The following is a 72,089-nucleotide window of genomic DNA, read 5'->3' on the forward strand; positions in this document are numbered from 1 at the left end:
CCACCCAGCCAAAGAGCCGGGATGGGTTGGAATGAGATCATGAGAAAGCTTGGGGCTGCTGGTTTGTGGGGTAATAAGTGAGTGTGGGTTAGTTCAGTCAGCTGCACTCAGGAATCCTGTTCCACTGGAGCCTGTCCTGGCCATGGCCCTCTCAGCACAGTAGCTGTTGATAACTGACAGTGCCTTGATTCCAAGGTGACCAGAGAAGTCAGACACCTGTTTTGTGCTAAGAACCAATGGGCTTATGGAGTTGGTAGGGCTACTGGAATGATTTTTTCCTTTGGTTGAAGCAAATGTACTCGAAGATGAAACTAACCAAGAAGACCAAACCCCAATAGCTTTGTAACCTCCAGTTTGAGTCCATACCACATTCTTGGGGTTAGGTTATACCCAAGAATCTTTCCAGAGGCAGAAGAAAGGACACATAGGATGGGCTAGGATCTTGAGGACTGTCATTGATACCATGTCTGGGAACAACACTGGTGTTCACTAAATACTCTCACACAAGGACTGAATGCTAACCCTCAAGGAGGTTGACTCTGAAGGGAGATTCAGTCTTCAGGTTGTCCACATGGAAGTGGGCAGACAGGCTACTATGGGGCCTGGTGAAGGCTGAAGAGCTCCCTTATATGCGTATGCAGGTTGTGTTCAAAGACGTTCACCATCATCAAACAGTAGATTTTTGTCCCATGTCATGGATAAGAATCCAGATGCAGACAGAGCTTAGTGATTTTCCATAGAACCAAAGCTGGTTCAGGGCTCGCTCCAGTATACCAGCCTGTCTCGCTTGCTGTTAGAAAGCTTCTCAAAGCAGAAGTTAAGAGCTTTGTTCAGGGCTGGCTCGGGTGAGGGAGTGATATCAGATTATAACGGAATCCATGGTCTTTAGAACTACCAGTCATAAATAGAAGTGAAGAGCCTGCAGAAACTCAAGATGCCAATATGAAACATCCTCTTCTGGAAGATGAGGATGGTGAAGCAAGTCTCTTGATGAGAGCAAGAGTACAAGCAGAGAAACAATAAAAGAAGCATAGCAACCTGAGAAAGTTGGTCTCATTTTGTCTTAGGACCTTAAGGGCCTTCCTGAGGACAGGTAGGAAGTAGGATTCAGGCTCATGGTACACTAGGCAAGAAAGAGGGTGGCAGAGTTGGTGAGTGATCACCCCCCATTCTTCACACACACCCCTTGGTGCACATCTTTTAGTCCTCAGTCTGGATGTACATCTGCATGGGGTTTTCCTGCCACTCAGGCAGACAGGCCAGGCTTGCAGCCACTTCCTTCTGGACAGGCCAGCCCCAGGCCTCAAAGAAAGGAGCCAGATTCTTCTGTACCCTTTCAGAGAACTTCTTCACCCACAGATTCATCTTGCCAGTGTTGTCTTTGGGGATGTTAGAGAGAGTCTGGTACTCAGCAAAGAGCTGGGTGAATGGCTCCCATCCAAAGGCCTCCTGGAGCTGGAAGAGAAGGAAGGGGCAGGATGAGGTACAAGTTTGTGAAAATTCCTGCAACATGCGTGTTCGTGAGTGCATCTCATTTCTGGTGATTTCTTCCCCTTAATCATTCACTAGCTTCACTTCTTTGCTTGCCCTTATCTCCCCATCTCAACCCTGCACATAAACACAGTCTTGTTGGCTCATTCCGCTTCTTGGCCACAAACCCTGTACCCCCTGAATGTAGTAGGGGACTACATGAGGACCCTAATGGCTGAAAAGAGGTAAATACTCAATAAATGACAGTTATCATTATTATCTCTATTTTAAAGAATTATATCCCCAGTTCCTAAGTGTTTTCCCAGGCATCAGACAGGTTTGAGCCCGACTGAGATGGGGATTGGGAGCCAAAATCTGGGAACTTCCGACACCTTCCAGACATAATAAAACCCTTGTTTTTTTTCCCCTTTTCAGCCATCTCAGAGCTGTGACTATTTTCAAGGCTACTGTTTTTCTCTGTGGAACACTGCCTTTGGGGCAAAACAAGGAAGCAGCAGGTATGTCACAAGGGGCTCAAAATGAGAGTGACTCATACTTTATAAGGAACAGCCCACCTGAAAGCCATGGGCAGGAGACTCTTACTTGCCAAGATTATAGAGATTTAGAATTAGCAGGGATCTTGAGGTTTCCGAGACCACCCCCTTTTATGGAGGAGAATCCTCTGACTCTGAGGTGTAAAAGCCCGAGGACAGATGGCGTTTGGATCAGCCTCCCTCTGGTCTCACTGTTGTGCCCTCACTGCTTATCTGCTCTCACTGCTTGGCCTTTGACAATCGTCCTGCTCATCTCTCTTAATTAATAATCAACAAATTAAACATTTATCACACATACAACATTAAAAAATATCTACAATGAGCCAGGTATTTCACTAGGCAAAATGATTAAGGCTCTTGTTTTTCTGGAGGTCACTGGTCAGTGGGAGAGACAGACGTGTAAGTAAACAAATTACAAAAAAAGTTGGCTTGTCAAGGAGATGATGTCGGGAGAAGAGGACAAGAGAGCTGAATTTTGACAGGTGACTTGACAGGTAACAGACAAGGTGTTCAAGCACGTTTCAGCTACAGGAAGGAAACGTGAGGAGGTATAGAAACGAAAACAGCAAGATGTGTTCATAGTGGGAAGCAGCTTGGTAAACTGCAGGATAATTATGGAGATGGAAAATTGGGAGCTGGAGCTGGAGGTGTTGGCCAAAGCCTGATGATAAAGGGCCTTCTGCACCCAGCTAAGCAGCTTCCATTTTATTCTATGTGCGAAGGAGAACACTTGACGAGCTTAAACATGGAATATTCAGATTATTTCGGAAGTGGCGTGGAAGATGGATTATAGGTGGTTGAAGCAAGATGCTGGAAAAACTGAGGAGGCTTTTAAAACAGAAGAGGATACTGAGGATCTATGCTAAGGCAACAGCAGGAGGAATGATGGGGAGCAGACCTCCCACAGGTGAAGAAAACATAAGGTATCCCTCTGTCCTGGGACCAAGTCTCAGACTCCAAGGTGAGGGGGTCTCCCCAAAGGTTTTGCAAAATGATATTCATGGTGAGTGGGTCAGTAGGTAGGGTGGAATTAGGGCTTTGCCTTACACTTCAGTGGCAACTACCATGTAAGGTCTCTTTCCCTGTAGACCCTCAGACTGGCTCTAGAAGAATCCTGAGCTGATGCTACACAGTTATCTCACTGACTGGGGCTGTCTCATACTCACTCTTCAGAAAATGAGTGAAAAAAAAAAAGAGAGGGTTCAGAAGTGCAAAAGCCTGGGCTTGTCATGAGCTCCTGATTTTAGGTTCTGGGTCCATCATTTAAATGTGTGACATTGGACAGGATGCTTAAACTCTCTAACTCAGTATGTGCCTGTAAAAAGTGGGCAATACCCACTATCTAAAGAGTCATGGTAGACAGTATAGGAGATCTGATATGGGGAGTGGCTTTGACAACTTGAAAATATAAAAATTCAAAGCAGGATGGGGGAGGGGAAAGGGATTAATGCTTATTTCATAGGAAATCGACTCACTTTGGGACTTCGGTGTTCTTTTATTGGGTTGGTTATTTACTTATTCATTCTAAAGACATTTTGGGTTCAAATGGGTGATGGAAATATGAGAATCTTGTTGACAGATTTACCTCCTAAGAGGCCTTCTTGTAATGCAATTGCCCCTAACACATCACTGTAATTATGAAGGGATGCAACACTCACTTGACCCATAAAACTAAGGTGAGGGAAAACAAAGCAAAGCACAACAATCACCATTTCCGAGGCACCTACTAGGGGACAAAGGACAAATGAGTGAGTGGGAGAGCTGTGACTCAGTCTTGGGAGTGTCTTACTCAGAGCTTCTGCTCTTGACCGATATACCCAGAGACTACATTCTCTACTTATTTTCTTTTCACAGTATTTTTTTATTTCCTCTTACATATCATCACAAAACCACAGTATGTGAATGGGACAGGCATCATTATCTCCATCTTAGAGATGTGTGACCTGAGAAGCACCGCCATGCAGCCAGGGGAGGTGGTGGACCCAGGCTGATGGGGGTGGTGAAGGAGTTGGAGAGCTCCTGGGATCCAGGATGCTACACGACTGAGGGTCTAGTGGCCCCATCTCCCTGAATTTCTGTTCAGTACCTTTAGATACGTTTCCAGAGCTGTCCACACATTCCAGTCATTCAGGGGCGCTCCCTTTCCCAGGTGTGTTTTGATCCTTTTCTCTCGTTCTGGAGGGCTCAGAGCTGGGTGGGCCTGAGCCCTGGGGATGTGCAGGACCGTCTCGTGCACATAGACTGACCAGAGGTTACAGGTGGCCTCGGTGGTGTGTGGGGGGAACTCCCACCCGTGCCGCTGCTGGTTGTGGCCCAGCTCGTGGATGGCTCCCCACAGACCTCTGCTTCTCATGCCCATCTCACTGATGAGCTCCTGCACTGACTGCAGGTGGCACATGATAGGGTATCCTGAGTGCATCCAGCCTGGGAACGCGAAAGGAAGAGTGAGGCATGGTGGGCGTGGTCCCCCCAAACCCATCTCCCTTCATTCCTCTGCATGGTGTAACTTTTTCCCGCCGTCCTGGCTGCCACCATAATTCCAGAATCTCCATGCTGATTGGAAAGCAGATGCTTTCTTCGACTTGGTCTGAAGAGTCCCTACCCTTCTTCCCAACCTCCACACTGGAGTTATGCCTCTCCTCTCTGGCCCCCCAAATATTAACACTTTATATAGTCATCCTCACTATAATTCACTGCTTCCTTTTGTGTGGGTTTTCTTTGCATATGAGTCTACAACATTAGGTCCTGTGTCTGAATTTGAGATCCCTGAGGCTAGGGCAGTGCCATTCCGTCTCCTATGTAAACTACTGTTGGCCAGATTTATACTTTTTAACAGTGAAAGTCTTGTGTTTTTTTGAAGATTAGAAAACAGGTCCAGAGGAATTTTCCACATGTTGGAACCAGATTTCCGGTTTGTTTTTTTTTTTTTTGGTTTGTTTGTTTTTAAGATGGCCTTCTTTCCTCTAAACCACTGAATACTTAACATAAACCTCTTTACTCTCTCTTTTCATTGCCAACTCTGACTTATGTTTGAAGGAGATATTTCTGTTTTAAACTCTCCTTGAAGCAACGCTCACTGCCATCTTGAACTCCTAGTACCAGTTTTTCTGAGACTGTTCTCCCTCCTGTGAAATCTTACGCTTTAGATGAGCATGATTTACCTTTTCACATGTAAACATCTTTTCATCTCCATCAAAGTCCATGTCTTGAACGTCTTTTTTTCCCTTACTTTACTGGTAAAATTATGCCTTACACATATTGGACGTTTAAAAAAGGCAAAATAGATGTCAGCAGAAGGAAGGAAATAACAAAGATCAGACAGGAAATAAATAGAGATTAAAAAAACAATAGAAAAGATCAATAAAACCAATAGCTGGTTTTTTGAAAGGATAAACAAAATCAACAAACCCTGGCCAGGCTCACAAGAAGAAAAGAGAGGGGACTCAAATAAACAAAATAATGAATGAAAGAGGAGAAATAACAACTGATACCACAGAGATACAAAAAATCACAAGAGAATACTATGAACAGTTATATGCCAACAAATTGGACAACCTAGAAGAAATGGATGAGTTTCTAGAAACACACAGCCTGCCCAAATTGAGTCAAGAAAAAACAAGATAATTTGAACAGACCAATTGCTAGAAGTGAAATAGAACCTGTAATTTAAAAAACTCCCTACAAACAAAAGTCCAGGACTGGACGGCTTCAGAGGAAAATTCTACCAAACATACGAAGCAGAACTTATACCAATCCTTCTCAAACTCTTCCAAAAGATGGAAGAGGATAGAACACTCCCAAAGCCATTCTATGAAGCCGCCATCACCCTGATACCAGAACCAGACAAAGACACTACAAAAAATAAAAAATAAAAATAAAAAACTATGGGCCATAAAAAGGCAAAATAATAAATAAATGGTGTCCACAGACTAGGGGCATCCCTCTGGAGCACCCACCAGCTGAGATCTGCACATCAGCAACAATCCTCTCTGGACGGAGGAAAGGAAAGGGCTGGGCTGCCAGCCTGGCTATAGCCTGCATCATCTCATCCCAGAGGTGGAGTAAAGAGTCGGGGTCCTCCAGGGCCTGGAGGTCTGCAGTTGGCACCGTCAAGATGATGTTGTCTGTTGCCAGCTCTCCCCAGGGAGCTGTGCTCTCCTGGATATGCCTCTTCCACTCCTCCAGGGATGTCTTACCTGGGAATAAAGGGCATGGAACCTGTCACCCACTTCCTCAACTTCCCTTGAGCTGAAAAACACAACTGGAACTCTAGGAGGAGGACAGTGAAGTGATGAACTACTGTCATGCGGGTCTATGTGCTGTGAAGTGAAGGACAGGCCCCCAGACCCTTCCCTCTGTTCTGCCCGGAAGTCTCCATGGACACAGGGTGTCCCTCATCTCCTGCCTCCACTGGCACCTCAAACAGTCCCTCCTCCTCCTGTCCACCAATCCTCTTCCCTTCCCTCCTTCAACCAGCCCATCAACACCGCAGCACCCCCGGCTCTCCCACTCCCCTCCACGTTCAGTCCACTCACCCAGCCTGTAATATGGGGCAGGCACAGCCCTCTTGATGGTGACGGACACGGGGCCCAGTTTACTGCCCTTGGGCACGATGACATAGAGAAGGCCACCCCAGAGGCAGGAGACTGACCGTTTGGTCCTATCCATGCAGCACTGGTGAGTCACCACAGGGGCTCGAGACAGCTTGCTGGCACTCGTCAAGTCATCGGTGTGGCAGCCAATCTGTACCTGGAGAGGCGATTCCACCATGTGTGCTGTGTGTGTGTGGTACTGTGTGGATGGAGGGTATTAAAAAACTCTAGCTTCCCCTTTCTATGAGCAGTGCATGCAAACCTGTGAGCTTTTAGCACTCCAAAAATCATATGGACCGAAAGGTACGCAGAATCATTTTTCTAGGGATTTAAGCAGCTCCACAGTGGACCACCATCAGGCATACCAGGCATAACCCCGAGGCTGATACTGACTAGGGTCCCATGGTGCCTCTGTACCAGGCAGAACCTGGGCTCTCGCTCCAGGGTTCAAACCCCTGAGATGATTCCGATGCTGGGAATGAGGCAGAGGGAATCTTCATCTGCCCTTTGTGCACAGACAGGAGGCCCATCCAGAGGCAGTGGGATATGGGGTGACGGGGGAGAACTGGTTCTGTCTTCCCCCTTTGTCTCAGCCTCCCCTCCTGGTGAGGTAGATTGAGTGCATTTTGTCTGGAGTCCTGTGACTGCTTTTCTTAGGTTTAATGTAAGTGAGCTCGAGAAAGGAGACTAACCCAAAAGAGACCCTTACTATGGTAGGAAGTGACCCTCAAAATTGAGGCAGGAAGAATTTTAATTCTGCACGATGGCCTGTTTTTGTGAGTGACGGGGTTAAGTACACCCTTCAGCGATCAAGGTGAAGAGGTAAAACCCAGAAAGGCCGTGTTGGAGAAATGAGTGAGGTTCCGAATATGTAACAGGTGCTCCTTCCCCTCATACCCCTGTCGGGAGGTGGAAACCTGAGGGCTTGTGTTTGAGGACTGGATCTGATGTTAGGAGCTCTGGCATCTGCAGTCGCTCCCTTAGGCTCCCTGAAACTTAGCTGTTTCATCTGTGAAATCTGTAACGTGGGCAGAACAGTGCCTTCCTGCACTCCTGGAAGAAGTGCCGCGAGCTGGATGAGAATGAAGCTCTGTGGCTGTGAGATGTGGCAGTGGTGTTCTGGCCTTACCTTCAGTCCAGCAAAGACTGCAGCTTCAGACAAGGAGACTTCTGCATTTTGTCCATTTGGGAGGTAGAGCCCGGTACTCACCCAGGAATCACCGCTGCCTGACAAAAGCCATAGGAAAGGCTGAGTTATTCCCCGACCTGACTCCACCCCATCTGGAACCTCACAGCCCCTCCCAGAGGTGCAGCCCTGCCCTGCGCACCTCATCTCATCCATGCTTCTTGCATGCATCGCACCTAATCCCTGAGCAGAACCCCAACGCCCGTCTCCTGGGAAGTACCTGTTAGAGAATGGAGCTGGCCCACCTGAGCTACAGCACCTGCAATGTCCTGCAAAGCTCGCTAGCCCCACTTTCCCCCAGGTCCCTCATTCTGTACCTGGGTTGTTTCCATCAATCTCCACTGTGACGGCGTGTTCTGAGGGGTACGAACTGGAGCTGCAAGACCAGGTTCCAAGCCCCTGTGCCAGCTGAGAGCAGTCTGTGCCGGAGCGTGCCAGCTCTGTGGCCAGGCAGAGCAGTGCAGCCTCATAGGAGTCACTGGCAACTGGCTTTTCCCTGCTCACAGCTGGGAGGCCCGACAGACGCAGCATCTTCCTCAGGAGCCGGTGCAAGGAAGCATAAGCAGGGACCCCCTCTGCGGGGATCTGCAGGAAGCCTGCTCCATCTGCTCCCAGTTTTACCAGCCAGCTCTTTTCCAGGTTCCTGCCCCTGTGGTTCACGATAAGCTGGAATTCAGACAGTGCCTTGCGGAAGTGGTAGCTCTGCTTCTCAGGGGTAGGGACAGGGAAACAGCCTGGGTTCAGAGTCCGAGCTAGGATGCTGAGGCCAAAGCAGTTGAGTATGACGTTACCAGGGAAACTAGCCAAAGTGGAGCGGCCGGGGTTCTGGGAGGCCCACCACCAAGCCTGGCCCCCGATGAGCAAGCCCCCACCCTCGGCCACATACTCCTGCAGCTGCTTAGCCTCCTTGTCACTGTAAGCCACACAGCAGTAGACACTCAAGTCAGCAGTCAGATGGGGCTCCAGACTGCATTCCAGGCCATACTCTGACAGCAGGGCACACAGATTTTTTAGACACGTGTTCACCCCAACTTTGCTCGTCTGGCCTCTGGCCAGCCAGTGCACAGCATTGAGCAAAAAGGGCCCCATCTTGGGCGTACAGAGCATGCCCTCGTGGGCAGCCAGAACCACACGGCCCTGGCCATAGCGGGCAGCTGCCAGGAAGCAGCCGAGAGAGGCATCTAAGCCCAGGGGGAAGGCCAGGGCCCCATGCACCAGCAGCTGCGAGGGAATTCCCCCTGTCTTGATGTCCAGCTTTGAGATCCCTTCCAGGAGCTCCTGCTGATCCTGCCCGAGATCCTCCCCAAACCTGGAAAAGAGACAAAGGAGAAGGAACAAAGGGGCTACAGTCAGTGAGTGAACCACTGAAATGAGCTCACTGAATAGAGCAATCTGTGTGGGTACAAAGATACACAGCTCATGCCAATCTTCTTATTCTCGCTAAGATTTGAGATTTGAATCACTCGTGTGACTCGCTTTATTGCAGTGGTCTGGAACTGAACTCGCAGAATCTCCGAAGTCTGCCTGTAACTGAACATATAAATGAATTGTTAGAAAAAATGGATCTATTACTCTTAGAGAAAGTAGTCCTACTTAGACATTTTTCAGAGTAACATTTCTGTAAAAGAAGGCAGTAAAAATCAAATCCCCCTCTCCACGTGCTAGCACTGATCTAGGAACATGTTACAAGTAAACTATTTAATACTACACTTGAAGATTTATACAAACTCACTCTTTTTAAAAATTGTCACTTAGGTGATTCTAATGTGCAGTGCAGAAGGACAGCCACTGCAGGCCACCTTCTCCAACTCTGAAGGCACTCCAGCCGTGTGGCTGACAGGGTCTTGGTGCTCTGGCCGGGTGTCAGGCCTGAGACTCTGAGGTGGGAGAGCTGAGTTCCGGACACTGGTCCACCAGAGACTTTCTGGCCCCGCGTAATATCAATCAGCGAGATGTCTCCCAGAGATCTCCATCTCAGTGCTAAGACCGAGCTCCACTCAATGACCAGCAAGCTCCAGAGCTGGACACCCCATGCCAAACAACTAGCAACAAAGGAACACAACCCCACCCATTAGCAGAGAGGCTGCCTAAAATCATACTAAGTTCACAGACACCCCAAAACACACCACTGGATGTCATTCTGCCCACCAGAAAGTCAGGATCCAGCTGCATGCATCAGAACACAGGCACCAGTCCCCTCCACCAGGAAGCCTACACAGCCACTGAACCAACCTTACCCACAGGGGGCAGGCACCAAAGACAATGGGAATTACAAACATGCAGCCAGCGAAAAGGAGACCCCAAACACAGTAAGTTAAACAAAATGAGAAGACAGAGAAATATGCAGCAGATGAAGGAGCAAGGTAAAAACCCACCAGACCAAACAAATGAAGAGGAAATAGGCAGTCTACCTGAAAAAGAATTCAGAGTAATGGTAATAAAGATGATCCAAAATCTTGGAAATAGCATGGAGAAAATACAAGACACATTTAACAAGGACCTAGAAGAACTAAAGAGCAAACAGTGATGAACAACACAATAAATGAAATTTAAAATTCTCTAGAAGGAATCAATAGCAGAATAACTGAGGCAGAAGAATGGATAAGTGACCTGGAAGATAAAATAGTGGAAATAACTACAGCAGAGCAGAGTAAAGAAAAAAGAGTAAAAAGAATTGAGGACAGTCTCAGAGACCTCAGGGACAACATTAAATGTACCAACATTCGAATTACAGGGGTCCCAGAAAAGAAGAGAAAAAGAAAGGGACTGAGAAAATATTTGAAAAGATTATAGTTGAAAACTTCCCAAACATGGGAAAGGAAATAATCAAGTCCAGGAAGTGCAGAGAGTCCATACAGGATAAATCCAAGTAGAAACATGCCAAGACACATTAATCAAACTATCAAAAATTAAATACAATGAAAAAATATTAAAAGCAGCAAGGGAAAAACAACAAATAACACACAAGGGAATCCCCATGTGGTTAACAGTTGATCTTTCAGCAGAAACTCTGCAAGCCAGAAGGGAGTGGTGGGACATATTTAAAGTGATGAAAAGGAAAAACCTACAACCAAGATTACTCTACCCAGCAAGGATCTCATTTAGATTTGATGGAGAAATTAAAACCTTTACAGACAAGCAAAAGCTAAGAGAATTCACCACCACCAAACCAGTTTTACAACAAATGCTAAAGAAACTTCTCTAGGCAGGAAACACAAGAGAAGGAAAATACCTACAATAACAAATACAAAACAATTAAGAAAATGGTAATAGGAACATACATATTGATAATTACCTTAAATGTAAATGGATTAAATGCTCCAACCAAAACACCTAGACTGGCTGAATGGATACAAAACCAAGACCCATATATATGCTGTCTACAAGAGACCCACTTCAGACCTAGGGACACATACAGACTGAAAGTGAGGGGATGGAAAAAGATATTCCATGCAAATGGAAATCAAAAGAAAGCTGGAGTAGCAATTCTCGTATCAGACAAAATAGACTTTCAAGTAAAGACTATTACAAGGGACAAAGGAGGACACTACATAATGATCAAGGGATCAATCCAAGAAGAAGATATAACAATTGTAAATATTTATGCACCCAACATAGGAGCATCTTAATACATAAGGCAAATGCTAACAGCCATAAAAGGGGAAATCAACAGTAACACAATCATAGTAGGGGACTTTAACACCCCGCTTTCACCAATGGACAGATCAACCAAAATGAAAATAAATAAGGAAACACAAGCTTTAAATGATACATTAAACAAGATGGACTTAATTGATATTTATAGGACATTCCATCTAAAAACAGCAGAATACACATTCTTCTCAAGTGCTCATGGAACATTCTCCAGGATAGATCATATTTTGGGTCACAAATCAAGCCTTGGTAAATTTAAGGAAATTGAAATCATATCAAATATCTTTTCTGACCACAACGCTATGAGATTAGATATCAATTACAGGAAAAAACTGTTAAAAATACAAACAAATGGAGGCTAAACAATACGCTACTAAATAACCAAGAGATCACTGAAGAAGTCAAAGAGGAAATTAAAAAATACCTAGAAACAAATGACAAAACACGACGGCCAAAAACCTATGGGATGCAGCAAAAGCAGTACTAAGAGGGAAGTTTATAGCAATACAGTCCTACCTCAAGAAACAAGAAAAATCTCAAATAAACAACCTAAAGCAATTAGAGAAAGAAGACCAAAAACAAAAAAATCCCCCAAAGTTAGCAGAAGGAAAAAAATCATAAAGATCGGACCAGAAATAAATGAAAAAGAAATGAAGGAATGATAGCAAAGACAAATAAAACTAAAAGCTGGTTCTTTGAGAAGATAAACAAAATTGATAAGCCATTAGCCAGACTCATCAAGAAAAAAGGGAGAAGACTCAAATCAATAGAATTAGAAATGAAAAAGAAGTAACAACTGACACTGCAGAAATACAAAAGATCATGAGAGATTACTACAAGCAACTCTATGCCAATAAAATGGACAACCTGGAAGAAATGGACAGTTTCTTAGAAAAGCACAACCTTCCGAGACTGAACCAGGAAGAAATAGAAAATATGAACAGACAAATCACAAGCACTGAAATTGAAACTGTGATTAAAAATCTTCCAACAAACAAAAGCCCAGGACCAGATGTCTTCACAGGCGAATTCTATTAAACATTTAGAGAAGAGCTAACACCTATCCTTCTCAAACTCTTCCAAAATATAGCAGAGGGAGGAACACTCCCAAACCCATTCTACGAGGCCACCATCACCCTGATACCAAAACCAGACAAAGATGTCACAAAGAAAGAAAACTACAGGCCAATATCACTGATGAACATAGATGCAAAAATCCTCAACAAAATACTAGCGAACAGAACCCAGAAGCACATTAAAAGGACCATACACCATGATCAAGTGGGGTTTATCCCAGGAATACAAGGATTCTTCAATATATGCAAATCAATCAATGTGATACACCATATTAACAAATTGAAGGATAAAAACCATATGATCATCTCAATAGATGGAGAAAAAGCTTTCGAGAAAATTCAACACCCATTTATGATAAAAACCCTCCAGAAAGTAGGCACAGAGGGAACTTAACTCAACATAATAAAGGCCATACATGACAAACCCACAGCCAACATCATTCTCAATGGTGAAAAACTGAAACCATTTCCACTAAGATCAGGAACAAGACAAGGGTGCTCACTCTTACCACTATTATTCAACATAGTTTTGGAAGTTTTAGCCACAGTAATCAGTGTGGAAAAAGAAATAAAAGGAATCCAAATCAGAAAAGAAGTAAACCTGTCACTGTTTGGAGATGACATGATGCTGTACCTAAGAATCCTACAGATGCTACCAGAAAACTACTAGAACTAATCAATGAATTTGGTAAAGTAGCAGGATACAAAGTTAATGCACAGAAATCTCTTGCATTCCTATATACTAATGATGAAAAATCTGAAAGAGAAATTAAGGAAGCACCCCCATTTATCATTGCAACAAAAAGAATAAAATATCTAGCAATAAACCTACCTAAGGAGACAGAAAACCTGTATGCAGAAAACTATAAGACACTGATGAAAGAAATTACAGATGATACAAACAGATGGAGAGATATACCATGTTCTTGGATTGGAAGAATCAACAGTGTGAAAATGACTCTACTACCCAAAGCAATCTACAGATTCAATGCAATCCCTATCAAACTACCACTGGCATTTTTCACAGAACTAGAACAAAAAATTTCACAATTTGTATGGAAACACAAAAGACCCTGGATAGCCAAAGCAATCTTGAGAACGAAAAATGGAGCTGGGGGAATCAGGCTCCCTTACTTCAGACTATAATACAAAGCTACAGTAATCAAGACAGTATGGTACTGGCACAAAAACAGAAATATAGATCAATTGAAAAGGATAGAAAGCCCAGAGATAAACCCACGCACATATGGTTACCTTATATTTGATAAAGGAGGCAAGAATATACAATTGAGAAAAGACAGCTTCTTCAATAAGTGGTGCTGGGAAAACTGGACAGCTACATGGAAAAGAATGAAATTAGAACACTTCCTAACACCATACACAAAAATACACTCAAAATGGATTAAAGACTTAAATGTAAGGCCATACACTATAAAACTCTTAGAGGAAAACATAGGCAGACACTCTATGACATAAATCACAGCAAGATCGTTTTTGACCCACATTCTAGAGAAATGGAAATAAAAACAAAAATAAACATATGGCACCTAATGAAACTTAAAAGCTTTTGCACAGCAAAGGAAACTATAAGCAAGATGAAAAGACAACCTTCAGAATGGGAGAAAATATTTGCAAATGAAGCAACTGACAAAGGATTTGTCTCCAAAATATAGAAGCAGGTCATGCAGCTCAATATCAAAAAAACAAACAACCCAACCCCAAAATGGTCAGACAACATAAACAGACATTTCTTCAAAGAAGGTACACAGAATGCCAACAAACACATGAATGGATGCTCAACATCACTAATCATGAGAGAAATGCAAATCAGAACTACAGTGAGGTATCACCTCACACCAGTCAGAATGGCCATCATCAAAATATCTACAAACAATAAATGCTGGAGAGGGTGTGGAGAAAAGGGAACCCTCTTGCACTGTTGATGGGAATGTAAATTGATATAGCCACTATGGAGGACAGTATGGAGGTTCCTTAAAAAACTAAAAATAGAACTACCATATGATCCAGCAATCCCACTACTGGGCATATACCCTGAGAAAACCATAATTCAAAAAGTCATGTACCACAATATTCATTGCAGCACTATTTACAATAGCCAGGACATGGAAGCAATCTAAGTGTCTATCAACAGATGAAGGATAAAGTAGATGTGGCATGTATATACAATGGAATATTACTCAACCATAAAAAGAAACGAAATTGAGTTATTTGTAGTCAGGTGGACGGACCTAGAGTCTGTCATACAGAGTGATGTAAGTCAGAAAAAGAAAAACAAATACCATATTCTAACACATATATGGAATCTTAAAAAAAATGGTTCTGAAGATCCTAGGGGCAGGACAGGAATAAAGTCGCAGATGTAGAGAATGCACTTGAGGACACTGGGAGTGGGAAGGGAAAGCTGAGATGAAGTGAGAGAGTGGCAATGACATACATACACTACCAAATGTAAAATAGCTAGCTAGTGGGAAGCAGCTGCATTTCATGGGAGATCAGCTCGGTGCTTTGTGACCACCTAGAGGGGTGGGATAGGGAGGGTGGGAGGGAGACGCAAGAGGGAGGGTATATGGCGATATATGTATACGTATAGCTGATTCACTTTGTTATATAGCAGCAACTGACACAACAATGTAAAGCAATTATACTCCAATAAAGATGTTAAAAAAATTGTCACTTAAACCTGATGAGCATATTTACTACTTCTTATTGAGAAATGGTCAAAATGTAATGAATTGAGGAAAGATTTTGTATTTCAAGAATTTTTTAAACCCATTTGTAGATACTTTGTCAAGCAACAGGAGATTGGTTAAATAAGTTATGGTTAACTGTAGATGGCATATCATATGGCAATTAAAATGATTATTGGAAAATGCTTAATAGAAAAAATTTTAAGTCAGATTCTAATATACTATGCTCTAAATAAGCCAAATTTTGCACAACAAACTGCCAAGAACAAACGAACAAAAAACAAAATCCACAAGACCAGACAGAGAAACATTATCCAAAGTATGTTTATCAAAATGTCTTCAGTGATCATCTTGGCTAGTGGGATTTAGATGATTTTAATTACCTTTATAAAACTTTGTCTCATAATAAAAATCAAATGTTAATAAAAAGGTTTACTCATTCAAGTAGCAAAACATTACTGAAAAAAATTCCTCTTGTACAGTTTCTCCTTAATTTCTCTTTAGCATGAAAATGGAGACACATCATGTTTTAATTTTGTCATTCCATTTTCAACTAACACGGCCAAATGTCAAAAGGGTTCTGGCATCAGTTTAGCTTGTACCTTTTTTCCACCTGTAGAGGCTTAAAGACTTATTTTGTGGGGCAATGACGTTGAGCCACAACACTTAGCTTATAGACTTAGCTTCCACGCTGAGTGTTCTGCCAGAATCTTATGACGGGCACCTTGTGAAGTCCAGCTACTGATAAAACACCTTCACTATGGAGATCTGTGATAATGAGACTGGGAACCTGAAGGTTTACACTCATGTGCTTATAAAAATATCTAACTGCCGCTGTCCAGCTGAGCAGGTCATTGGTGGACTCTGGCTCTGACTGGTCAGGATGATCCTGCTTCCTCCCTTGGCAGAGTAGCTGGAAGATCCTGTGAAATTTACATCCCCTCTCCAAGCCACCACTTGCTTACCACCACTTGTGTCTGGGAGTATTCAATAAAGACGACGTCCCTAAGTTGGCTAACATAGTACCTGATACATAGTAAGTCTTCAACACATGTTAGTGGGTATATAAAACACACAAATACATACAGAATATTTATCTGATAATGAAAGACTTTATGTCTGATAGACAGGGACCTTAATACCTAAAAGTATTAAGGGTATAAATGGTTATGGGTTGAGTTGTGTCTCCTCCAAATTCATTTGTTGAAGTCCTAACCCTCAGGACCTCAGAATGTGACCTTATTTGGAAATAGGATCATTGCAGATATAATTAGCTAAGTTAGGATACGGTGGGCCTAATCCAACATGACTGGTGTCCTTATAAGAAGGGGAAATTTGGACACAGACACACACACACATAGGGAGAACGCCATGTAAAAATGAAGGCAGAGATCAGGGTAATGCTTCTACAAGCCAAGGAAGGCTAAAGATTGCCAGGAAACCACCAAAAGTAGGAGAGAGGCCTGGAGCTTATTCTCCCCACAACCTCAGAAGGAATCAACCCTGCCAACCCCTTGATCACAGATTTTTAGCCTTCAGTGGTGCGATGACAAAATTCTGCTGTTTAAGCCAGCCAATCTGTGGTACTTGGTTATGGCAGCCCTAGGACGTTAACACAGTCACAATTCTGAAAAGTGATCCACACAGAACACTCTGGGGGTAGGTGATCTATAAAATTGGTCTGGATGTATCCTAACATTCTTGGGCTTACTTTTTTTTTTAATTAATTAATTTTTGGCTGCGTTGGGTCTTCGTTGCTGCGCGTGGGCTTTTCTCTAGTTGCAGCGAGTGGGGGCTACTCTTCGTTGTGGTGTGCAGGCTTCTCATTGCAGTGGCTTCTCTTGTTGCGGAGCACGGGCTCTAGGTGCGCGGGCTTCAGTAGTTGTGGCTCACGGGCTCTAGGGCGCAGGCTCAGTAGTTGTGGTGCACGGCTTAGTTGCTCCGCGGCATGTGGGATCTTCCCGGGCCAGGGCTTGAACCTGTGTCCCCTGCGTTGGCAGGCGGATTCTCAACCACTGCGCCACCAGGGAAGCCCCTTGGGCTTACTTTTAAAAACACTGATAACTGAATCAGAAAGTTACCCAGGGGTAGGACCATATCTTGCGTGTCTCTAGTTCCAACAGCACCTAGCGTGGTGTCTGGTGGGAAGCACTACCTAGCAGTAGTAAGACATGCCACAGAAATGAGGGGGCAATCATGTAAAATTAACATGCAGTGGGCTGAGAGCAGCCCTCTGAGCTGCAATGCCTCTCACCTTTCTTCTGAAAAAGGACTCACCCTCTCACTTATACAGGAGTACATGTGTGTATATGTATTTGTATTTATATGTGTTTATATATATACATAAGCATGCATATATACACAGAGACATGTGTGCACACCCATATATGTATACATATACTATATATGAAATGATTATATGGGCCTGAGGAAAACTATGGAAGATGACATCCTGGGTTGTCAACACGGTTCCTGGGGGAGGGGTGGGAAGATGGTGTGCACAGCACCATAAGGAGGAGCAAATAAAAACCTGGCATTTAATCGCACTGCAGCTTACTATTTATCAGTTACAAACAACAGGCAGACCTCTGAGAACTAACATGGTTAGGTGTTCCAAAACATTTTTTTGAGTAAAACATTTAAAAATAAAAACTAACAATTTGGTGATACAATTTATATAAGACAAAAATAAAACAAAGTAAATATATGTCAGTATATATGTCAAAAAAGTCAGGACAAAATCACAAGAGTGTAAGAAGTATTCTGAATTGTGTGATGGAGACAAGGGGTTGGTATTGAAAGAGCTGCTCAAAGGGGACTTGTCTCATCAGTATTTTTTTTTCAAATACGGAGAATGTATGAATATATTTCTCAGGTAATTAAGAATTAAATTTAAAATGTGAAGGTAACTGATGGAAAAATAGAACTGAGAAGCATAATCTACAAATATGTTGGGAGAATTTAAGGAGTAGAGAAAACTAGGTCGAATACTATAACGAAGAAAAAATGCAAAAAGAAACAAAGTATAAAAAGAAACCAGGAAAACAATGAGGCAAGAGTAAGAAATACACTTGAATTATCACTATCTAGGACTGGATTAAATTTTTAGGCGAAGAGACACATGCTCTCAGACTGGGCTAAAAACATCTAGGTATAAGCTGCTTACAAAAGACACAATTGAAACTATCAATAAATGGTACACAAAGATTGAAATGAGGAGATCAACAAAGGTGTATCTGGAAGATACAACAAAAAGAAAGCAGAAGTGCCGGTATTAATATGAGATGCAATTGATTTCAAAGAGGAAAGAATGAAAATAAACAAAAGATGAATATTTTCTATGAATAGAAGTTAAGCCTTCCAAAGATATAATTTTCATTAATTTTTATGGGCCTATAAACAAAGTGCTGAAAGCAAAAACTGCTACAAAGAAAATTAAAATTTGATGAATTCATAATCACATGTGAAAATAGTAACAGATCTCTCAGCATCCAATGGATCAATTAAAAAAAAAAAAAGGATAGGGATGATTTGAGCAGAATGACTGACAAACTTGATTAGAACCAGAACACAATGGTGCAGTATCGCCTAGAATCTGAGGATGAGAAAATGAGAGCGTAGAATGCTGTACTCTGTCAATTTGTTGTGTAAATATAACAAAAATGCAGATATTCTCAAACATGATACATTAAAAATATAATTTTTTAGAACACACACACAGGCATAGACAAGCAATTGAGAGGATCCATATCAAACTTCTGAGAGTGGCTGCCTTAGTCCAGAGGCATGAGACTGGGAATGGTGGTGTGTGATGAAAGACAATTTGCCACTCTCCTCTATACATTTTTTTTAAATTGGAGTATAATCGCTTTACAATGTTCTGTTAGTTTCTGCTGTACAATGAGGTGAATCAGCTCTATGTACACCTATATCCCCTCCCGCTTGGACCTCCCTCACCCGCCCCCCGCCATCCCACTCATCTAGGCCATCACAGAGCACCGAGCTGAGCTCCCTGTGCTATACAGCAGGTTCTACTAGCTGTCTATTTTACACATGGTATCTATGTATCTTATTTATGTCAAACCTAAGCTCCCAATTCATCCCACCCGTCCCCTCCCGCCCCCCCACCCCTGTGTCCACACGTCCATTCTCTACATCTGCGTCTGTATTCCTGCCCTTGTATTTTTCATTATAAGCTTGAATTCATTTTGAAATTTTTTTGTGAAAAGGTGAAATGTTTCGGGACTTCCCTGGCGTTCCAGTGGTTAAGACTTTGCCTTCCAGCACAGGGGTTATGGGTTCAATCCCTGGTCGGCGAGCTAAGATCCCGCGTGCCTCGCGGCCAAAAAACCAAAACGGAAAACAGAAGCAATAGTGTAACAAATTCAATAAAGACTTAAAAATTGGTCTACGTCAAAAAAAAATCTTTTAAAAAATGTTTTAAAAAGGTGAAATGTTTCTCAAAAGAAAAGAAAGGAGGGAGAGAGGGAGGGAAGGAGGAGAGAAGGAAGGCTGGACAAGCAAGCATAGAAGATGGGATGTCAGGGAATTCTCAACAGATGCTTCTATTTACCAATATTTAAGTCTTGTATAATATCTATTTACAGTATTTAAGTTTGGATAATAACATAATGAAAGTAGCTATTATTTAATGAGGTTTAATATCTTCTAGGCATTTACACATACAGACCATCTTGTTTAATCATTATAATAAACCTGAAAGTTATTATTCTTGCTTTATAGATGAGACAGAAAAGTTAGGCTATTTGCCCCCATGTTTCTTAGCTAATAACTGGAAAGGACAGGAAACAAATCCATGGTGGTTTGTCTCTAAAGCCAATGATGTTGTCCACACACCAGTAATCTCTCAATTACTGAGTTTTGAATGAAGCCCACAGTTGGGTATGCGGCAATCAACAGGTATATTTTGTGCAAAAGCGGCTTTAAATAGACATGAAGGTGTGAATACTACTGCATTTATGGAAAAGGAAAAGCATGTGCTCCTTCAGAGCTGGAAGTGCGAGAGGGCACTGAGGAAAGGAAGGGAGAGGTGGCAGTGCTCAGGTACCAAATCACACCTGAGCAAACAGGTGATACAGGAGATGGCTTTCTGATGGAGATTTAAAACCTGCCATAGTAACGGCAGCAGTGATCAGAGAGTTCAGTGTGAGGCGAGCTGCTGTCATTGTCACCATGCATTGGCCTTGTCTCTTCTCTCCCATGTGCTGGCTACTAGACCTATTTCACCTGGGGTGTTTGCTTCTTAATTTGTTTTCTTCACTTTGAAATTCCCCCTTTTCATCTCATTCTGTCTCTCGTTTTATATAACATACATTTTTAGAAAGTTCTGTTAGAGTGTGAAGCATTCTCAAGGAGTGAAGTGTCCTCATTCATGTATTTATTCACTAACTATGTAGTCTACAAATATTCTGTTCTGTTCATTGGGTCATATTTTTCTTCCAGCCATGATTGATTCTGTTGTCTTTCCACACTAAATTTCTGTCTAATGATTTCCCTTTTAAATTTAATATAGCCTTTTTATATAGTTATTACATAGTTTTTTCTTTTCACTATGGGCATGAGCAGATCTTTTGCACGTTCTGATATCGTGTGGGTGAGTTCCTCTTGATATTCTTTCTAAGTTACCCCAGACCAGTTTGTTTGTAGACACTACCACATCCACCACCTTCTCAAATTATATTGGGGTCTGTATAATGCTTCCTTCCACTTTCTTATTGCTTAATGTCTGTATCTCTAACTGAAGGGCAAAGATCAGCTGGGGCCTATTGCTGTCCTTCCTGGGGGCTTGTCCTTCCACTCTTCAGGGACCTAAAGCAAGGCCTACTCCACCCAACCAGGCATGGAATGCACTGGAAGTGTTCAGCCTACCATTGTCTTTGGAAGATGGCAAACTCCAGCATCCCTTTCTGCCTCCACCAAATTCTGAAGGAGCTTTGCTGCTTTTACATTTGAGGGTTTTTTCCCTTAAGTGTCTACTCACCCAATTGGTTCATTCTTCTACAACATGAGAAGACATCAGTGATAATTCTTGGATTTGTTTCAGCTTTTTCCTTGTGGTTGTGCATCGTGGGTAGGTATGGTCTCAGGAGACGCTGCACACCGTGCCACACGTCAGTCACCCGGCACTCCCACCAACTGTGCCTTAGCAGTACGTGGGGTGAGCATCAGAACCTCCACATTCAGTTGTTTGCTTACTATTTTTCATTAATTTGGTCAGGTTTGGTGGAGAGGGCAATTCTGGGATCTAGGCTCATTTCCCACTACCTTTACCTGGAAACTCTTTACATTTATGGATCTTGAATATGAAAACAGAACAGTGCTACTTACAAGCTGAGAGTCCTCAGACAAAGACCTTGCACTCTATAGGAATGTGGTGATGATCAAGAGAGATAACACATAATCTTTTTTTTTTTTTTTTTTTTTTTTTTTTTGCGGTACGCGGGCCTCTCACTGTTGTGGTCTCTCCCGTTGCGGAGCACAGGCTCCGGATGCGCAGGCCCAGCGGCCATGGCCCACGGGCCCAGCCGCTCCGCGGCATATGGGATCCTCCCAAACTGGGGCACGAACCCGTATCCCCTGCATCGGCAGGCGGACTCTCAACCACTGCGCCACCAGGGAGGCCCAACACATAATCTTTAAGAGAGGCATAAACCTAAGCTACTAGTTTGTATTTACTTTTATATGAGCAGCTCCTAATACACTCTAGGCCTTGTAGGTTATGCCATGTGTAAGAGTAATGAGCTGCTGATCTGAGATTAATTTTTCCCCAGACTCTCCTCTGTCTTGGTATAAAACCAAATGCCTTTGGGTCTGGCTTTGCATGTTAAAGTACAGGCAGGACCTCCTCAGGTGTGTAAACCTAGGTGTGCAGGAAGCTTTTGCCCTTGGGGATAGGACCCTTGAGAGGATCTTTTGTTGGTTTTATGAGACTGCTCCTCCCCTGGGCAGACAGGGTAATTCCCTTAAGGAGCTCCAGAGCCTCCTGCAGCAATTTAAAGTCAGCAAACCTGTTCGGTCAGCCCAGGAGCCATTGACCAAGATTTGCTGGCCGGAAAGTTCACTGAAAACCTCAAAGGAGACATGCGTGAAGGCGGCAGGAATCTGAGCTGAGGGCCTGGGCCCCATACAGGCCTTTTAAGACTTTAGAGTTGATGGGGTCAGTCAACTCCAGCTCAGTTTTGGGCTGAGGCTGGAAGCCTCTGAGACACAGCACATTCTATAACATGAAGCTGTCTGTAGGCTCAACCCTGGTACCCAGGCCACCCTTTCCCTTCTCGTGGTTTAGGATGTGTATTCGTTCATATATTTATTCATTAATTTACGCAGTCTACAAATACCTGTTTCTCTCTACCATGTTTCACACATCAGGCACTGAGAATAACGCAGCACACGTGACAGGCGAGATCAGTGCCTCCGTGGAACTTTAGACTTTGGTTGGCTAGACACGTACCAGCAAGTACACGTTGGGTATTTACAGGTTATGATCACTGATGTTTAGGCAAGAGTTGGAGAAAAGTGAAACTGGAAGTTTAGTTCTTAGTTTCGAGAGAGTCATTGAGGAAGACTCCCCTGAGGAGGGTGTTTGAGCTGAAGCTGAATAAGGAAAATAAATTGGCTTTTCAGGAGCTGAAGGAAGATCCAGAATAGGAAGAGAAATTTGAAAACCAAGTCTTATATTCAGCTTTGCCGGAGCTACCAGTGTAATTTTTTCGATTAACTGAATTTCCAAATATCTGATATTTTGTAAGACAAACTGTAAGGAAAAAATGTTGCCTGCCATCCCAGTTCTACAAGGATCAAGCCATTGGCCAGTGCAGTCATGCACTGACTTATATAAAATTCGAACATGAATCTGATCAAGCCTCTCAACCAGGAGGTGGGAAACTTTTTCTTAGCAGCCCAATAATAAATATTTTAGGGTTGTAGGCCACATGTTTTCCACTGACACAACTCAACTCTGCCACTGTAACTCAAAAAGAGCTACAGACAATATGTACACAAATGGACACTGCTGTGTTCCAATAAGACTTTATTTATGTAAACAGGGGGCTGGCCCACAGGCCATAGTTTGCCAATCCCTGCTGTAGAATCCAGATCTAACTTCCACTTTACAAGAAATATAGAGAACAGAGGAATACATTCAATGACACCACAGGGATTCAATCAGCAAAACTCAGATTGTTTTGAAGGAACCACATTCTGTACTTTGGGGAAACTGTTCAGGACATAGTACCTAGTTTCTTCAACAAAAAAGCAGCAAGAGATAAAAAGAATTGGAAAAGAAACTCAACATTATATGAGACATAAAATTCATATCAAGCAATCAAAATATTTGGGTTTTAATAAAAGACCAATTCCAACAAACAGTGAAAAAATAAGACAATTATGGAAACATTAAGAAAGTGTTACTTCTTTTGGGTATGATAATGGTGCCTTGTGGTTATGTTTTCAAAACAATTTACATCGTTAGGGATACATATTAAAAAACAGATGGAATGATGTCTGTGATTTGCTTCAAAATAATCTGTGTGAACCGGGGGTGTGGCTGTAGATAAAACTGGATAGACTATGAGTTGGCTGTTACTGAGCTTGGGTAATGGCTGCATGGGGGCTCTTTGTACTGTTCTCTCTACTTTTGCATATCTCTGAACTTTTCCATAATTAAAAGTTAAACATAAAATATACTTCAGATTCAGTGGCAGAGATGAAAAATGTAGGCGTGGATGAAGAAAAACAGGTTTAGTTTGATGGACAGGAGTCCTTTGGAACAATTAAGAGCAGTTAGGTTGATGGGATTTAACCTTGTTTGTCCCTTAGAATTAAAGAGAAGTTGGAGTGAATCAGATCCACCCTGCCTCTCTGAGTAACTCATCACCTCCCAACCCTCTCAGAGGGAAGGAAGACCAAGGGAGCCAGGACTTGGGGCTGAGGACACTGCTAAATGCTTACTAAATATGTGTACTCCCTTCCTTGTAGCAGAGTCTTGATTTCTTCAGAGATGCCAGGGCCCATTTAAAAGTATTCGGCCCTTCAGACCCTCTGGCAGCTAGAGTTGGCCAGGTGAGCTAATTTTGGTCACTGAAATATAATAGAAGCCTAATGGTCAGGGCTCCCAGAAAATATATTATTTTCTGTATTAGAAAGGACATATTCAGCGGATGTATTCATTCTAGCTTATTCTTGCGGAGGTGTAATTATAGTGCCTGAAGCAGTAGTACCAATCTTGTAACCATAAAGATAAAAGTGAAACATCGTGATGGGAGGGGTGGGGGCCACGGGGGTGGGGAGAGAGCAAGAGAGAGATGGAGGGCGAGGGAGGAAGGGAGCGAGAGAGGGAGAGAATGGACTTGCACGAATGGACCTGGGTCATCATGAAGCAGGGACTCAGTGCCCCAGGCCTGATTTTCTTGCCCGGACTTCGTTACATGAGAAAAATAAACTCCTACGTGGTCAATCCTCTATAACAAGGCTTCTGTTACATGTGGCCAAGCACAAGTGAGTCACTGATAACAAGTTATCTAGAACCCCAAATATCCAAAACTAAACTCCTGCCCTCCTCTAATCTGTCTTCTCATAGACTGTCACAGCTCCTTACGTGGCAACACTCACCTTTAAGGCACTGACCACCAAAACGCTTGACTCCTATTCCCCGCCCCCCCCTCCACATTCAGTCCATCAGCCAAGCCTGAAGGCAGGAAGGAGGAAGGAGCGGAGGTACGTGTCTCTCTCAGGCTGTGTCTCTGGCCATCACTGTGTCTTCTCTTAGGCTCCCGGTCCCATCAGACAGCCCCCCCGTCTGGGGTCCCAGCTCCTGCTGGACAAGCCTCCACCAGGTGGCTGCAGCTCCCGGGCTGCTGGACCACCACCGCCTCTGCCAGTCCTGCTGCTGCTCATCTCCTGGCTGCCTCGCTGCCTCCTGTGCAGTTTTCAGCTCTTGTGTCGCCTGCTTAGTCAGTTCCCCGGATTAAATCCCTTATGTTTGAAACACCAGTTAATCCTGACCAGGCCTCATTGATAAGCCTTCCCTGATGACCCTAACTAAAATATTCTCCACTCCCCTCGCTGTCACTCTGTCACTTATCCTTCTTTACTTTCCTTGTAGCTCTTATCAATACCTGCTAGAGTATGTGTCTATTTGTTTCCTTAGTTGCCTAATTTTCCACTGGAATATAAGTGTCAAGACAGCAAGGGTCTTCTGCATGGGGCCTGGCACATGGTATGTGCCTCACACAACGAAACAAACGCTCTTCCATTCCTTTAAGAGATACTGACACACACTCTCCAAGTCTCAGGCACTAGACAGACTGATGAATAAGACAAGTTTTTCTAATAGATCGACAGTCGCTTTGGCCACAGGTGGGAGTGGCCGTGAGAACCCAGCCGCTCTTGGGCTTCAGTGCATTTTAATTGGCCTATTTTCTACTTGTAGTGGTTCTGAAAAGCAGTGGAAAAATCACGTGTATTAAAGCGGAAGCTCACTGAAGAGGGGGATCAAATGTATTGTAAACATGCATCAGACTCCCCATAGGGAAACACCACTCACCTGACCTGGAGAGGGATCTTGGGCACCTTCTTAGAGACCTTGAACCGGCTTCTGTCCCCACAGGTATCAGTGAAGTACACACCGGCCACACTGGTCACCTGGTTCCCTGGGAACTTGGACAGCACCTTGTCATGACCATGCTGACTGGCCCAATACCAGGCTTGGCCCCCCATGAGCAGGCCCCCTCCACGTTTCACAAACTGGATCAGCTCTGCAGTCACGGTGTCATTGTAGGCATTGATGCAGTAAACCCCCAGGGGTTCTCTCGGTTCTGGCTGAATCTGTGCCTCAACCCCAGAGCCCTGCAGGATGTCTGCTAGTGATGCCAGGGATGGGTGCACTCCAACGGGAGCCCCAGGGGAGGGACAGAGCCAGCCCACTGCATTGAGAAGAAATGGGGCCAAGCCGGCATCCAGCAGGTAGCCCTCATGGGACACCACCACCAGGCGGCCTCGGCCATAGGAGGAGGCAGCAATGAGGACCTGGCCCTGATCATTCACCATCACCGGGAAGGCAGCCTCTCCAATTAGAAGGAGTTCACTGGGGATGGGGCCTTTAGGGACATCCCAGCTTGTCACTCCATCCATGAGGGCCTCAAAGGCAGCAGCAGGAGTTGTCGCCATGGCTCAGTCAGCTGCGGGAGAAGAAAGCAAAGACTGAGCTTGGTCAGAACAAATGAAGGAATGCGTGAAAACAAAAACAACTAAATGCATTCAGATGAAAACTACTTGTCAGGTTCCCCACTGTGTGCCACGGCCTGGGGGTGCAGCAAGGAACACAACAGACAAGGTCCCTGCTTTCACGAATCTAATATTTGAGAAGGGGAAGGACAATAATTAGGTAGATAAACAGATAAAATGCAGCAATTAATAACTGTTAGATGAAAATAAAACATAGTGATGTGATATCGAGCAACCGGAAAATTACTTTAGATTGGGTGACAGGAAAGGCCTACAGGAAAAAGTGACCTTGAAGCTGAAACCTGACATTTAAGTTGAGGCCTGAAATGCTGCGGGAGAGCACTTTAGCAGTGAGAAGCCCCAGGGTGGCTGGAGGAACACACAGGGAGGAGCGGGACCTGCATGGAGTGAGGGCGGGGCTGGATCCCACGGAGCAGGTGGATCAAGGTGAGAGTCGACCTGAGTTGACGTAGTATTTTCTTCTCTGGAAGAAAAGGTCAGTTGACCTTTCAGAAACTAAATTTGTTCTGGTAGCTTTGACCACATGAATTGGAAACGCCTCCCAATTTATCATACCTGCCCTAACTAGGGAGCTCCCCGCCTCTACTTGGGGAGCATCCTGAGGTTTACCAAGTCTTTTAAAATTTGGTGTGCCTAGAACTGAGTTAATTATTCCCTTCAGAGCAGCTCCTCTTGGATGAATTACTTACACTTTAGTCTCTCCGTTTACATAAAGAGAGTAGTACAGCCCTTGGAGGATTGTTTTTGAAGATGAAGAGAATGCAAATAAAAATGCCTTGTCTAGTGTCAGGTATACAATGAGCACTGAGAAAACACTAGTATCTGTCCCTCTGCTGTCTTTTCTAGCTTCCTAAGTGACAAGAGCCATGTAGTAGGTGCTCTGGGTGCCCCAGACCGCCTCTGACTCCAGCAGCTGCCCTGGAGGACTTTCCTGGGCACTGGGAAACCTTTCTCACCTGGCAGGTGCCCTGAAGTAGCGGTGAGCTGATACAGGGTAAGCTTCACCCGGGGGAGGGCATCATGGATAAATGCCACAGGGCGGTCCTAGGTGCATTCTGGAGCCCCTCACAAGGTCGCCCAAGGAATTGGGTTCCAGCTGCCCACAGTGGTAAACAGCTCAGCGACAGGCCCTTCCTTGCTGGCTTCTCCTCCTTCCTGGTCTCTTCCTCCCCATGTCCTCACTATGCAGTACTGGGCTCACTTCCCAGATAAACTACCTGCACTCAGGTCCTTCTATCAGGTTTTGCTTTGGGGAACAATCTAAACTGACAGACACCAAACCCTTCCCTTCCACTGCATCTGCCTCTGTCCTTCCTCCCTCCTACTTCCGTACACCGTCAGCCACCTCGTTTTGTTCATCTTCTTTCACGTATCTCTCAAATATCAGTCCCTTCAGTTTACATTCATATCTAGATGAAACCAATCTGGTTTCTGTCCCCAGGATACATTCCCACCTGCAAGCTCCCTCAAGCCATCCTGCTCACACGTCTTCCTAATCAGAACCCTCAGGTTCATCCACTCCCCCAGGTAAAAACTGAGTGGCTCACCTTGGATTTTAAGCCTCCAGGGTACGGGCTCTCCACAGTTTTTTAGACTTTCTCCCTTTACTTTCTCCACCAAATCTCTGGTACGCTTGGCTCCCAGAGCATGCCTTGTATTCCTTGTAAAGTTCCAGCTCCTTTTTTTTTTTTTTTTTTTTTGGTTTTAAACTGCCGTTCCCATCTACCACCTCTCTCTTAATATTGCCCCCAGTAAAGTGAATTCACAAAAAAGCACCAGTTCCCAGTTGGAGTATGGAGCGCGTGGGTGAGTGATCTCAGCTTGTGGGTTTGGGGTGGGAAAAGGCAGCGAGAGATCAGGAAGCCTGAGGTCAAGCCAACCACCTCCGACAAGACGAGGGAGGTCTTTCAGGAATCCGGGCCTCCCTAGTTTTACAGGAAAAGCACCAAAAAACCCAGGAGATGAGTAATAAATATGTTCTCAGAACTTTGACCACAACTCTCCATAACTACATGCCCGCGCGCGCACACCCAGAATCGCACGCACACACAATCACACATCTTTTGTCAAATTATTGACTCACACATTCAAAGAGGCGAGAGAAAACTGTTTTGAGACAAACAGCAAATAGGGAAAGAAGGGCGCAACGAAACAAGAGCGTGAACCTAAGAAGATAGAGACACCCCGACTGCCGGGAACCTTCTCGGATCTGTAACTGGCACCTTGGGGCGCACGCGTGTCCCCAGATGCTCGGCCCCCGGCCCACCCTACGGACGCGCTCGGATCGGCAAACTCACGCTGGGGCGGCCGGGGTGCGCGGTGCAGGCCAGAGCGAGGAGGCCGGAGCCGAGGCTCGGCGGGCGGTCCCGGCGCGGCAGGCGGGGCAGGGCGAGGTGGCGGTGCCCGGGAGGCTCCTCCCCGCCGTACCTGGGGCGGGGCCGGGCTCCTGGGGGGGTGCGCAGCCCGCCCCCTGGGAGGCGGGGCCTCTCGGCCCGCGGGTGTCCGGGCCGAAACCGGCTCTCCCGGGCTCTCCGAGGGTCGCTTCGGAGCGAGAGGGAGCTCCGCAAAGGTGCTGTCACAGTTGGTGAGGAAAGCACACGCCAAGTCTCCAATAAGTCAGACTCGGGGCGAAGAATCCCCCAACAACAACGTAGCCCACGGCCGAGGCTCTGCTTGGGCCCCGCGTGGAACTGGGCCCCCTCCCCTCCGGTCCGGGGATGCGGCGCCGGAGAACCCAGGCTGCCGTGTCGCAGCCTCAGGGCGGCTCCTGAGTTGAGGGGCTGCCCCCTGGTGGTCAGCGCCCGGCCTTGCATCCCGTGCCGGGCGGGATTCTCGGCGGTCCACGGAGCTCCACGAAGAGAGCTAAGTCTGGGAGTGTAGGCAGAAATGCCGCCCAGTGATGTGCTTGCTGGGAAGGAAACGTGCCGGTTACAGGAGCAGACACGTCCATTCCAGCTAAAGCTATAGAGTGGCTGCTGCTTGGATTTCTACCTAAAACGGGTGGGAAGGTCAAAATCAAGGTTAAAGAGTTCTAAGTTTGCCGCGAATCTGATTTTGCACAGCTTTGTGCAGCAGATGGCGCTGTTTTAACTTTTACAGAGTTTTTGTTTTGTTTTAGGGGGAGAGAGTGACAGGTAGGGGTGGGGACACGCGTGCGTACTTGAGAGTGATTATGGAGAAGGGGGCTTTAGATCCCTATTTTATAATCCCCCCACCCCCGTTTGGGGCTAACACTGGTTATACATGTAAATCATCGCACTGTTCATAAAGTTACCGGATGTATCTTTTTCTTAAAGGTTCGTGACTGTCTCTTTATAAGCATTATTTAAAAGTAGCAGATAATCTTACATCTTCACTGAATTTTAACATGTTGTGGACACTTCACTCATATTCTCTTCTGCCTCGGGGCTTATCAAGGCCAGTGCCTTCACCAGATCTCGAGCCCATTCTCTTTGTAAAATAGGTAGCACCTCCTCCAGGATCTTGCTGTCGAGTTCCCTTTTATGTATTTTCATTTTTTAAGTCTCTTTTTGACTTCTTCCTGGTTAAAAATATACTTTGGTAAGCTCCGTTTCTTGCCTCTCTGTATAGAACATGCCATTTCTTTCCTGCAGTTCACCCTCCCCTTTGCCAAGAATGAAGTTCAAACCTCGCAGTCCAGCTTCTGCTTCTTCCACTTCATTTCCTTCCCAAGTCCAGGCTCCACCCCTGCCTCCTTGCCTTAAGCGTACACTGGGTAGTGCTGACTGACTCTTCATTTTCCCTCTTTGGTGTTAAACTAACATAATGCTAATTATTACTCTATTTCTTTTTGGATCTTTACCAAAATATACTTTCAGGGTTTTAAAGCAGTTTTTTTTTTCTTTGAGAGTGGGGGCAACCAGGAATGACGTGCTGTTACTTATTTTAATATGTTGTGAAATGCTTTTTGTTATGGGCTGAATTGTGATTGAGTTAAAATGAGGCCAGTGAGGTGGGGCCCTAATCTAATATGACTGGTGTCCCCGTGAGAAGAGGAAGAGACATTAGGGATGCCCTCACAGAGAGGACAAACCATATGAGGACACAGTGAGAAGGAGACATCCCTAAGCCACGGAGAGAGACCTCAGGGAAACTGACCCCTGCTGGCACCTTCATCTTGAACTTCCAGTCTCCAGAGCATGAGAAAGTAAATTTCTCTTCTTTAAGCCAAAGACAACTCAAAATTTCCTAATCAGTAAATTCTAACAGTAAGTTAGTGGTTAAATTAAGCTACATCATACAGTGGAACACTTTTCAACTGTTAAAAGGAATGAAGTAACTCTGCACGTACTAGTATGGAAATGTTTAAAAGTTTAATGTTTAAAATGTGTTGGTTAGTGTGTGTAATATTATCTTGTTTAATATAGAAAAAGATTTTATAGAGACACACAGCTTCTTTGTGTGTGTGTGTGTGTGTGTGTGAAGAACTTGATAACCATGGTTACCTCTGATAAGTGATTCCAGGGTGTTTGGGAACGGAGAATACTTTTCATCTACTGTAGTTCTTTTTTTTATATATATAAATTATTTTATTTATTTATTTTTGGCTGTGTTGGGTCTTTGTTGCTGTGTGCGGGCTTTCTCTAGTTGTGGCGAGCAGGGGCTACTCCTCATTGCAGTGTGTGGGCTTCTCATTGCGGTGGCTTCTCTTGTTGCGGAGCACGGGCTCTAGGCACGCGGGCTTCAGTAGTTGTGGCATGCGGGCTCAGTAGTTGTGGCTCACAAGGTCTACAGCGTAGGCTCAGTAGTTGTGGTGCACAGGCTTAGTTGCTCCGTGGCATGTGAGATCTTCCCGGACCAGGGCTCTAACCCGTGTCCCCTGCATTGGCAGGTGGATTCTTTTTTTTTTTTTTTTTTCAGATGTTGGGGGTAGGAGTTTATTAATTAATTTATTTATTTTTGCTGTGTTGGGTCTTCGTTTCTGTGCGAGGGCTTTCTCTAGTTGTGGCAAGCGGGGGCCACTCTTCATCGCGGTGCGCGGGCCTCTCACTATCGCGGCCTCTCTTGTTGTGGAGCACAGGCTCCAGACGTGCAGGCTCAGTACTTGTGGCTCACGGGCCTACCTGCTCCGCGGCATGTGGGATCCTCCCAGACCAGGGCTCGAACCCGTGTCCCCTGCATTAGCAGGCAGACTCTCAACCACTGCGCCACCAGGGAAGCCCGGCAGGTGGAATCTTGGATTCTTAACCCCTGAGCTACCAGGGAAGTCCTTCTTTTTTTTAATATAACTTTTCTTTTTCTTTCTTTTTTCTTTTGGTTTTATTGAGATATAATTGACGTACAGCACTATATAAGTTTAGGGTGTACAGCGTAATGATCTGACTTACATACATAAGGAAATGATTATTACAATAAGTCTAGTGAACATCCATCGTCTCATATAGATGCAAGGTTAAAGAAATAGAAAAAAATTTTCTTTCTTTGTGATGAGAACAGTTAGGATTTACTCTCTGAACAGCTTTTGTATATCAGGTACAGCATGTAAATTATCGTTATCATGTTGTACCTTACATCTCTGGAACTTATTTGTCTTATAACTGGAAGTTTGTACCTTTTGACTACCTTCCTCCAATTCACCCTCCTCCCACACCCAGCCTCTGGTAACCACAAATATAATCTCTTTTCCTAGGAGTTTGTTTTTGAAGTATCATTGAGCTACAACACTGTATTAGTTTTCTGTTACATAACATAGTGAGTTGATATTTCTATACGTTTAAAAATAATCCCCTTGATAAGTCTAGTTGTTGTCTGCCACTGTACAAAGATATTACATAATTATTGACTATATTCCTCACACTGCACATTTCACACCTGTGACTGATTTAGTTTGTAACTAAAAGTTTGTACCTCTTAATCTCCCTCACCTCTTCCCCGCACCCCCAACCCCGGCAACCGCCTGTTCGTTCTCTGTGTCTATGACTCTGTTTCTGTTTAGTTTTGTTTGTTCATTTGTTTTGTTTTTTAGATTCCACATGTAAGTGAAATCATACAGTATTTGTCTTGTCTGATTTATTTCAGTTAGCATAATACCCTCTAGGTCCATCCATGTTGTTGAAAGTGACAAGATTTTATTCTTTTCTATGGCTGAGTAATACTCCATTGTGTGGGGCTGCAGGGCTTTGGTGGTACGAGGGCTAGTGCTGGCCTACTGGCAGGTGGGGCTGGGTTCTGGCCCCTCTGGTGGGCAGTGGCGTGTCCTGGGGTGACTGGGGGTTCAAGGGGTCCTATGGTAGCTGGCCTGCTGTCTGCTGGGTCTGTGTTTCTACCCAGCTAGCTACTTGGTCTGGGGTGTCTCAGGACTGGGCCTGGCTGGCTGGTCGGTGGGGTCAGGTCCCAGTTCTAATGAGCTAGAGGACAGACCCCCAGATCGCACTTGCCAACACCAGTGCTTAAGCACCCCAAAATGGCTGCTGCCAGCATCTGTGTACCCAGAATGAGTCCCAGTTGTCTTCTGCCTCTTTTGGAGGCTCTCCAAGATCAGTAAGCAGGTCTGACCCTGACTTCTTTCATATTACTGCTTTTGCCTTGGGTCCCGGAGTGTGTAAGATTTTGTGTGTGCCCTTGAAGAGTGAAGTCTCTATTTCTTACAGCCCTTTGACTATTGCGAAAGTAAGCCCTGCCAGCCTTCAAAGCCAAACATTCTGGGGCTTGTCTTCCCAGTGCAGAACCCCCCAGGCTGGGGGAGTCCCAGTGTGAGGCCCAGACCCCTCGCTCCTTGGGGAGGACCTCTGCAGTTTTCATTGTTCTCCTGTTTGTGGGTCACCTGCGTGGGAGCATGGGTCTTGACTGTACCATGATTGTGTCCCTCCCACCCCTTTTGTTGTGGTTCCTTCTCTATATCTTTAGTTGTAGAAGATCTTTCCTGGTAGATTCTGGTTTTTCTCATCAATCCTTGCTGTACTATCCTGGTAAATAGTGTAGTTTCGGTGTGGCCGTGTGAGGAGGTCAGCTCAGGGTCTTCCTACTCCACCGTCTTGGCCAAACTCCCCTCCAGGGGTTTTCTTTAAGGTTGCTCGATGTGCAAAACTCCCTCCTACCAAAGTGCAATTTCCTTCTCCTGGAAAATGACCCTTTTTTTTTTTTTTTTTTTTTTTTTGCGGTACGCGGGCCTCTCACTGTTGTGGCTTCTCCCGTTGCATAGCACAGGCTCCGGACGCGCAGGCTCAGCGGCCACGGCTCACGGGCCCAGCCGCTCCGTGGCATGTGGGATCCTCCCAGACCGGGGCACGAACCCGCGTCCCCTGCATCGGCAGGCGGACCCTCAACCACTGCGCCACCAGGGAAGCCCCCGAAAATGACTCTTTTTTAGCTCAGTCATCGCTTCCTTAGGAAAGACTGTCCTAACCTCCAGACTGTACTAAATCCTCCTTCTGATAAACCTACACCAAATACCTCTGCTCCAGGTTGTAATTTTACATTGATTTGTGTGTTCATCTGATTAATGTTGTTCTCTCTCATAGGCTCTCATGGTATGAGTGTAGAGTCTGTCTCCTTTTTGCCCACCATTGATTTTGGTTCATTTCTGGAATGTAGTATCTTAATAAATATATAAATGTATGTTGAATAAATAAGTATATAGTGAATGTTCAAGAAATGTCTGTTGAATTGGTGAGTAAATAACTAAGTCTCTGGAGGATTAGTGCAAACCTGATTGGCAGAGAACCAAATGCAGTCATGTTTCAGAAAGACGGAGCATGGCAAAACCTATACAAGGAAGACAATTTGGATAAAACAGATCAGAATTTCTGAATACTTCAGGATGGAAACCCGATGTGAGGTGAAGTTAGTTGCGTTCTTGGTCTCATACCAGCAAACAACTGACCTTTGAGAAGCAAAGTGGGAAACGAACACTGAGGGAGGGTCAAGCAAGTTCCATGTCAGTGCTGAGCTCAAGATCTCTTTTGAGGGTTTGTGCTCTTAGGTTTTAACCGGTTTCTACCTACATCAATCTCGGTCTTTATGGTAAAATACCATATTTACTTTACCCTATTGTTCTAAAAGGACTCCTGAGACTATTTCAGCGTTGATCTAATAGAAGAAGGGATTTCAAACAAAGGTGATTTTTCCAGGGTCAGAGAGCAGAAGCAGACCCACCATCAGTAACGTACCTGCCATTTGGGAGCAAGGGTTGGCTGAAGAATGGAAACAAAGCAACATAGGGCACAGCATAAGGGTCCATTAAAAAAAAAAACTGGGAAATGAAAGATGGTGACCAGCATGGATGTGACTAAGGATCATTGCTCATGTGAAGGTGTGAACCCCCAGGCCTTTCCTCCCACCCAGGAGAACACAGAAACTAGTCCATGAAAGTCAGCATATTCTCACGGGGCACATGTTCTGTGAGGCACTCTGGGAGATGACGGTGATACTGTGGTGAGTAAGTCGAGAGAGGAGAGGAGACACGAAACAACTATAGTATCAGATGGATTTATGTAGGTGCTGAATTGGCTGCAAATTAAGTGCAAGGGAACAGAAAGGAAGAAGCAATGATTTCTCATCAAGATATCAGAGAAGACCTTACAGAGGTAACACTAAAACTTAGGTTTGGAGAAATATGTATGATCTTTGTGGGCAGATGAGAGTGGCAGACATTACAAAGTGAGCCTATGTCATAGTCTGCAGCATGGAGATGTGAGTGTGAAAAGCTTGGTTTGAGAAAGAAGATGTTCATTGTGAGTAAAGCTTGTTAACAGGACTTGTATATATAGTGCCAGCTTTACGAGGCATTTGGGCCAGATTTTAAGGGACTTTGGCTGGTATACTAAGGAGCTTGGATTGTAGTCTCCAATTTGTAGGAAGGTTTTTAAGAAATGCCATGTAGGAAACACTGAGGTTACCTCCTCAACATCTATTTTCTACGTCACCTCTCTTGTCCTTTCTAACCAAATCCCAGTTTTTGTTTTTTTTTTTTTTGAGGTACATGGGCCTCTCACTGTCCCGTTGCAGAGCACAGGCTCTGGACGCGCGGGCTCAGCGGCCATGGCTCATGGGCCCAGCCGCTCCGTGGCATGTGGGACCTTCCCGGACCGGGGCACGAACCCGCATCCCCTGCATCGGCAGGCGGACTCTCAACCACTGCGCCACCAGGGAAGCCCCCAAATCCCAATTTTGTTCAGATAATCTACCTCTCCCCTACAAGATTCAGGGAGAAATGAAGCCATTTCCAGTTCCAAGGGTAGATATGAATTAGCTTAAGCCAAGCATGCTAATCCATACCCTTTGCACTGCAACGACAGGCTCTTTTTGGGTTATAAATAATGTAATAATTGTCTAGTATACACAAATCAGAATTTTCATTGTTACTAGTGTTACATCAGTCCATTTTTTTCAAATAGAGGAAAATCTCTGCAGTAATTCCAGTTTCTCACTAAGCCAAATGCAGGGGTTACTTTATACACATGCCTTCCAACTGTGGGCTAGCATTAATAGTCACTGGCCTCCTTCTTCAATTATTTTTAGTTATGAGTTAAACTTAATGTGGTCCCATATAATCTTTCCCTAAAGGGCCTCAAGAATCTGGAAAGGATTAGCCACACTCTAATTTAGGAATAGAGAGGGATGAATCCACCTATGTGCCTGTACTGGTATGAGTCACTGGCGAGGTTAATTAAGTCACTAAGATGATCCAGAACAGGTGTCTACAGCTGTTTTAAGAAGGAGTGTTTTTGTGGCTATGAAAATGCTCGGCTCAGATCTCCAACTGCAGGGAGTGGGTATGCAGCTGACAGACCGACCCAGCTGCTGTGCCCTAGAATCCTTGGCGCCAAAGCCACGTGGCCCAGGAGCTTCTGCTGGCCAGTGATTAAGTATGGTGGGGGCACTAAGGAGACATGGGACTTTTTTGGTGTGTGACTTTGGCTCACAGACTCCCCAGAGGCCTTGTCAAAACCTTCTGAGACCTACAATGCAAGCCATTCCCTCTTTCACTCCCTCCTTCACAAAGGTTAAAACTACATCGCAGTCTGATGGCTCTTCCAGCCTCCTCTGGATCTCTCTCCATTTTCTCTCACAAGTGTTTCCCTTAATAAACCTCTTGTACACCTGACCTCATCAGGCTTATGCCTCTTGGAGGACCCAGCTAATATAAGTACCATTATAATTATATCTCCTAACATTAAAATGCTCAAGTGTATTCATTAAAATTGTGTTGTAGTGGGAGTAAAGAGCAAAGTCCTCAACTTGAGAGTATTTAGGGAAGACTCATCCACATTTTTCATTCTGTAGTACATGTATGATAACCTTTATTCAAATTATAGCATGGTCTATTTCCAGGGGCAAGTTCCTGCCTGCATGTTTACTTAAAGCAATAAGCTGGAGTTTGCTGGCCATCTTGACAGGTGGCCAGCCCTAATTCAGAGTTATAAAAGTTTTCATATTCTTCTTTGGTGTATTTGTGAAATTAGTGTGGGGTGATATTTTCTTTTTTGTGTTATGAGTGTATGGAATATATATGGTGGAGCCAGTAATATTCCAACCACAGAAGATGACTTGGAGAAAATCACTGCCACTCCAGAGATATCCAGGCTGAAACTCTCTCCCTCCATTGATGAATGAGGGAAGGGGCTTCTTACATTTCTAAACTCCTCCCATTTCCATGTCAGACGTAAACTTTGGTTTTGTACCGAAGATTTCAGCCATCTGGGAACCAGTGGAGCTGACTTAGCCCAAGGCTGAGTGGATGTTCTTCCTCCAGCTCTGAAATATCAGACCCAATGGGTAAGCACACAACAGATCCAAATTCCTGTAATTGCACCTACACCAGTGTGGTTTATACATCTTCATACACAATCCCACAAGGGTTGTAAATATCAAGATGCCAGAGGGGCTGTTGTATGGGGATTGGGAATCATGGAAGGTCAAATATCTCCATAACAAAATTCCTACAGAGGAGGAGTGTGTCAAAGTTCCTAGTCTTATAAAGACCAGCAACATAATTTTTTTTCCTGCAAATGTTACTTCAGAATTTATTCTGAAGTTCCTGTGACATGAAGGCCTTCCTTTTTAAGTCTTTCCGTTATGTATTGAGACTTGTGATCCAAAGTGTCTTTTAATTTGAACTGAGGTCGAATGGACATCATTCCGCTTGGGCAGGTGGGGGAAAGGGGAAGGGTGGATATAGAATGACAAGCCAGGAATAACTGAGTCTAAGCTTCCCACTGCTCTCTACACATTTGTCGTGATGGGCATCAATATATAAGACTGAAATTTTCATCGCTATGCAAATTTTGTCAGTTGTTTACAGATCAATTTTCTCCGTATGAATTTGCTTCCAAATTCTACTTACTGGATCCATCGGGTCATTGACAGGGGCCCAGAAATTAGTATAGAAAAGTATAGAGTCATGTCTCCATTCAATCCCTTTGGTAGAGGCCATAACAACTACTGAGATGAGCCCCTCTTTCTTTATAGTCAGAGAAATTTCAGAGGGGAGCAGCTGCAAAATTTATTGTGAAATGTGGCTTGACTTTGAAGTTTGAGGACAGACATTCAAAAGTTACAAGTGTCCATTAGGTTAATGGCCCCTAATAGAACGTTAAGGTCAGAAATCTGTGGTCAAGACTTACATCTGAGAAAGTAGCTACTGACTATTCTAGGGATGAAACTCATGTCTGTCTTGCTGCTCTCAATATGCCAAATATAATTTTATCTCTCTTTGCCGTGAATTATCTGCAGAGTTTGCTCCATCATTTCCTTTAAGAATTTTGCTCAAATGTCGCCTTATCACAGAGGCTTTCCTGGACCTCACTACCCATTGTCTACTCCTCTGTCCCAGAACACTCTCTTCCCCATCCTTTGTTTTATAATACTTCACCGGACTTAACATACCTGATATACGTTTATTTGTTCATTTTTATGTTTTAACTGGAACATGGGCAGGAGCTTTATTATGTTTACCTTGTATTTCCAGACCCTGTAACAGTAACTAGCATTGCCGTTGGTGTTCAATACATGTTTATTTAATGAATTTTTAGGTGACTTGATGGCTAGACTAGAAGAGGATGCCCAAATGTGGGAAATGCATCTTTCAGAAACCAAAATTTTATACTGGTTTTATGAATGTTTAAGAAACATGTTATGAATGTTTCTTAAAAGAGGACAAGAAGGTTGGGCTTCCCTGGTGGTGCAGTGGTTGAGAGTCCGCCTGCCGATGCTAGGGGACACGGGTTCGTGCCCCGGTCCGGGAAGATCCCATATGCCGCAGAGTGGCTAGGCCCATGAGCCATGGCCGCTGAGCCTGCGCGTCCGGAGCCTGTTCTCTGCAACAGGAGAGGCCACAACAGTGAGAGGTACCACGCACTGCAAAAAAAAAAAAAAAAAAAACAAGAAGGTTTTTAATTTAACTTGGAGAAGTGTTTCTCTAGTGGCTTCATCTAGTTTAGTGCTAAAAAATATTGAAAATCTGGGTGAGGCCATGGACCTTTACTACCTTAATCTCCTATCCCAACAGAGATTCTAAGTTTAGCAAGGGAAGTTTGAGCACTGGGGAAATGGTTTCTGCTATACTTTCATCCAAGCTTTATCTAATGGAAAAGCATCTTCCAGTTTCTGTTTTAAATTTCAATTCCTTCTGTGTGCCCCAATTATAGCAGTTAGCAAATGAATTTACATGAATTGTAAAGGTATATTGTTATCCCTCCTAGGTAAAAGCAAACTGCTACTCTCATGACTGCTTTCTATTCCTCCTAGGAATGGCCCAGAATCTACATTTAAGGAGTGAGCATGTTTCAGACAATAAGTGAGTACCCCTTGAGTATTGAGCATGGTCCCAGCTTCATTTTGGTTTATAATCAAGACTTCCACCAAGTCTAGGGGATCATTAGGGAACCATCCTTTCCCAGGATATCTCTTGTGATATTAATTGTGATATTAATTTTTTTCTAACTTATCCCTTATGCTCAGTCAAGAGAAGAACAGTTTTGAATTTTCTGTAAGAGAAACAAAGGCTCTTTCTCTATTCTTTTGCATTAGGAAAGAAAAAAAAAAGCAGCCCCTGACACTCAGGAAGTTGTCTGACACTCACAGCTAGAACATGGCCATGTTTGCCCTGTCAGACATAAAAATTTCACAGAACATTGACATTAGACAAGGTCACTCTGAGACTATGATAAATAAAGTTAGATGGAAACAAGATCTCTGGGCAACCACAAAATACCAGACACATCTCTCTCTTGTCTAAAGTGAGTAACTGCTGCTTTTTTTAAAAAAGCCAATTTCAGCTTTAAGCTCACTTTAGTCAGCCCTCCTTAGAGATGAGATTTATTGAGAAACTCAGTCATAGAAGTGCCACTGCTTCTTGAGAGCATCCAGTCCAGAACAAAGCCTTGCTTCCTTAGACCCTCCCTTAAACTACCTACCCAAGCCCAAATCCTTTAACGGGTTCTTTCTAACACTCTTTTACTGAGACTCCCACAGTTCCCTATGGTGTGCATTTCCCCCAGCTGTGATAAGTAATACATCCAACTTGTTCAACTACAGGTGTGTTCCTGATGGTCTTTGACTGGAGGGCATTAACACCATCACCAGCTATACCTGAGGATATTCTCTCCTCCCCACCCTATCAAAGGCCCTTCTTTGTCCAGTACCAGAGGTCCACTAGGTTTTATCCAAAGGTCACTCAAACACTTCTGATATGAGTCAGATCTTTGCCCTTTTATAGTTTATCTGAAAGTTTCCCTATGAGGACCTGAGATTTAAGTCTGCTCTAAGTTTTGATTAAGTTCGTCATCAATAAATAAGCTTATAGTGCCAGTCATCCTGTGATTAAATGTCAAAAGCCTTAACTAAGGCTTGTTATTGTTTGCTTTGTAACAGTTTGGTTCCAAGGCTACACATATAGCAAGAAAAGGAGAAACTATTAAAAAAAAAGTTGGAGTTTCCTCTCCTGTCTCTGTTAACCTTGACAAAGGGTGAGGAATGAGCTTATGATCTTTTCAGGTTCTTGGCTCCTGTTTAAATCAGACACTTCACAGATGAGAGGACTAGGCATAGGTAGAGCCTGCTATATTGTTGAGAAGCGGAGAGGAGTCTTCTCTCTCTGTCTCTGGGGCCTCTTCCCAACCACTTGACTTGTTTTTATACTGTACATTTGATCATTTTGCCCTCCCTCCTACCCTTTCAGCACTATCTCAGTTCTCAAATTATACTAAATAATTTTGGCAATCTGTGAAAATGCCTATTATGTCCAAATTTAGGCAGTTCATGCAACGAAATTTTTAGTACCTCCACGTACTTATCTCTTAACTAATTATATGGGTTCTTACATAGTGCAGATGAACAGGATTAACTTTCTGATGGCCCTCAGGTGCACATATTTGTATTAACATAATCCTTGGCTCCTGACACTGTCATCACTGGTCAATGCATACCTTGTTTTTAATTTACTCATTCATTTATTCTATTTATTTCTAGTATAATGAGCACCTATGAAACCAACCACCTAACATGACACTAGAACATTGGAAATAAACTGCTCAAGCTTTCCTATCAAAGAAACACTTCTCTTTACAACATTTAAATCACAAGAATCCAAATAAGTAACATTTCTGTAAGTCTCTCGAATTAGATGTGGAATTGTTTTTGTGTATCTGTAGCTAGATGTCTGAGAAGTTAAGGATAACCTCCACCCCTTCTCTACCACACTTGGAAGACTGACTCCAATTATGTGGGTCAATGAAAGAAATCTGTTTCAAAATGGAAGCCAAGTAGGGGTCCAAAATCTTTGAAGGAGTAAAGAACATAGGTGTGAATTAGTCTTGGAAGAAGGGTGTGTTACTCTTGTCAGCAGGAATAGTCAATATCTAGGGCAGTATTTGATTACTTACTGGCCTGTTAAGTACATATATTAGGTGAGGTTGTGACATTGGGTGGGGACATTGGTTTAGGGACTAGGTAAATCAGAGAGTGATCTTAAGAGGAGATAGGAAAGATTTCCAATAAATGTAGTTGTTGAAGATTGGCAGTAAGGTCAATCAGTACCCATTAGAGAGCTCCAGTTGGCCTTGGAAGGTAGACAATAGAAGAGAGTAAATTAATGAAGAAGGAAGAGCCACCAAGAAACTAGGCATAGCAGGACACATGAAACTTGGGAGCCTGAAGACGTCCACTAGAAAGCTGGCTGTTTCTTCCAGCTACAGGGAAAAAATAGCTGAAAATCGATTATGACATTGGGGCAGTTTGGCAAAGAACATACCAAAGAGACTAACAGATGGATAGAAATCCTCTGACACCACCTGGTCTCATATATGACTAAAACTTAGCAAAACTGTCAAATGAATAGTTCAGGAAAGCTTACATCATGGTCTTGAAATGCTCCTGGAATAGAGACAAACATCATGTGCCTTCTTGGGAAAGAACACTAGTTGGTGATTTTCATGAACACCCTGTTGACACATACATTCACTCAACAGATATTGAAAACCTGCTAGACAGTAAGCTTAATCAGCAGACACATGCTGAGATCGGGACAGGATTTGTTTTCTGTGGAACACCTGTAGAAACAAGAGGAAGGGGAAGTGTGTCTGAATAGCTGGAGGGTATTTAGTGTGGTTAGAACTAGAGAGTAATGGGGGATGTGATGAGCCTTGGACGCACTGGGTGGATCCAAATACTTGAGGGCCTTATAAGCCATTTTAAGTGTTTTGATTGGACTGTATCTTAGTCAATATGAAGCCATTGAAGGGTTTTTATTTAAGTTTATTAAAAATTTTTCAAAGTAATACATGCGCAAGGTAAAAAATTAAATAGTACAGAAGGACTTGAAATGAAAGTTTCCCACCCCACCCTTTTAACCCTAGTCCCATGCCCTAGAGGCAATGCATTTAACAATTTCTATTTTTAGATATTCTGTTAACTAACTTCCTAACATTAAATAATGTTTGAACAATAATTTGACTTATTAACTTTAGACAATCTTTAATAATCCCCTATTACAAAAGGATTTAACTTACACTATTCCTACCTTTCATTTGCCTATCCTTTTCCAAATTTTTGACAGATGTCATTTTTAATACTTCTGTTGGTTTATAGTTTTGAACAGTAACAATCCTTTAGTCCTTGTTCCATTAACTGTAGACTTTATCTTTTCATTCCCATTTTGAATAGGTAAGTAATTCTACTCTTCCCTCCACCTCTCTTCCCCCAACCAATTCTCAACCTCTTTCTGCTTTCTTTTTCCTTTTCAGGGTTACTTTCCATTTTATTTCTGAATAAAAGATTAAGCCTTTCATGTTTTACCTATAGGCTGATCAGAATACTGAATACCAATAAATAGTATCTACATTATTTTGGCTTTGTAAATACTGTTTACTGGGAGCTAAGTAGAAGCTAGGATATTTTCTTCCAAACATATCCAATGTCATGTTTCCTGTGTCACTTGAAATGAAATGTACCTATTGCCAATGTCAAAATGAGTCTCTTCTTACATTCCATGAGTTTTTATTGTCTAATTGAACCTGAATTTGACATTTTTGTTTTGTTCTCGTTTACTAAAGAATGTATCTCCTCCATATTCTCAAACATTCCAGCTTCTCAAGGATAATATCTATGGCACAGAATGCATATTCTCCCGAAAGCCTGAGACTGTGTACTCTCATCTGAAATGGGTCTCTTGGGTAACTGTCACTCTAGAGTGAGCCATCCTACTGGATGTCACTCTGGAGTGAGCCTTCCTGTTGGATAACTGTCACTCTGGAGTGAGCTATCCTATTGGATAATGGTCACTCTGGAGTCAGCCATCCTGGGTGAGGTCCACTGTTTTCTGGATTCCCTTTCTTTCTCTTTTCCGATTTTCATTCTCATTTTGCTGGAGAACTTCCTCAGTAGGTGACAGAGAACTTCCTTTCCAGGTGCTAAGAGGGTAGACTTTCTGAAAACTTGCATGTCAGAAAATTTCTTTCGACTTGAGTTTGGCTTGCTATGGAATTCTGGGTACAAAGATTTTTCATGTGTGAAGACACTTCTCTATTGGCTTCTAGCATTGTGTTGATGATGAAAAATCCTCTCCCAGTCTATTTCTCATCCCTTTTTAGTTGAGCTAATTATGATGACCTTATTTTATTCTCTTGGCACTTTCAATATCTTCGCTCTATCCTTAATATTCCAAAATTTCACAAGATTATGTCTAGATGTAGGTTGTATAGGGTCCTCTCAATTTGGAGACTTAATTTTTTTTTCTTCACATTTTGTGTTCTCTCTTCCAGAAACTCCTAACAGTTAGATATTGTCTATTGTCTCTTTCCTCTCTTTATATTTTCTATTTCTTTTTGCTCTGTATCGAGGGAGATTCCCTCAACCTTATTTTACAGCCTGTCTACTAAATATTTTTGGCAGTCCTATTTCAATTTAAGGGCTCCTCTTATTTTCAGGGTTTTCCCTTTCTTTGTAGCATCCTGTTTTTATCTTACAAATGCACCTTAGATGTCTCCAAAGATATTTAAGTCATTTTCTTCCATGTTAACTGTTTCCCCTAGAGTTTATATTTTTCAAATCTCCTGATTCTGATTGTTTATTTTTCTCACATGTGCTCCCCTGGTCCCTCCCCCAACCCCTACCCCTAAGGCTCAATGTCTGGGAATTCCCAGCTGACCATCTGCATTGAAGAATCAGTATAACTGCTTTTATAGGAGTTGCTGTGGGTTCCCTCTGCCATTGTGTGGTCTGTCTGCTTCTCCAGTAAGCCTTTCTGTGACTGAATGCACTTGGTTACTTGAGTAGGGATCTCAGCCATCTGTAGAGAACTAACTAGCTGCTAGGGGCTCACTTTTTTCCACAAAGAGGAATTTATTTTGAAGCACCAACTCCTATCTCTCCTCAAGCAGTTTATTTAAATCCTTTACACAAACAACAATAAACAACAACATCATCAACAGACTTAACAGAGACCAGTGGTAGGTTGCCTGCATTCTGTGCAAAGGTTGGGGCAGAATGAGATGGGGTTCAATTTCACAACTGACATAATTCTTGAGCAGACAGACTTCAGGTGCCCACATCTCTTTGGGATTACGTGTTCAGATCAGCTTATATTCCGTCTGAGAGGAGCTGCACTCTGTCATTATCACTTCTTCCACTTTCTCTCTTCCAGAAATGTGTTGAGATCTTCTCCACTTATAACCAAATTCCTTCAGTTTTCTTTGCTGAGATGTGTCAATTCTCTTTTACATTTCTCGACTTCAGTTTCAGTGGGGCCTGGGGAGGGAGGGAAGTAAACTTACATGTTCAGTTCATCATCTTAAAGTCAAAGTCCCATTGGAAGCTTTTAGAAAGGGGAGTGACATGGATAACTCGGTATTTTTAAAAGGTCCCCGGGGCTGTACTGCTGAAAATGGACTAAGGAGGGCAAGAATGGAGATAAAAATTGTTCTAAATGACTGAGGATCTAATTTCCTTTCTGAAAACATACAGTGTCTGAGACTTTTGGGAGTCAGAGACTTTACCAAAAGAGCCCATCATTCAAAATCCAATAAGCTAGTAGAATGCTTTCATGGTGCCCTGGAGATAAGGACTGAAACCCGAAGATCCCGGAACCCAGAGGACTGGGACCATACTAAAGGGATCATCCCAGCACTGTCCATTGGGAAGCACTTCAGGAGCCTACCTCAAAGTCTGCCTTTGAACTGGCATTTGGGGTAAACAAAAGGACTTTCTGTTCTGATAAAATTAGATGAGAGCTAAGTAAAAACAGCCAAAGTGCTGGCAAGGAGGGACATAAAGTTCCTTCTATTTGCTGGTTCATTTCTTCATTTACTCATTTATTTGCTTGTTCAAAGCACTGTAGTTACTAATACTCATTTGTATTCAGAATGCCTGGGTTCAGATCCCAGCTCTATCACTTATTACCAATAAAGGCTTAGGCAATTTACTCAATCTCCAAAAAATTCAGTTCACTCATTTGAAAAATGGGAGCTGTTAAGTTTCCATTCCATAAGGTTACTGTGAAGATTAAATGAAACAATCTATATACCTGGCACATACTCAACAACCCACTAGTTGATAGCAATTATTTTCAATGCTGAATGAATATTTAACATCTATGTTTAAAGTACTTGGATGATAGATACTCGTGAAATAAGGGAAAATAATTCTAGTATTAAGAAATGACACAATAAAATAATCGAAAGAAAAACATTGTCTAGGTCAAATCTTATTGTCTATGCATCCATCCAATTCCCAATTAAGCAAATAAAACAGTGCATTAAAGCAACTAAATCAAAAGAAGTGAGCTAAAGGAAAACTGGCTGGATGTACACAGCATTAATCCTGGAGCCCCAACTGTAGCTGAAACTACAAAGAATTGGGAGGTTCTGAATAAGATTGGAAGCAAAGTTAAAAAAATCTCTGAATGTACTGTAATTAAATGAAATTTGGGTCAGTTGGATCCAGTTATCTTGTTCCAGTGTAAAGATTCTATTTGTGCATGGACTTTATCTGCCAAACAGCGACAGGAATCTGTGTCACTACGGAAATACAAACACCATCACTCAGCCGGATGCTCCTTGTTTGCTAAGGATGAACATCCTCATACAATTGTTCTGGTTTTCAAGCAACTTCCACTCTTAATCAAAGAAGGGATTTTACCTGAAAGGTGGAATTGAAGGAGACCAAACCCCAAGCAGCTTTTAAAACCCCACTATAAATAGACCTTCCTTTAGATCACAGGGCAATATACCAGAATCCTTTCAGAGTCAGTGTATAAAGGTGTAGGATGGGATAGGATTAATTCACTGCATCTGTAAATGCCATCTGAAAGTGCAGTCCTGATCTAAAATGATGAGTTAATCTGACAATAACAGCGGCAGCTGACAATTTCTCAGCACCTACTAAATGCCAGGTACTGTCACTTTTAGAGGTGCTAAAATTTAATCCTCGCAATAGTCCTATGAAATAGATCCCATTTTATAGATGAGGAAATTGAGTCACAGAGAAGTTGAGGAGCTTGCCCAGAGTCATATAACTAACTGGTGAAAGAACCAGAACCTGGATGTGGTAAGTCAACTGTGAGAGATGATGACCTTAACCCCTGGGCTGTGGGAAGAGAATGGGGAGTAGGAAACTCACTACTCTGTGGACCATCATGAAATAAAACCACCCCTTAGAGTGCATGCCCGGTATCCGCACTCCTCAGAATTACCGGTCTGAGTCTTCACCCACAACCCTGTGAGGCAGGGATCTTTGCCCTCACCTTACACACAAAGAAATGGGAGTTCAGAGATAAAATGACTTTCCCAATAGCTAAAACCCTAGTTATGGGCTCTTTGTAATACACCAGACAGCTGCTGGAAAACTACCCAAGACATATATGAGTCATCAGGGAGCTGTCTGAATATCACGGTAAATTAGTATTTCAGTTGGGTTCTATGGTCAGGTTTTTGGGGAAATGATCAAAAATAAAAGCCCAGGGAGTCCTCAGGGTGAGAGCCACCCTCTATGGGCTATGGCCCATGATGGTGAACCAAGGGCTGGCATAGGAGCAGGGGCCAAAGCTCTCAGCACTGGCCCAGCACAGGGTCAGGAGGGCATCTGATGGCTGAGAGCAGAGGAATGAGCTCATAAACGGAAGGGTTTGCTCCTGAGGAATTATTCCACTTTTTTCTATGTTCTGAACCCACTCCCCAGAGATATGACTAAGATCTAGGGGCAGTGAGCTTCAGAGGGCGAGGCTAACCTAAGAGACAGAGGTCGAGGAGTGAATCCCCATCTCTGCCTAACTCCCCAAACCTCTCTACCTGCCACCTCGCTGGGCACTCCTTACATCTGTGTGAGGAGGTACAATTTCATAATATTTTCCTTCCACTCAGGCAGATAGGCCAGGCTGGTTGCCACTTCCTTCTGGATCGGCCAGGCCCAGGCCTCAAAGAACGGAGCCAGGTTCTTCTGCACTTGGTGGGAGAACATCTTCACCCACAGATTCATTTTGTCGACATTGTCTGTGGGCAAGTTGGTCTGGTTCCTATACTCAGTGAAGAGACGGATGAATGGCTCCCACCCAAAGGCCTCCTGGAGCTGGTAAGAGAAGGAAGGAGGAGGATGAGACATCTGATCTACAAGAGACCCAACAAACACTCTAAATGAGTTAATGCATTTCACCCCTTAAACACCAGTTTCATATCTATCACTGACCCTCTGCTGTTTTACCTGCCAGCCTCACGTGCTACTCTCATGTTCTGACGATGAGAAGGGCCTCTGAGCCGGCACAGGGCTCAACACAAAGCAGACGCTCAAGACAGCTGTGGTAAAAACTGCAGTGATTAGGATCAGGATTTACCACCTATATCATTATTCATCTATCTCACTAGACCATGAAAGTAGTCATAGGATATTACACGAGGATTTAAAATTGGTTGAAGTGGAAAAAATCCACTGTTTTTCATAGTTGCTAAGTTAAACCCCAACCATTAGGGAACTCCCAGCCGTATCCTGACATAATCCACACTAACTGTAGGTCTATGTCAATTTGCAAGGCGACCAAAAACGGCCTTTGGGAAAAAAAGGTGAGTCCAGTAGAAGCAGAAGACAATGTATAGTCTAGGTAGCTAGAATTAAGAGTAAGGCATAATTTTGGGAAAAGGCAGCCATCCCGAGGCTGTTGGAAACAGCCCATGTTAATTTATTTTTGGCTGTGCTGGGTCTCTGTTGCTGTGCGCGGGCTTTCTCTAGTTGCGGCGAGCGGGGGCTACTCTTTGCTGTGGTGTGAGGGCTTCTCACTGCGGTGGCTTCTCTTGTTGTGGAGCACGGGCTCTAGAGCGCAGGCTCAGTAGTTGCGGTGCACGGGCTTAGTTGCTCTGTGGCATGTGGGATCTTCCTGGACCAGGGCTCGAACCCGTGTCCCCTGCATTGGCACGTGGATTCTTAACCACTGTGCCACCAGGGAAGCAGTTCCACCCTCGACTTGGTTTCACAGAGGAGGAACTTCTGTCCCGATGACAAGGTTAAAGCAGTCTCCTAGCAGTGTCACCGTCATCCTTGTGGCGGAGGGCATCTGCAGTGAGAACTCCAGCAGGAGGAAGGGCCAGAATAGAGTGTGGCTGGCCTGAGACTGAGTTTCAGAATCCAAGGTGATGAAGCTCTCCACAGTGAGCTGGGAACTGATGCAGGGACCAGGGGGCTGGAACTGGGGTGTTGTGTGATAACTAAAAGGCAAAGGCCACCCCCATGTCCAGTCCAGTGAGGAAACCTGGCTTGCTTATAAGGTGGAAACTGAGGCACAGCCAAGTCATAATAAGACGGTTTACTCACCTAGGGAAAAAACAGCTCCTTTCCCACATAGTGTGTGTGTGTGTGTGTGTGTGTGTGTGTGTGCGCGCGCGCGCGCGCGCGTGCAAGTCGGGGTGTGTTCGGCTTTAGGGAGCTATTTAAACAGCGCAGTTTGGCTTCAGTCTCAGGTATGTCTAGGTTTAAAGCCAGTGACAGCAACTATATTTGTAGTATCACATTTGCCTCTACCAATTTTTAACCTTTCTCAGTGCTGTCTACTCTCAAAAATCTCTTCAAAGTCCTGGGGTGAAGGGTGGGGCTGAGGTAATTAAGTCCACCTTAGGGCCATGCAAAGTGATGCCCTGAGAAGCATCCTCAACTAGCACCTTCACATCTGGGCGCTGTCAGGACCTCCCCCGCCTGGTGCGGGAGGCGGGTCAGCGGGAGGTTCCCCCAGCACCATGCTACCATCTGCTCAGGGTCCCCACTGCGGGGCTCCCACCACCCCCGGCGCTGGCCCAGCACCTGTAAGTACGTTTCCAGGGCCGTCCACGCGTTCCAGTTTTTCACATTGGGACCCTTGCCCAGGTAGATTCTGACTCTCTTCTCCCGAACTGGGGGCCACAGAGCAATATTGGCTCGTCCTCGAGGGATGCCCAGGACCGTCTCGTGCACATAGACACACCACAGGTTGCACGTGGCCTCGGTGGTGTGCGGGGGGAACTCCCACTCCTGCCGCTGCTGGTTGCGGCCCAGCTCGTGCACAGGGCCCCACAGCCCCTTGGTTCTGATGAGTTTCTCACTGATGAGCTCCTGCACCGACTCCAGGTGACACATGATGGGGTAGCCTGCGTGCATCCAGCCTGGGAAATGCAGGAGGGGGAAAAGAGGGTTAGAGCGCTCCCCACCCATCTAACAAAATTATTCTATTGTATCTCCCAAAACACCCAGTCCCCACCGACCCCATGACTTCCAGAACCCTGTAATGCTCAAAAAGGCAAAACCCGGACGCTCCTGGGCCTTCGTCCTTATCCTCTTATTCTGTAATAATGCTTTCATCGCCGCTCTGACTGGCTATGGGAGCCAAGGCAGGTTACAGATCGCCGTTCATATTACTATTCAATTTTTCTGTTTCTCTGAGGGTGCTCTGTCTGTGTGAACCCATCATTATACTCTTTAAAATTAAGAACTCGTGGTTCTCAGTATTTAGACGTGGAATTGCCCACGTCGACACTACCTCATAGTGACCCACGTCGACACTACCTCATAGTGATCATCTGCATAAGCCAAGAAAACTAAGGTCCAGAGAGATTTCCTTGGTTCTTTAATTTCTATACACCCTTCATTTTTCAGGCCTCTTGACCTGCTGGCAAAGATCTCTTTATTCAGTGCCTTGTCCCAACACCTGTGACCTAGGAAAAGGCCCTCGGTCGGTTTTATCCACTCCTTGAAGTCCCCTGATGGAAGTCTGTGAAAACCCAGCATGTATTTTCTGCACCATTCCCACTGTTTGATAACATCTCTTGACTAAAACTGTTACATATTTTAACATACTGTGTACGTATAGTTCTGCGGCCTGCTTTTATGTGTCACATAACCTCATCGTATTTCCTTATGCCATCAAAATATCACTTTAAACGTCTTCCTTAATGTCCACTGAAGGTATACACAATACATTACTGAACCATTCCGTAACTGTTGGGCACTTAGGTAGTTTCCAATGTTTTGTTGGGGGACACAGTGAGTCTTTTTTTGACGCATTTTTTCCCTTTCCATTTAAATAGCAAGGATTACATTTTATATGTCTTGCCATAAGAACATTTCTACCCTGCTGGCTGCCCACTGCATGGCTGTTGCAAGAAGGAAGGCCCTAAGGGGGGGCAGCATGCACACAGGTTCGCCCCAGGCACCCACCGACTGAGATCTGCACGTCGGCAACGATCCTCTGAGGCAGACGCAGGGGGAAAGGCTCAGCCCCCAGCCGGGCCACGGCCTGCATCACCTCGTCCCAGAGGCGTAGCAGCGGCTCAGGGTTCTCCACAGTGCGAAGGTTTGCGGTTGGCACCGTCAAGATGACGTTGTCTGTAGCCAGCTCTCCCCAGGGACCTGGATGCTCCTGGATACGCCTCTTCCATTCCTCCTGGGATGTCTCCCCTGGAAGACAGTCCACAGCACTTGAAACTTGTTTCCCCAAATCCCTGACACTAACACGTTCAACTTGAACCCTAGCAGGAGAACACCAATGCCATGAACAACCACGTACCTGCTCTATCCTTCTTCTACAAAGGTCCCATGGATGTGATATGGTTTGGTCTTTATCCCCTCAGCCTCAAGGCTGACTATAAGGAAGCTTCCCTCCCTTCCCTCCACCAACCCGAATCTCCCTCTTCCCACACCAGGCAGCCCCAGATGACCTCCTCACCCCCAGCTCTCCCTGTCCCTCGGGTTCGCTCCAGAGCGTCCACTCACCTAGCCTGTAGTAGGGAGCGTGCACAGCTCCCTTGACCGTGATGGGCACGGAGCCCAGCTTGCTGCCCTGAGGCACAATGATGTACAGGAGGCCCCCCCAGAGGCAGGTGATCGCCTTGGTGGGCTTGTCCAGGCAGCAGCGGTTAATCACAAGGGGGACTCGGAACAGCTTGCTGGCCCTGGTCAGGTCATCGGTGTGGCAGCCAATCTGTACCTGGAGCAGAGAGATCCCCCACGTAGTGACCCTGGGGCATGCACAAGCCGAAGGGGAGAGCGCCCAGGACATGGGGACAGGAAGGGTCACGGGGCCATGACCCTAGGCAGGTCCAGGCATCCCACCGTTTATAAGCCCTGTGCGCTAAACCCATGAAATTGTATCATCCCTCAAGGTCATATGGACCAGATCGTGTGAATTCACCCTCAGGGCGGGTCAAACAGCTCCACAAAGGGTCATGCTGAGACGCTGATGTAGGCGGACCAGGTGTGGCCCAGATGCTAATTCTGAGGTGGGCGACTCCCACACAGAGTCCCTTGGTGTCTCTGTAACAGCCAGAATCCTAGGCTGCCTATCCCCCCCGTGGTGATTCTGGCTTTGGGAAAGGGCAGAGGGGATCCTGCCTTTTGACCTGAGAGAAGGCCCAGTGGGAGAAAACGTGACCGGCTGATGTAGTGGAAGATGGATTCAGTTCCACCTGTCCTCCCAGGCCCCTATTCCTGCGCCAGTGGAGTCACCCCTGTCCTTAGAGGCATCCTGGGACTGTTCTCCCGGGTTTATGCTAAACAAGTTCCAGGACAGATACGGGCACAAAACAGACGCTAACCATCGTGATGACCCACAACGGGGAGAGAGCAGGACGGCAGCTTAATGTCGTGAATACGGTGTGTGTATGTGAAAGTGACAGAGCTGACGTGGACTGGGCAAGCTAGGAACAGTGTATGGTGTCACAGGGAAGAAGCTGGAGTCAGAAGGACCTCGGGCTTTGATGTGAAATGTACACAGGATGGAACGTGGACTAAGATTTATTGGACTGTGTGCTAGGGCACCAGCCATCTGGTACCTTTCCTATTCCCCACTCTATGACATAAGTTAAAAGCACAAAATTTGAGCCAGAAGTTGGTTAGGTTTGAGTTCTGGGTGCTGAAATGTATCAAATCCATACATTTAAATCAATCAGTTAGCTGTTCTGCACCTTAGTTGCTTCATCCTAAGCAACTAAAGGGGGTAGAAGTACATGCCCTGTAGTGCCAGTTGGTTTTGTAGGAAGGTCAGGTCAGATGCCCACTATGAAAGCAAGAGCATTTGGCTTCCGTATTTGGGTTCCATGTTATGTGGTAAGATGGGGCATGCCTTACCTTCAGGTCAGCAGAGGTAGCGGCTTCAGGCAGCGAGACCTGTATAATTTGCCTCCCGGGTATGTAGAGCCCGGTGCTCATCCAGCAATACCTGGTGCCTGCCAAAAGCAAAGGAAGAGGAGACATTACCCTTCCGCCATGATTCCACCGCCACCCAGCTTCCAGAGCCCCTTCCTGAGCTCTGCACATCTTCCTGCCTCCATGCTGCCCTGGCTCTGCTCTTCCAAACATCACCTAAAACCCCAACCCCCATCTCCTTGAGAGTGCACGGCAGAGGATGGAGATGGCCTCCTGGGGGTGATCAGATCTGGAGCTGAGCTGCTCAAGTCATCACGACCCACTGCCCCCCAGTTCCCACACGCCAGGCTCCCACCCCTCATTCCTTACCTGGATTGTTACAGTTGACCTCAACAGTGATAGGAGATTCCGAGGGGCGCAGGTAGAAGCTGCTGTACATATCTTCAATTTCTGGCACTAACAGAGAGAGGTCACTTCCAGAGTGGGCCAGCCCAGTGGCCAGGGAGAGCATAGCACCCCTGCAGCAGTCGCTGATGACAGGGCTCTCTCGGGTCGCTACTGGGAGCCGATAGCGACTTAGCAGCTTCCTTAGGAGCCGATGCACCGACATGTAGGCAGGGATCTCTTCTGCGGGGAGCTGCAGGAAAGCTGCGCCATCCGGTCCCAGCTTTGCCAACCAGCCCTTTTCCACGTTCCCTCTCTTCCTGCCCATTATAACCTGGAACTCGGCCAGTGTGGAACGGAAATGATAGGTCCTTATCCCTGCCTTAGGAGTACGAAAGGGCCCAGGGTTGAGGCTTTGGCTGGTGATGCTAATGCCAAAGGGGTTGAGGAGGAGGTTTCCTGGGAACCGAGCCAAAGGGGACACTCCTGGGTTCTTGAAGGCCCACCACCAGGCTTGGGCTCCAACAAACAGGCCCCCGCCCTCTGCTACAAACTCCTGCAGCTCCTTGACTCCCACATCACTCACGGGCTCCAAGCAATAGACACTGGCCTCGCTGGGCAGACTGGGCTCAACGCTGCTGTCTATGCCCCCCACTGCAAGCAGCCCGCTCAGAGTCCTCAGCTCTGTCTGCACCACGACCTTGCCTCTGCGGCCTGCATCCAGCCAGCGCACAGCATTGAGCAGAAAGGGGCCCAGTTTACCGACGGTGAAAAGGACCTTGTGGCCAGTCACGACCACCCGGCCCCGGCCGTAGCGGGCGGCCGCTATGACACAGCCATGGTAGGAATCTAGCCCCAGGGGAAAGGCTAAAGCCCCGTGCACTAGCAGCTGGGACGGGAAGCAGTCCGAGTTGCTGATGTCCAGCTCAGAAATCCCGTGCAGGAGCTCATCTCTGTCCTCGGAGAGATCATCTTCACAACTGCAAAAGACACACGTGTTCTCTGTTACAAAGCATTCAGAACAGCACCCAGCATATAGCAAGCGTCAGACTTACTAATACCATTTTTAGCTCTTACAAGGGAACTGGGAGAACAAAGTGGGCACTGGGTAGGGAGACTTGCTGGAGGGAAGACAGAGGCACTCAGCATTAATTCTGCTCTGCTCATTCTCTGCGTACAAACCCTCCAAAGGAAATCTCGCAAGAAGTCCTACTGGGTATACCCAATACTGTATCTTAAATATTCTGGATTTAAGTGTTTGTTTCAGCCTTTTAAGCACTATACAAAGAACTGAATGGAAAATCACGGTTTCATTCTTATAAGGAGGCTTGTTTATAATTTCATGCATCTAATTTTCTACAAATAAAGTCAACAGAGAGCTGAGTCAGTTAGTGGCACTAGTGAAGAATCACTATTATCTCAAAAGGTCGGGCAGGGAGCTGACCGGCCTCAACTCTAGTGGGACCCTCCTGTTAGGTGAACCCAAGAGGATTGACTGCCTACACCCAGAATCCCACACATTCATTGTCGGCCCAACAGGAGTGATATACATCCGTGCTGTAAGGTTTTTCTCATCACCAACTGTTCCTATTTAAGGGTAACAAACTCCTATAAGACTTCAGGACACCTATAACCCCCGAAATGGGGGATGCAGCCCCAGGTAGTGGGATTATGAGGGGGTAAGAGGTAGAGCGATCTCTAAGCTTGAGATCCCAGAGCTGGTTAAGTCACTCTCGTTAGGTAAAGCTCTGGCAACCGTATGGTCAGAGGTAGTTGTAAGGAAACACTGAAAAATGGGGGTCAGGTAGGTGGCATATTTACAGTATTTGTGTTATACTCTGGCAGAGCTGTAATTAACTGATGGGGAAACTATAGTCCTCTTAGCAGGTACAAACCTTTCCTGAAGATAAAGGTATCACCCTACAAGATGACTCTCCACCTCCTTGAAGCACTAGCCATTAAAATCATTCAACTAGCTGTTCTTGCTCTGATTCCAAATTCACCAAACAACCTTGTGATAATAATAGTACTTCCCAGGATCATCTGCCTAAAGAAAGAACTCACTGGCCAGGACAACCAAAATCTTCTATTTTTTTGTGACATTTATATTTCTCTAGCAACATCTTAGTATATCTTTAATTTGCTGATTCTAAAGCAAAAAACATTCGTTTTAAAATTTAAGTACTTTATGCATACAAAATTAAATAGAAAATGTTTTAGTTCTTTTATTTTTTAATAGATCTTTATTGAAGATGTGGCACATATATACAATGTAATATTACTCAGCCATAAAAAGAAACGAAACAGAGTTATTTGTAGTGAGGTGGATGGACCTAGAGTCTGTCATACAGACTGAAGTAAGTCAGAAAGAAAAAAACAAATACCGTATGCTAACGCATATATATGGAATCTAAAAAAAAAAAAAAAAAAGGTTATGAAGAACCTAGGGGCAGGACAGGAATAATGACACAGATGTAGAGAATGGACTTGAGGGCTTGGAGTGGGATGGGGAAGCTGGGGTGAAGTGAGAGTAGCATCGACATATATATACCACTGAAAGTAAAATAGTTGGCTGGTGGGAAGCAGCAGCATAGCACGGGGAGATCAGCTCGGTGCTTTGTGTTTTAGTTCTTAACACGAGTTCTGTTACTAAATTTCATGCAATTAATTGTTTTACAAGTGTAGTCAGTGAAGAGGTGATTTACATTGGTGTCAAGGTTTGTACATTAGCCTGTTACGACAAGATGAGCAATACTGAATGTGCAAAGTTGAGACCCAGACACTGCGTCACTAGCAGGACCCTAGATGCTTCCTGCTGAACCGGAAGCATCGTCAGAGACCTGTCTGTTATTTCTGACAGCCATGGCTTATGTGCAGGGGGAGATAAATAATTGTTTCATAAAAAAACCTGAATTGGATTTTTACTTTTCTTTTCCCTCTCTGTTCTGAAATGAAACAAAAGTTATTAAAAAAAGACAATAAAATCATGATAGCACTAGATTCACTATATTTCAAGAAGGGTGCAATCAGCAAGCTGGGACAGGAGGAATTTATAGGAAATATAAATCAAATGAAATCAGATTGATCAGAAACCCAAGAGAACAGAAGAATCTGTAACTGCACATATGTGAAAGAGAAGATCAAGAAAACAAAAGAACAGGGATTAATCATCATTTGTGAAAACAGCTATCCTTCCTTGCCTTGTTCTCAGTCTCAGGGTATTTCACCATTAAGTATGTTCTTAGCTATAGGTTTTTCAAAGAGGACTCATCACACTGAAGAAGTTCCCTTTTATTTCTAGTTAGCTGAAATTTTGTCATGATTTGACAATGAATTTTGTCAAAGGTTTTTTTTTTTGTGTACATCTATTGAATATATATGGTTTTTCTCATTTATTCTGTATTAACAGAATAATTAATTTGATATTTGAATGTTAAACCAGCCAAGCATTCCTAGAATAAGCCTTACTTGATCATGATGTAGTATCTTTTTTATATATTGTAGTCTACTTACAATACTTAAGAATTTTTGTATCTATGTTCATGAGGGACATTGTTCTGTAGTTTTCTTGTCTTGCAATGTCTTTTTCTGGTTTTAGCATCAGAGAAATAATGTTTTAATAAGTTACAAAAACTTTTCTCCCCTCTTATTTTCTGAAAGAGTTCATGTAGAGTTAGCATCAAAAAAGATAGAGTCCAAACTCTAAGCAGTGATTACCTCTGGGAAGAATTAGTAAGAGGCAGAGGTGGAGGACGAAGATCTTTCACTTTTTACTTTGTATACTTTGGGACTATTTCTCTTTTTTCCAGTAAGCATGTATTTTGAAATTGAAAAAAGGAAAATGTGCATAAAAAGGAAAAGAAAACTGAACTGTGACTTAGCAATTTCTCTTCTAAAGTGGCATATCTTCCCACTTGAATTCACTCTCTAAAAACTTCTAATTTATTTTGTGAGAACCAGTTAATACAATTCTACTATACATGGCTAGGACTGTAGTAAGACGCTCAGAGTTAGGTAGGTATGCTCACCCCATCTCGCAGGGCCATGACCCTGACCAACATCTGCAGTTAGCATTCTATCTATCCTAGCAATGACCTCCAAAGACTTATGGATCCTTGTTACAAATAAGCTTATTAATATCTGTTCAGATATTTTTGTTTTCCAAACTACTTGGGGAGTCATATACATGTTGATTATCTTCAGGAATCTGGCAGTTTTCTTGTTTCATTTCAGCTCATTTGAAGTAGTCAATTTTCAAAATCCTGAAATCTTCATAATCTGAAATTCAAAAGTCTTCTATATAATGTCCCTTGGCCATCTCTCAAAATGAAGTAGAACTGTCTATATACATATATATATATGTGTGTGTGTATATATATATACATATGGCATCAATTTATATAACGTTTGCCAATTCAGGTTTCACAGGGGTGTTTTCAAGCCAAGAATTTGGAGTATGTGGACATTTCAGAGCATGACCACTGTTCGACATGCTTTTCTCTGCATCTCTGATGACCGTGAATATACAGGGATTACTGAAGACTGAAAACCAGTCTCAATGGAGTAATGGCTGAAATGAGGGCAAGGACGTTCTACTCCAGCACTTCCCATTTAGAGGGAGAAGGACAGTTGAAAGCACACGCTAAGGTCATGGCGTGCAGTTGCTGGCAGCAAGCCCAGGTTTCCAGGTTCTACCGAACCTTGATATCACAAGCCCTCTTCCTACAACAGTTACTTGGTTTTTGTGATTTCCTCTAGGCCTGGTTATTGGAGACGTTTCTGCTCTTCTAATTCTCAGATCTTTGGAAATCATTTTTTTGAAATAAGAAAGCCTGAGACATAGCATATACCGAATAAATTGCTGGCTAAATGAATGGATGAATGAACACACATAGAACTAGAACTCTAACAGAAGCCTGAGATTTGTGTTAAAATGAGACAAGGGCCTTCTTATCCAAAAAACAGATTAAACTATTGTGGTTGATTCTCCCCAAACCTCCCTCAGATCAGTTATCTAATGATATGTTTAATCAGCATCAAGTCCCTTTACTGGTAAAGCCAATTCAGTGTCTAGTCCCTGTTTTGTTAAATGTAGAAAGAGGGTAAAACATGGCAATCCATCATGATGCTGCTGCCTCAGTTTGGTGGATGAAGTAGGAAAAATACCAGTTAAAATATCAATAGCTTATACAACTGGAGAAACGTACATGACTTGGGGCAAAGCAGCGTAATGATGGCTGCCAAGTAATTTTCAATGTTTGGAAATGATATTCATGACCTCATACGCTTACATTACCACAGCCTGAAGGCTGATGTCAAAATAATTAAAGTGTTTTAGGTACTTTGAACATGTTTCTTAATTCATTTAATCCTCACAACCACCCTTAAAGGTAGTCATTATTAATCCTACTTTAGAGATGAGGCTTACTTATGGCTCAAGGTTTTAGAGTAAGCACCAGACAGAGCTTGGGAACTTATTAAATTTGGCCTCCACTAAAATCTGTGCTTTTCCCAGTAGATATGAAATCTCTTACTAGAATCCTGAGTCTTGAAATAAGGCTGTGTTTATGACAATGGATCCAGTGTTTGTTCAAATGAAATACTTAATAGAAAGAAGGTGGGACTGGTTCTGCATCTAAAGTACAATAGCCATTGCCCTCAGATCTGGAGATACAGTGGAGACCTCCGAGGATAAGCGGATGGAAGATTAGAAATTGCTCAGGGAACAGAGTACAGGCGGTGTGGTCTTACAGACAACATGGTGGCTAGTGCTCTAAGTGCAGATCATGGTGCTTTCCAGGCAGGAAGTGAGGGCAGTGACTATGAGACTTGTGTCCTGATATCTGCAGGTATTCTCACCAGGCTAAAAGTAGATCATCTGGTTTTATTATTTAGGGTTTTATTTTTCCATCATAAAAGTAGTAACAACTTCTGATAAAAATTTGATTCATCTTGATAAGGCCTGTGGACAGTTTATTCTTAGAAGGTTCATCCTAATATCTTATTTAGAATTTAATTTAGTAAGAAATGCACAAGTAGCAAGGTTAAAGCTATCTTAATTCACACTCGCATGTTCAAATGTGGGTTTAAAAATAAATAACAAGAGATTTGGGCAGAGTAACTAAACTCACAGGGACTTTCAATGTGAACCTGACAGCCTGTGATGGAAATAATCTTCCTTCTTGAATTCTAATAGAAGCATGTTGGTGTCTAGTATTGCTGAAAATGCGCTGATGATATGTTATACAGTATTACATAATTACAAGAAGACTAAAGAAAGATCCAAATCTTCAACAGTAGGCAAATGATTAAATAAATGAGGTATATACACTGGCATTTGCATAAAATGAATCAAGTATAATTTTAACGATTACATAGAATGAAAAAGTTTATGAGCAGAGTTCAAAATAGCATGTATACTAAGATGACCAGGGAGCAAAATTATGAATGAGTGGGGAAAATAATGTCCAAAGGTGAAAAGAGAGTTGTATTGTGGGTTTATAATTTAATAATTTTAAAATGAAAATAAAAAATAGGAGACCCAGCAATGTTGAAAAGGTAATCTAAAAGAGTATCCAATGAAGAAGAATCATAAATCAAAAGTACAGTTGACCCATGAACAACATAGGTTTGAACTGTGCAGGTCCACTTCTACACAGGGTTTTTTTCCAATACTAAATACCACAGTACTGCACGTTTCGCAGTTGGTTGAATCTGAGGCTATGGAACCGAAGATACAGGGGGCCGACTGTAAGTTATACTTAGATTTTCAGCTGTGTAGAGGGATGACCCAAACCCTCAAGTTGTTCAAGGGTCAACTGTGCTGGCAACACTGCATGTGCATGTGTGTATACATGTTTCAGAAATATTAGAAAGGAAAGTGAAAAAAAAGTGATTAAGAGAGTTAGAATTTTAAAAATATTTTTTGCTTATTAAATAAAAAAGCATTTGTGTGTCATAAAGATGTGGAAGATTTTAAATGTGATTTCTGAATTGCATGTGAAGCAAGGTAATGAAATATATGCCTTCTTAAAAAACTTGATAGGAAGTTTGAAAATTAAAGTTTATAACTGAAAATCATGTATTAGTATCCCACAATCAAGAGATCTACCTATTACTGATATTTTGGGCTTTCTTCTTATGTAATATTTTTACACATAGCTATGTATATTTTTAACAAAATTGGGAACATATTGAACCACAATTAGTATCCTATTTTATTTCACTTAATAGTATCCCCAAAGAGCCTTCCCTTGTCCTTAAATATTCTTGGAAACATAATATGTTTAATGGTTAGTTAATAATCCATTGTATAGTGTTCTCTAATTTCTACTCTTCCCAATAACAAATAATGCTGAATTGCAACCCTTATACATGAATCTGATTATATCTCAGATTATTTATTTTTTAAAGTCCTATTTTAACAAATATATTTTCAACGGTTGAGATTTAATTTACATAAAGTAAAATCCACACAATTTAGGTTTATAATTAATGAATTTGAATAAATGTATAGTTTGGTAATGACCACAACCGGAGGTGGGAGAAAGATAGGTTGATGTTGACCTTTCAGCATTGTTCTGATTTTTTGAACTCTGTGATTATATTACTTTGTAGAAGGAAGGAAATAAGGGATGAGCAAGGGAGAGGGAAGGAGGGTTGGATGGAACACACATACTGGGTGCTTGAGAGCTAATATTAAGGAAACTGGGGTGAGGAGGAGAGGTTTTTCTTTTCTCTTTTTCCCTACTCATCTCAACCTATGCATAGGTATTTTTTAATGTAGATAAGAAATGTATATATGTGACACACACACAGACATATATTCTCTTGTACCTTTTCCGTCTCTTCATTTCATCTCAGCCAATTAACTTAGGAAATCATTGCTGCCATCTTCAATCCATCCACAAGTCAAAAAATGACCCTCACAACATATAAGTAATTCTATGATATACCTACCTGCACAAGCACAGAGTCAAGAGTTGCAATGCAGTCTTACCTAGTGAATAACCGATGCTAATAACCCATAATCTGCACAGGAGATTCTATGCACTTCCCTTATTAAGTCTGATTTTTCCTCCTGCGTTAGCCTTCAAGTTGATTTCCCACGTGCACGCATGCACACACACACACACTCACATGATTTAACCAAAAAGAAAAAAATTCAGATTCAGTGATAGTGAGATGATATAGGCATAGCCAAAGAAAAAAGAGGTATGATTTTAATAGAGAAAAACGTCTTTTAAGGCAACTAAAGGGGATTACGTTGTTAAGAAATAGAATTATGCCCAAGTTTTACCTTCCTGTTCCTCAGAATGAAGATCACTAGTAAGCTGAAGTTTGATCAACCTGATCAATCACTGTGCCTCTGAACAACTCTTTCCTCATTGCACATATGAGAATGGAGCTGTGGGGCGTTCCAGGAGTTCCATGCCAAGGAGAGGCCACAGCTCATCCCCTAAGCCTCTGTACTAACCCTGGTGTACCCTCCTCACTCAGTTCTACCTCATTCTGCTCGCTCCCACTGGACAGAAATACCAATGCTCTTTGCTCCAAGGATGCTGAGAGTTTTCATGCACAATACAGGGCGTGGCCTGGTGTGACTTTTCTACTTCTGGGACTACTCCAGCTTCTCATCTCTCTCTTCACCCATCCAATCATCCATCCAACACGTTTACTGAGCACCTACTAACCTGCTCCTCGCTCCCACTGGACAGAAATACCAATGCTCTTTGCTCCAAGGATGCTGAGAGTTTTCATGCACAATACAGGGCGTGGCCTGGTGTGACTTTTCTACTTCTGGGACTACTCCAGCTTCTCATCTCTCTCTTCACCCATCCAATCATCCATCCAACACGTTTACTGAGCACCTACTAACCTGCTCCATGTTCAACACCATATGAGGTGCTGGAGCACGTGAAGGGAACAGGCTGGGCAAGGCCCTCAAAGAACTTTCTGTGTAGCCTGTCTTGGAACCCATCAGCTGCCTCCTTCATCCTCCATCAGCAGGTCTTTTGCTTCCAGAGATAAAACTCATCTCTGACTCCCAGATTTAAGATCTAGCACATAGAACTTATGCCATCTTTCTGGTATCTCAACTTCTAAATCCTCTAGTTTTTACTTCCATCCTAACCCGATCTGGCTGGACATTTCAAAACCTTTCGCACAGCTCTCTAGACTTTGTCTTACTGGACCCCTCATGTCCGTCTTCCTTTTCCTTACACTTCAGTTGCAGGCAACCTTCACCTGCCACCTTCCTGGATTAGTCATGTGAACCCTGGGATTCAGCAATATATTTTACTAAACAAGATGCTGGGGGACATAATGGTCACTAAGATGTTTCTCCCCTCAAAGAGCTAAGTGATCTGGTCTGAGGGAGGAGGCAACAGGGATCCTGCCCCTCCTGAGCCTCAGGGTATTTTAATACTCTGGTTGATTTACGGCAAATCCACGTTGAGTGCCACATTCTCTTCTGTTAGCCTGGGAGTAGCCTGAAGACAAGAACCACCTTCTGCTTTTTAACCTGGGACCAACTCCCCACTGGGGTAATGCACTCACCTCACTAAGACTGGGATCTTGGGCATCTTCTTAGAGACTTTAAAGAAACTCGTGTCCCCTTTATTGTCGGTGAAGTACACGCCGGCCACGCTGGTCACAAGGTTCCCAGGGAACGTGAACAGAACCCTTTCATCGTCGCCCTGGTTGGCCCAATCCCAGGCTTGGCCTCCTATCAGCAAGCCCCCTCCACGTTTCATGAACTTGACCAACTTTTCAGTCATGGTTTCGTTGTAGGCATCAATACAGTATACCCCCAGGGAGTCTTTCACTTCTGGTTCAACCTTTGCCTCTACACCAGAGCCCTCAAGGATTTTGGCCAGAGGTGCCAGGGATGGGTGTACACCAACCGGAGCCCCAGGGGAAGAGCAAAGCCAGCCCACTGCATTGAGGAGAAAAGGAGTGAGCTGGGCCTCCACCAGGTAGTCCTCGTGGGACACCACCACCAGGCGGCCTCGGGCATAGGAAGAGGCAGCAATGAGGACCTGGCCCATGTCATTCACCATCACTGGGAAGGAGGCCTCTCCAATTAGAAGCAGTTCACATGGGATGGCATCTTCGGGGACATCCCAGCTTGTCACTCCATTCATAAGGGCCTCAAAGGCAGCAGACGGAGTCGCCATGGCTGGATCGGCTTCTGCAGAGAAGAAAGCAAAGACTCAGCCTGGTGAAGAATGGATAAACAAACAAACAAGCCAAGAGTTCACTCCTCCACTAGATGCGGCAATTCTTCCCATTAAGCAGATGAGACCGACACTGTGAACAGACTCAAGCACTCATCAGGGTCATCAGTGTCTCCAATCCAGGAGGCCCTGTTGTGCCCTGTCAGCTAACATTCTCATGGTCAGACTAAACAAGCTCGACATTTTGCATCACAGAAGGAAGCAAACAGAAGTGAAGAATTCGGGCAGAATTGCGTCTCCAAAGATATATATTTAAGTACTAATTCCCAGCACCTGTGAGAGTGATCTTACTTGGAAATAGGGTCTTTGCAGATGTAACCAAGTTAAGGTGTGGTCACACTGGATTTGAGTGGGCTCTAACCTAATGACTAGTGTCCTGGTAAGAAGAGGATATTTGGACACAGACACAGGTACACAGGGGAGAGACACACAGGCTACGAGAACATGTGGGCAGAGACTGGGGTGATGTCTCTATGAGCCCGAGGAATGCCAAGGACTGCTGGCCCACACCAGAAGGTAGGAGAGAGGCAGGGAACACATTCTCCTTCAGAACTTCCAGAAAGAACCAAACCTGTCAACACTTGGATTTCACACTTCTAAGCCTCCAGAACTGTTAGAGCAGGGGTCCCCAACCCCTGGGCCGTGGACCATTACTGGTCTGCAGCCTGTAAGGAACTGAGCCGCACAGCAGGAGGTGAGCGGCGGTGAAGCTTCATCTCCCGCTCCCCATCGCTCCCCATCTCTCCAATCACCGCCTGAACCATCCCCGCCACCCCCGCCGCCCGTCCGTGGAAAAATTGTCTTCCACAAAACCGGTCCCTGGTGCCAAAAAGGCTGGGGACCGTTGTGTTAGAGAATACATTTCTGTTGTTGTAAGCTACCCAGTTTGTGGTACTTTGCTGTGGTAACCAGTGGAAACCAACGCAGTGGTGTAGCACGCTATCTCCCCACCCCCACTCCTCCCCATTCAGCTTCCACACTGATCGTATTAATCTCAGCTTGGGGCCAGAATTTCAGTCTGAAAAGTCTGGGTCCTCATAGAGGGTTCTTTGGTCACAGTCATAGGCTGGGTAAGAGGAAAGCAGAAGTCCTCTGGCTTGAGTCCAGGTCCCAGACAATCAGAAGCAGAGGTAACAATTTATGAACTTACGGCAGATTCTCACTTGCACCTGGACATAGCAGAGAAAGGTGCGCATGTCTGTGGACGCATACTCACAAAAGGCCTCTGCTTCTTCACCATGAGCTCCCCGCTTAAGGTCTCTCTGCAGTCTGAACTGCTCTATATGCACTTCACTGAAGCACTTCCCTCAAGGACAGACGTGTTTAACAGTCAGGACATCCAGGCCTCACTGACCACTCGGTGGGTCTGGACAATGCTGCTCTCCTGGTCCTTGAGGCTATTACCACCTCTAACCTTATGGCCTGAGCCAACCTCATCATGTGTAACCTCTCAAACCACTTCATTCCTATCCTTCTCTTCCCTCTTCTGAAAATGTTTATCTCTGGCCCTTACTGCTTTTTTCCCTGTGAAAGAATATGCTCACTCAAGGTATTACAGCAAAGCAATTATGAGCTTAGGCTCTGGAGTTAGGCTGAACTTAGCTTCCTCGTTCATTAAGTAAGGATAATACTATCTACCACATAGGATTGTTCTGAAGATTAAAGGAGTAGCATAGGTTAAGTGCCTTTCCATTATGTATTATATATGGATCTATAGATATGTAGATACATATACGTGTTCAATTATTATATATATATCTTTGCTTAAAATTACTTGGTTAAGAATAAGCTATTTAAGTATGTGCAAGATAGGGAATTATTATAAAGTGAAAACAAATCTAACCTAATGTTAGATTTTACCACCACTGGATTAAGCATTTATTGACTCTGATTTTACAGGTTTCGTATTTTGGAGCCAGTACTAATACTGATGATTATTTAGTTCTCAAGGATTTCTATGGGCCCTTGGCAGAGGCCTTCTCTGTGCCTTCCCCAGGCCCTGGTCCTGACATAAGTAATAAACTCAAGACCCTTACTGAAAGCACACTCTGCCATTTGTAACTGTCTCTAAAACTAAAAAGTCTTAAATTTATTCTTTTCCCTCCAAGTTAGCTCCTCTTGGGTAAAAACATAAGCTCGAGGTCCCTAGTTGTTAAAGAGGGTAACCTCCACCCCAGAGAACTACTGAGAAGATACAATCAGTAGACAGTTGGTTAATAAGAATCTGTCACGTCCCTGGCTCCTCCTGGGGTCCACAAATAGCCAGGACAGCAACGGCAAGGAGTCACAGTTGTGTCCCTCCTCTCTTCTGATCCATATCCAACTGGTCACAGTGTCGTTCGTCCTTCATGGTTTCCAGTCACACTGCCATTAACCTAGTTTGGGTCCTCAGTGATTCATTTCTGGACTAAATGGACCCAGCTTCTAAGTCACCAGCATCTATCCTCGCCTTTATTCTTCTACAGCCACTGATTGTATTATTTCCCAGAAAAGAACCGCCCAGAGCTTCGCCTTTGCCCACAGGGGAAAATCTGAGCTTCCTCTTGGGGTTTAAGGCCTCCAGGGCTGGCTGCTTCTTACTTTCCAGCATATCTCTTGCAGCTTCCAGGATACTTGGCCTTCTTGGACATGCCCTGCTTTCATTTTAGATTCTCTTTACATTCTCTTTCTTCCTGTTCCCTCTCCCACATCTTTCAAGCCACTGAAATCCTACCTTTCTAAGAGAAATTATTCACAGAAAAGGAAACTTAATTAATCTATGAAAATAGGCTCAATATCACTAATCAGGCAATTTAAATACAATGTACGTTGCCCAGAAGATCGTCCAGAAAGAAGGGGGCAAAAAAGAAATAGGAAGAGGAGGAGGAGGAAGAGGAGGAGAAGAAGGTAAAGATAATAATGTCCAATGTCCCAAGGCTATGGAAACACTAGCACAATCTGTTAGAAGGACTGAGAATCTGAAAGCAATCTGACAGTGGCAACTCAGTTTCAAAGGTGTGCCCATCTTAAGATGAGCAAGCCTACTAATAACCTTTCTTACAAAAATAAGAACAGCAGTATTAAAGATACATGCACAAGGATGGTCACTGCCAAACAAAACTACAAATGGAGATAGATAAGTGAAAACCTAGACAGGGAGGTACGACAGATGACAAACAATATTTCCTAGAACCATTTTTGACTCCCGTGGGTACAGGATCTCTAACCCAAAGTCACAGCTACCCAACTTCCATGTATTCCCCGGTTACGCCATGGCACCGAACCTGAGACCCTGGGGCACAGCCCCCAGGCGGCCACCCATACACATGCTGTAAACAACTGCCATGCTGCCCCCCACGTTGATTCTCCAAACACACCTAGAGCAGGGAACTCGTAGTTCTGTCTCACTAGCTGTACTCTGAGCTAGTTCATGGGAGAAGAAATATCTGTAGAGAAGTGACAAAGGGATGGACAGGTGGCCTGGAGATTTGAAAAGTAGGGGACAAGGGAGAAGAGGGGTGCTTTTTCTTTTTATTTATTTTTAGTTTTTTTCTGCTTTATAACAAATTTAATCAGTTATACATATACATATGTCCCCATATCTCTTCCCTTTTGCGTCTCCCTCCCACCCTCCCTATCCCACCCCTCCAGGCGGTCACAAAGCACCGAGCTGATCTCCCTGTGCTATCCGGCTGCTTCCCACTAGCCATCTACCTTACGTTTGGTAGTGTATATATGTCCATGCCGCTCTTTTGCTTTGTCACAGCTTACCCTTCCCCCTCCCCATATCCTCAAGTCCATTCTCTAGTAGGACTGTGTCTTTATTCCTGTCTTACCCCTATGTTCTTCATGACATTTTTTTTTCTTAAATTCCATATATACGTGTCAGCATACAGTATTTGTCTTTCTCTTTCTGACTTACTTCACTCTGTATGACAGACTCTAGGTCCATCCACCTCATTACAAATAGCTCAATTTCGTTTCTTTTTATGGCTGAGTAATATTCCATTGTATACATGTGCCACATCTTCTTTATCCATTCATCCAATGATGGACATTTAGGTTGTTTCCATCTCCGGGCTATTGTAAATAGGGCTGCTATGAACATTTTGGTACATGACTCTTTTTGAATCATGGTTTTCTCAGGGTATATGCCCAGTAGTGGGATTGCTGGGTCATATGGTAGTTCTGTTTGTAGTTTTTTAAGGAATCTCCATACCGTTCTCCATAATGGCTGTACCAATTCACATTCCCACCAGCAGTGCAAGAGTGTTCCCTTTTTTCCACACGAGGGGTGCTTTTTCTGCTGAGTCTCCCACCTGGTTCCTGGGCTTGACGGGTGGCCTGAGGTGAGTGGGGTTTGGGTGGAACCACCTGAGCACCCTTCTCTCGGCCGGTTTTCCTTGTTCCTGCACCGTGAGTGAGGCTGCCCTGTCAGCCTTAGTCTGATAGCCAGGCTCTGAGTGTGGCAAGACAAGCTTTGAGAAGGAGAATGCTTGAGAAAAGCATGATAAACTGTATTATAGAATATCACGAGGCTTTTATAAAAAACAGTGTTGGGCTTCCCTGGTGGCGCAGTGGTTGAGAGTCCGCCTGCCGATGCAGGGGATGCGGGTTCATGCCCCAATCCGGGAAGATCCCACGTACCGCGGAGCGGCTGGGCCCGTGAGCCATGGCTGCTGAGCCTGCGCGTCCGGAGCCTGTGCTCCGCAGCGGGAGGGGCCACAGCGGTGAGAGGCCCGCGTACCGCAAAAAAAAAAAAAAAAGAAAAAAAAAACAGTGTTAAATCTATTTTTCTTCTACCTAGAAGAATGTCCTAGATATATCTGAAGTGAAAATTTCAAACTGCTATAATATGTAGGACAAAAACCCACCTTTGTATGGATGAAGATACTAACAACAGTAGTACTAGTAATTTTAGTAGTAGTGACGACAATATAGTGCTTACCAGGTTGCAGACATCATTATAAGCGCTTTACATACATTATTTAATCCTGACAATAAACCTATGAGGTATGTACTGTCGCTATCCCAATTTTAAAAATGCGCAAGACCAAAAAACAAACAAAACAAAACACCAGTTGGCCAGAGAGTTTGTTACTTGCTTAAGTCACATAGGTGGTAAGTGGATCCTTCATTCAAACCCAGGAAATCTAGCACTGGAGTCCATGTTCTTAAGTACCAGAAATACATAAGCCCGTTACTAGGATTTTATATAAACAGAATACTATGGAGGCCACATTTCAACAAGCTAACACTGACTGCATAGGAAAGGAAGAGGTGACCAGTATTCTTTCTCTTTATATAAGTCTGCACAACAATCCTTTGAATTGCTGCATATATTTCTATTACAATTAAAAATAGCACAGGTTGGCCTTCCCTGGTGGCGCAGTGGTTGAGAGTCCGCCTGCCGATGCAGGGGACAAGAGTTCGTGCCCGGGTCCGGGAAGATCCCACATGCCTCGGAGCGGCTGGGCCCGTGAGCCATGGCCGCTGAGCCTGCGCGTCCGGAGCCTGTGCTCCGCAACGGGAGAGGCCACAGCAGTGAGAGGCCCACGTACCGCAAAAAAAAAAAAAAAAAAAGCACAGGTAATATAAATTCAATCAAGTAAACACATTAAATGATTGAATATATACATGACTGGATTCATCAACTGATCCTATCTCACTCATTCTAAAATGTCTTCCTTCATCTCCCAAGTTGTGCATTTGTCCACCAGTAAATGTGAATTCCTCCTCTGTGGAGGTTCCCTGAACTTTGTAGCTGGCTCTGTCCCCACTTTAACCAGCTATCAATGACTCCCACACTTGATTTTTCAACCAAATGCTTCTTCTTTGTGCCTGAACCCGTTTGCCCTCCTAGCTTGGTGAGCACAGATGGACATAGCCTGGGGTAATCTCTTATTTCTCCCCTTAAGTTCTTCATCCTTGGTTCTCCTTCTGTGGATCCTGCTGTCTCTCCCCAGGCCCACTAACTAATGGAACCCAAGGCACTTCGGGAGTAGAAGGCACCTCAGGCACGACCTGTAACTCAGGGAGAGAGCTTTACAGATCCCTTACCCTTTCCACAAAGAGGCCCCATGGTACCTAAACGGGGTCTCCCTTTAAGAGACGAATCTAGAAGGGAAAAAGGGTAGTGGGCCTGCCTTGGATATGGCACCACATCCTGCACTGTAGCTTGATTTGAAATCCCCAAAGTAGAGTAAGTATCTGAGGTCAGGGGACGTGTTTTATATATCTGGATTCCCCACAAAAATGAGGAGGTGCTCCACGGATGGACAACTGAATCATGGATGTGGATGTTAGGGCAAACCTGGGATCAATTCTTCAGCCTATAGCTACTCGGGCCTTGAAAAATGATCCATATCACAGACACCTAATCCTATAGGTCTTCTCGTCTTCATGCCTTTTTTTCCACGAACGCTTCATTTTTCCTTATACGTCCAGTATCTTTTCCAGTGTCCACCATCTTCTGTTAATAGTAGCCAGAATTGGGGTGGGTTCATACCAGCCCAATCTTATTTATTTTTCACTTAAAATGGTTTAACGCACGTGGAAGAATTTGGCTGGTAAAATAATAAAACAATTTAAAAATTAAACAAACTTCCATACACCAATCACCCAGATTAAAAAACAGACCGTTACTAACATCTTTGAAGGCCCTCTTGTGGCCCTCCAGAATCAATTCCTCCCCCCATCCCCATAAAAATAGGCATGATTCAGAACTTTGCTTTTTCTATTCCTCTAGTTTAATCTTGATGCGCTCCCTTCTTAATTCCTAACTTCCCGCTGGGCTGTCTTTCTCTCACTCATATTTGCTCACTTTTCTCACTAGGTAAATCCCAGGAACATAGCATAATGTAGGAGTATGAGCCCATGAGTGAGACTTGAGTTAACCAAAAAAAAAAAAAAAAAAAAAAAAGCCAGGTGTTGCCTCTTCCTCGCTGTTGATCCTCGGCTTCAGCGGGTGTCCTGTCAAATGGACAATGTGGGAGAGGGCCGGCCTTGACTCCGAGAGGCTGTCAGGACTAAGTGCTGGTGTGGGATCCCCCTCCCTCCTTTCCTCTCCAGGCCCTCACCAGGCCAGACTTTCCTCCCCAGGCCCAGAGCCAGTCTGCATAGAGCATGTCGGTGACGTCAGAGGAGCGGGGAGGGGGCTGAGGTGGGGGGAAGCAGCAGAGGGAGGGGTGAGAGGAGGGAAGACAGCGGAAAAGCTTGCGTGCGTTGGCAGGGAATTCTCCAGGCCCGCTGGCACGGACGTCTGGGTGGGTTGGAGGCACCCAGACCATCGGCCCCTCTCAGACACACACACACATCCCCTAGTCTCCGTGGGGGCAATGCAAGTGGGCGAGGGATCTCAGTCCCAGAGAGTGTTTGCAAAGATCAAAGGGCAGTAGGACAGAAGTGATGCTCTATCACCAGCTCCCTGTGCGACCCTGAGCAAGCCCTGCCACCTCCCTGGGCTACGGTAGGCTCACCCGATAAAGCTGCGAATTAGATGCTGTTTCTCTAGGCCATGTTTGTGCGTAACTCGACAACACAAAGCAATTAAACAAACAGAGGTTAGAACCCCAAGAGGAGGAGCAATGCGGCGGGAGGGATGCAGAGCCGGAGAACACAGAACAATTTCTTAAAGGAAGGCGGACACAACAGCGAGGGATTGTGCCCCTATCTGGGAACCGGCAACCCTGCCACTCGCCAGGGCCCGCAGGTCCGCCCGCGCCTCCCTCGCGCCCCCTGGGCCTCCGGCACCGCCCTCTCCCTACCCGAGCTCAGTCCACGGCCACCCGCCCCTGGTCCAGCCTGCGGGGCATTCGGAGAGGGCCACTCACCAGGTTGCCCCGCAACTTCCAAGGCGGCAGCTGGAAGAAGGAGGGCTGGGGCCAGAGGGAGACGCAAGGTTCTGCGGGGAAGGGGCGTCCCTGCAAGCGGCGCAGGGCGAGCGAGCTGGGCGGAGACGGAGCGGGGGTGGGGGTGGGGTTCCGGGCTAGTCTCCTCCTCCCCGCTTCCTCCTGGGCGGGACCGCGACCCCAAGGGGCGGCGCTTGGCAGGGGACAGCACTTCTTTGTGTCGCCGGCCCTGTCGGCTCGGCATTGCGGTGGCCCCCATTCTGGCAGTGGGGACGGCCGTCTAATTAAAGACAAAACTTCTCTGACTAGTCATTAGTAAAGGAAATGGCTGAACAAACCATAGGACACAGTCTACAGACTATTATTCAATTCTAATGAAGAGGTTAGATCTCCATTTCGTTGGAGGAATGTACTTTACATATTGCCTAGGGGAAAATAAAAATTGTATAAATTGTTGAATATGCTTTCATTTTTATAATAAAAAGCATCCCTCCATATATTTGTATTATGGTGGGTGAAAGGATAGCTACATCTCTACTCTACCTGCTAATATTGTTTAATTTGAGGAATAGCGCAGGGCAACTTTTATATAGCGCTGCATTATTTGCACTGTTATTTGTGTTGTTTTGTAAATTAAGAATATATTATATTTCAAGCAAACAATAGGTGGCTAAAATTTATTCTTCTGTGTACTTTTCAAATCCTCTTTCTTTCCTAAAGTCCTTTCTGATGACCAGTTGACAGATGCTCCTCCCTTCTCTGAACTGCAAGTTCCTACTTTGTGTGGTGACTTCACCTAGCTCAGGTGCTATGGTAGTATACTGTAGGATAATGGTTAGGAACTCAGACTGTCACCAGATGACCTGGATTCAGATCTTAGTGCTATACGTTACGGGCTGAGTGACTTTGCACAAGTTACTTAATTCCTCTGTTCCTCAGCTTAAGCTGGTGAGTGAATACAAAGTTCTTAGATCAATGTCTGGCATGTACAGTAAGACTGTATGACTGCTTGTTAAATAAAATAAATATTCCGGTCATCCTAAGATTTAATAAATATGTTTCAAGAAAATGCATACTTTTTCAT

The 72,089-nt window shown here is 44.3% G+C and overlaps 2 protein-coding genes across 2 annotated transcripts; both read right to left on the minus strand.

Annotated features, from left to right (window-relative positions):
- Positions 1-1,200: 1,200 nt before the first annotated feature.
- TCAF2 (TRPM8 channel associated factor 2) lies at positions 1,201-26,427 on the minus strand (the record flags this gene model as incomplete). The annotated part of the gene is made up of 7 exons (XM_079710953.1): positions 1,201-1,455; positions 4,111-4,448; positions 5,981-6,220; positions 6,560-6,773; positions 7,746-7,843; positions 8,120-9,111; positions 25,805-26,427. The coding sequence occupies 7 exons, from the start codon at positions 26,425-26,427 to the stop codon at positions 1,201-1,203; spliced, it is 2,760 nt and encodes a 919-aa protein (XP_079567079.1).
- Positions 26,428-47,268: 20,841 nt separating this feature from the next.
- Positions 47,269-63,128, minus strand: TCAF1 (TRPM8 channel associated factor 1; the record flags this gene model as incomplete). The annotated part of the gene is made up of 7 exons (XM_079711344.1): positions 62,497-63,128; positions 52,924-53,918; positions 52,537-52,634; positions 51,184-51,397; positions 50,629-50,868; positions 49,240-49,577; positions 47,269-47,523 (listed from the first exon to the last, which is right to left on the minus strand). Exons 1-7 carry the CDS (start codon positions 63,114-63,116, stop codon positions 47,269-47,271), a joined length of 2,760 nt encoding a protein of 919 aa, XP_079567470.1. The 5' UTR covers positions 63,117-63,128.
- Positions 63,129-72,089: the final 8,961 nt, after the last annotated feature.

The sequence above is a fragment of the Hyperoodon ampullatus genome, assembly GCF_949752795.1.
Source record: "Hyperoodon ampullatus genome assembly, chromosome: 9".
Taxonomy (NCBI): Eukaryota; Metazoa; Chordata; class Mammalia; order Artiodactyla; family Ziphiidae; genus Hyperoodon; species Hyperoodon ampullatus.